At 34.7% G+C, this 72089-nt stretch overlaps 2 protein-coding genes and 1 pseudogene across 2 annotated transcripts; 1 reads left to right on the top strand and 2 right to left on the bottom strand.

The window, feature by feature from the left end:
* Positions 1–11511: 11511 nt before the first annotated feature.
* On the bottom strand, positions 11512–12488 carry LOC143630142 (putative glutathione S-transferase). The gene is made up of 2 exons (XM_077099229.1): positions 12111–12488; positions 11512–12012 (listed from the first exon to the last, which is right to left on the bottom strand). Exons 1-2 carry the CDS (start codon positions 12420–12422, stop codon positions 11671–11673), a joined length of 654 nt encoding a protein of 217 aa, XP_076955344.1. The 5' UTR covers positions 12423–12488; the 3' UTR covers positions 11512–11670.
* A 25630-nt stretch (positions 12489–38118) lies between these two features.
* LOC143630150 (putative glutathione S-transferase) lies at positions 38119–38900 on the bottom strand. The gene is made up of 2 exons (XM_077099236.1): positions 38550–38900; positions 38119–38460 (listed from the first exon to the last, which is right to left on the bottom strand). Exons 1-2 carry the CDS (start codon positions 38859–38861, stop codon positions 38119–38121), a joined length of 654 nt encoding a protein of 217 aa, XP_076955351.1. The 5' UTR covers positions 38862–38900.
* Positions 38901–42353: 3453 nt separating this feature from the next.
* On the top strand, positions 42354–71135 carry LOC143630108 (puromycin-sensitive aminopeptidase-like; annotated as a pseudogene).
* Positions 71136–72089: the final 954 nt, after the last annotated feature.

Here is a 72089-nt window from a genome sequence, read left to right as displayed (position 1 = left end):
TAATCATGAATCGAAGACGGAATTAAGGGAGATACATCACATCAAGAGTAGTGGCAGTACCTTCACAAAAGAAGAATTCTCCAAATCCCACCAAATTGAAGCTTTCGTTACCCAAAAATCACCATTCTGATTTACCATATCTCACAAAGCTAGAAATTAGAGCACAAAATATAACATCGATTAAAACGCAATCTTTTTACATTCATGCCATCTCTTAACCACCGTCACCGCTTCTAGGGTGGGTTTCGGTCTACAAAGATAAAGGAAGATACGGGAGGTTACGGCAGAGACGGGTGGCTGGAATACCGTCGTCACCACCACAACACCGTCGAATAGGGTTACTAAATGGATCCCAACTGTCACACCCCAACCTAATGCGGAAACGCCGGGGCCGTTGGTTCACAGCTCACAAATTACTATCATGCAATATTAATAAGGGATAAAATAAATAATCAATCCAAAACAAAAAAAATCTTGTCTTTTTATTATCTTAAACCTAAGCAGTCTCTATGTGATTCTTCCTTAACATCAATTCATATGGTAACCTTCAATTGCGTACAAAATAACATAAAGTTTGTCAACACGGGGTTAAGTGTGAAAAAGTCATCAGTTTCAATAAATTAACGATAAATAAAAAAACAGAACCGTTACTGTAATGTATGACAATCAAATCACAAACAAACAAAGACTGTTGTTTAAGCGTTGCCAAACGAATCGGGCGTAGGCTACTAAGCCGGTCGTATGATCATAGATTATGATGGACCTCTTTGAATGTGATAATATGTACTATAAAGGTAAAGTTTAGGTACGCAAAAGTCCCCAAAACGTTTAAAAATAGTAAAAAGGGAATGACTTCTCACCTTATCAAGTGGATTAACGAGAATGACATGATGACAACAAGTCAGGATAAAACGGACAACTCCTCAAGATACGTCAACCAAAGATCCCTAATTGCTAACGATAATATTAATTACAAACGAAAAGAACTATGACGAATTTGGGATAACAGGTTTCAAGTTCTAGCGTTATTTAAAATGTTAATAGCCCAATCAACATTAAACCCTAGATGATTCAATTGGCTTAAATGTTTATTATGGGTATAAATTAGATTGGGGTTATTGTTAGACGGTGATGGACGATCATATTGCACATACCAAATATGGTGATGGCCAACTTGGAAGTCAAAACAGGCTCTAACAGCAAGTGATGATGCAATTGATTTAGGGTTTAGGGTCTCTAGGTTACAGAGGAGGTGTGTACTCCTTTAATTGAATTATTATCAAGTCTAAATAGTGTGATGACGAGTTGATAAAGTCGGTTTGTTATTTTGATACACGAAATCAATTGATGATCTAATTTCCTAATTAACGCATCGGTGTAGGTTGAATAAGGTAAGTAAACGATTTGCCAGAATCAATTTTTGATTATACCACGTAAATTGTGGATCAAGAAATTAAAGGGGGGGGGGGTATGGCGACAGGAGGAAAGAAGAAGAATATATTATTTTTTGTAAATTTGGCAAACAAGCCCCTAATAAATGAGTGAGATACATGTTTGGTTTAAAGTTGATTAAGGGGTTATTTGTGCAACAAACCCAAAGTTAATTACTATTTAATTCATAATATTCGCTAAATAAATCGAGTTACTTGCCGACATAGAACATACTAATAAATGCGAGACTTTATTGCATGTATTACCCGGATACGGATCGAGTCGAGTAACATATAAGCACACAAAATAAATATAAAAGATACGAAAGGTTATAGTATCCACTACATTTGGGAATTTCAACTCGAAATTAGAGAATTGGCTACAGCGAAGAGATGAGGATACTTTTTCTTCATTTGATCTTCACGCTACCAAGTAAACTCTACGCCTTGTTTAGAATCCCAGCGGACTTTAACCAAGGTTATGCGGCTTCTTCTGGTTACTTTTTCCTTGTGGTCCATGATTTCAACATTTTTTTCAACAAAATGCATGGTCTTATCGTTATGAACTTTATCGAGGGGGTATGTGGAGATTACCCTCCGCAAGACACTTCTTGAGGTTCAACACCTGAAACATTGGATGAACATTTGAGAGTTCGAGAGTGAGTTTGAGTTTATAAGCAACATGACCAACTTTGTTGAGAATTTCAAAAGGACCAACAAATTGCGGAGCTAGCTTTCCTTTCTTTCCAAATCTAACCATTCTCTTCCATGGAGACACTTTGAGCAGAACTCGATCACCAACACTAAACTCAAGAGGTTTTCTTCTCTTATCTGCATAACTCTTTTGACGACTACGAGCGGCGAGAAGGTTTTGACAAATTTGAGCAATACGTCGGTCGTTTCTTGCACTAATTCTGGCCGGTGATTTGAGATTCTTCGACTTTGTTACAACAAATCGGGGAACGACATTTACGACCATGGAGGGCTTGAAAAAGTGCCATACCAATTCTAGAATGAAAACTGTTGTTATACGAGAACTCGATGAGCGGTAAATGAGTATCCCAATTGCCCCCAAAGTCGAAGACCCAAGAGCGGAGCATGTATTCTAGAGTTTGAATCGTTCGCTCGGACTGACTATCGTATTGCGGATAATAGGCATTACTGAGATCCAAACGAGTTCCCAAAGCATATTGAAGAGAATTCCAAAAGGGAGAAGTAAAACGACCATCTCTATCAGAAAAATGGTTAACGGAGTTCCATGATGACAAACAATCTTCTCCACATAAATTTGTGCCAATTTATCAATAGAATGCGTTTCTTTGATAGGTATGAAATGAGCAGATTTAGTCAAACGATCGATGATCACCCAAATACTATCGTGTTTCTACGAGTAGGAGGGAGCTTAGTAATAAAATCCATAGAAATACCTTCTCACTTCTACTCGGGAACGGGAGGTTTCTCGAATGAACCAAAGGATCGATGATGTTCGGTTTTTACTTTAAAGCACGTGAGACATTTTGAGACATAAAGAGCAATGTCTTTCTACATTCCGGGCCACCAATAGATTAAGTGAAGGTACATATTACCTTCGGTTATGGATTCGTTTTGGGCGTCGAGAATACGCTTTTCGAGATCACTTTGAACAAGAACACAAGTAAGAAGAATGGATTTGAGTTGTTTCTTTCGACTGAGATCGTCGGCCACAGCATTCACTTTACAGGGATGGTAACGAATTTCGCATTCATAGTCGCTAAGGAAATCGTAGCATCGGCGTTGTCTCATGTTGAGTTCCTTCTATTCAAAGATGTGTTGGAGACTCTTATGGTCAGTAAACACTACACATTTTGGTACCATAAAGATAGTGCCTCAAAATCTTCAAGGAAAATACAACGACACCAAGTTCGAGATCGTGCGTTGTATAATTATTTTCGTGAACCTTGAGTTTTCTCGAAGCATATGCGATAACCTTGCCTCGTTGCATGAGGACACAACCGAGGCCTTGGTTAGAAGCATCACAGAAGACGATGAAGTCTTCATTACCTCCAGGAAGAGCAAGAATAGAAGCATTGCAAAGCATGTCCTTAAAGGTTTGAAAGGCTTCTTCTTTCTTTGACCCCCACACATAAGGGTTCCACTTGTGTGTTAAAGCAGTCTTGCAATCTTTGAAAATTTCTTAATGAAACGATAGTAATATCCCACAAAACCAAGAAATGATCTGACTTCGGTGGGAGAAGTGGTATTATTCAATTTTTGACGGCTTCAATCTTGGCAGGATTAGACATGGATACCTTTGTTGTTGACAATGTGGCCCAAGAATTGTACTGTCACACCCCAACATAAGGCGAAAATGTCGGGCCGCAAACAGATTTTTCACATCTCATAAGGTACTATCATGCAATGTTAAAGGTGACAATATTTATTAATTTAATTTAAATAATCCAAATACATAATACTTAAAATATAAATAAAATAAATTCAAATTCCAATTTTCATATAAGTCTTGATAAATTCTTCAACATAAATTACCCCTATGTTCTTCACCAACTTGCAATCAATTCAAACAAAAACTTGCATATGCGTATAAAATAAAGTAGATTTGTCAACACAAGGTTGAGTGAGTAAAACATCAGAAATTTAAATATAATATAATATAAAAATGTAAAACTGCCCTTTGTGAGATAAAATAACGCCAATGAGCAAATTATAAGTGTCGGTAAAACCATTGCCTTGTGAAGTGGGCTTTGGCTACTACGACGGTTGTATGATCATACTAATAATGTGATTATGATGGATCTCTCTGAATGCGTTCAAATAAACAATTAAGCATATATCAAATTAGGCAAATAATTGATAAGCACAAAAGGTTAATAGTTTGCTAATGTGAGTACTAAATAATATATAAATACTATATGATACGCATACGTCCCCAACATGATTAAAAATAAGTAAAAATAGGGGGAATGAGTTACTCACCGTATCAAATAAGCAAATGAGAAATGATTTGATAAGAAATAAGATATGATATCACGCTCTTCGAGAATTACCAATAAACGACCCTAGTTAAGAATGATTGCGGAAACACATATTAAAGACGAATTCTAATAAGACTCGAGATTTGATGAGGATCGAGTGTGTTATGAAATAATAAATTATTTAAGTTATTATTATTTATAAAGATTACTTTTATTGATTATATAATATAAATACTATACAAACTATACTTGTTCATAAAGTAGTTAAAACAATAATTATATTTTAATATGTTACATAATAATATTTGTTTTAAATATTTATTTTAAATTAAAGGTTTATCTAATTATTTTAATTGTTAAAAATCTTTATTAATTTATAACCTATTTATATACACATATATATAGATATACATACATATGTTTAATTTTAAATAAAAAGTACATAAAACGACAATCTAAACGAGTCGGATACATTAAAATGGTAATTAATTAATCTTTTTATATCAGTTATAATTAAAACATAAATAAAATAAAAGGTTTCCAAAACAAAATGGACTGGGGGGGACTCGAACACCCCCCACCCCCCTAAGCCGTCATGTGACTTAACCAAACATGCACCAGCCACTAGGGTGGTCACTAACTAAGGTATTAGATGAAAACAATAATTTAAATACAAACAGATCAAATATCCCCAAATCACATAAACCCTAACAATTACAATTCGTCAAACTAGTTATTGTTTGTCAAATTAGTCATAGGGTTAATGTTTAGGGATTATCAACGAATCAGAAACAATAAGCAATTACCTTTAACAATGATCAATTGATGGTTAATTTGGTTGAACTATTGACGGCTCGAACTTGAACAAGAATTGAAATCGGCAGGGTGTGATAGTAAAATTAGCTATAGGGCTTTGATTCGCGAGGTCACAGGGGAGATGCAGACGTGATTAATGGAATTATGATTAACCCTAGATAGTATAATACCAAAATAGTAAAGACGATTTCGTTATTCTTGTAAATCCGTATCCAATTGATCTTGTTTTCCAAATTAGTTGTGTCGGTGTAGTTGTAATAGACGTATAAACGATCTTCCAAGATCAATTTCGATTATACAACGAAGATTAAGGCACAAGGAATCTATATGGGTCGCAGGTTTGGTTCAAAAACGGGTCACGGATACGGGTTACGAGTTTGGATGGATGATATAATATAATTATTAGATAAATTGCATAGTCCATGAAGTATATGTGTGGATACATAATAGGTTAAAACTTAAGTTTAGGGGTGTATTGTGTATATCATGCAAAGTTATAATGGATAATTAAATAAATATATGAAACAATATTAATAAAATAATAATAACTCGATAACTGTTTTATTGATTAAATTCCCCGATCATGGAAACAGGTCGGGTAACAGCTAACAAAACAATAACAAAAAATTCGGATTGTTACAGTATACCCTACTATTGAGAATTTCGTCCCAAAATCGAAAAATTAGCGATAATAATGAGATGAGGATACTTTAGTTTCATCTAGTCTTCACTCTCCCAAGTAAACACTTTGCCTTGTTTAGAATTCCAAATGACTTTACCCAAGGGTATGCGGCTTTATTTGGTTACTTTATCCTTGCGGTCCATGATTTAAACGGGTTTTTCAACAAAATGCATGGTCTCATCAATATGAATTTCATCGATAGGTAAGTGGAGATTACCCACAGCAAGACATTACTTGAGACTCGATACATGAAACAGCGGGTGAACATTGGAGAGTTCGAGAGGAAGTTTGAGTCTATAAGCAACATGACCAACTCTATTGAGAATTTCAAAAGGACCAACAAATTACGGAGCTAGCTTTTCTTTCTTTCCAAATCTAACCATTCCCTTCCATGGAGACACTTTGAGCAGAACTCGATCACCAACATTGAACTCAAGAGGTTTTCTTCTCTTATCCGTACAACTCTTTTGACGGCTACGAGCGGCGAGAAGGTTTTGACGAATTTGAGCAATACGTCGGTCGTTTCTTGCACTAATTCTGGACATGTGATTTGAGATTCTCTGACTTCGTTCCAACAAATCGGGGAACGACATTTACGACCATAGCGGGCTTGAAAAGGCTCCATACCAATGCTAGAATGAAAACTGTTGTTATACGAGAACTTGATAAGCGGTAAATGAGTATCCCAATTGCCCCCAAAGTCGAGGACAGAAGAGCGAAGCATGTATTCTAGAGTTTGAATCGTACGCTCGGACTAACCATCGGATTGCGGATTATAGGCAGTAATGAGATCCAAACGAGTTCCCAAAGCAGATTGACGAGATTTCCAAAAGGGAGAAGTAAAACGACCATCTCTATCAGAAAAATGGTTAACGTTGTTCCATGATGACAAACAATCTTCTCCACATAAATTCGTGCCAATTTATCAACATAATACGTTTCTTTGATATGTATGAAATGAGCAGATTTAGTCAAACGATCGATGATCACCCAAATACTACCATGTTGCTTACGAGTCTGAGGGAGCTTAGTTATAAAATCCATAGCAATACCTTCCCACTTCCACTCTGGAGGGGGATGTTTCTCGAGTAAACCTAAGGGTCCATGATGTTTGGCTTTTTACTTTAAAGCATGTGAGACATTTTGAGACATAAAGAATAATATCTTTCTTCATTCTAGGTCACCAATCGATGGAACGAAGATCAGCGTACATAATAAATGTGCGAAGATCGTGACTTATGAGCTTCGTCCATAATAAATGTGCGAAGATCGTCACGATCGGGAATCCATAAATGGTTAAGGAAGTAAAGCAGACCATTAGGTTTGGTTTCAAGTTGAGTTTGGCACCACACAACATCTCGTCATACATATGGACTTCGGTGACGCATTCGTGTTGGGCGTCGAGAATACGCTTTTCAAAATCATTTTGGATGAGAACGCAAGTAAGAAGGACGGATTTGACTCGATCGAAGATGTGTTTGAGACTTTTATGATTGGTAACTCAACACATATCGTACCATAAAGATAGTGTCTCTAAATTTTCAAGGCAAATATGACAACACCAAGCTCAAGATCATGCGTCGTATAATTTTTCTCGTGTACCTTGAGTTGTCTCGAAGCGTATGCAATAACCTTGCCTCATTGCATGAGGACACAACCGATACCTTAGTTAGAAGCATTGCAGAAGACGATGGAGTCTTCATTATCTTCGGGAAGAGCATGAATATGAGCATTGCAAAGCATTCCCTTAAGGGTTTGAAAAGCTTCTTCTTGCTTTGACCCTCACACATAGGGTTTACCCTTGCATGTTAAAGCAGTGAGGGGCAATGCAATCTTCGAAAAGTTCTTATTGAAGCGACGGTACGTAATATCCGGCCAAACCAAGAAAAGATCGGACTTCGGTGAGAAGTCGGTGTTTTCTAATTTTTGACGGCTTCAATATTAGCGGGATCGACATGAATACCATTGTCGTTTGCAATATGACCCAAGAACTGAACCTTTAAGCCAAAACTCACACTTAGAAAACTTGGCGTACAACTGTTCCTTCCGACAAAGGTCAAGAATGGCATGAAGGTGTTCTTTGTGATCGTTTTCGGATTTCGAGTAGGCCAAGATATAATCAATGAAGACGATTACGAAATTTTCCAAGTAGGGTTTATACACATGGTTCATAAGATCCATGAAATTGTGGGTGCATTGGTTAGCCCAAAAGGCATAACACGAAATTCGTAATTCCCATATCGAGTTCGGAGTACAGCCTTAGGGATGTCATCTTCATTAACACGAAGTTGATGATAACCTGAACGGAGATCGATCTTCGAGAAGCATGCGGCACCTTGAAGTTGATTGCAAAGATCATCGATGCGAGGAAGTGGATAACGGTTCTTGATGGTAAGTTTGTTAAGTTCTCGATAATCTATGCAAATGAGAAAATAACTGTCTTTCTTCTTGACAAAAAAAAAGGGTGTGTCCCATTGAGAAGAACTCAGGTGGATAATACCCTTGTCCGAGAGTTCTTTTAGTTGGCTCGAAAGCTCTTGCATATCGGATGGTGCAAGATGGTAAGGTACTTTAGCGACGGGGTTAGCTCCAGGTACAAAATCAATACAGTATTCGACTTGGCGAACAGGAGGAAGTCTGGGGACATCATCGGGAAAGACGTCGGGAAAATCACACACAACTGGGATATCGGATATCTTCTTCTCTTTATGCTTTTTCTCCACCGCAAGAGCTATGAACGCAACATAATTCTTACGTAAGTAACGCAGAGCTTGAAAACATGACATGAGGTTAAGCTTAGATGTAGGTGTATTACCGAAAAATTATGTATGCGACCATTTTTAGAGGTATACGAAGAAATATCTCGAAGCATACGACTTCAGTACAATTTAGAGTGAGCCGATCCATTAGAACAATAACGTCGAAACTACCCATTTGCATATGAATGAGCCCGATACGGAACTTGACTTTATTAAAAGTTATGACACAATCCAGAATTACCGAATCAATAATAATAGAATTCACATTGGCGACAACTTATCCCGAGGCTTATCAATAATATACGCAAAATCCAAAGAAATAAAACTCTTATCGGCACCCATATCAAATAACACCGAATCAAAATGATCATTAATAAGGAACGTACCATTCACCGCACCGCTGGAGTTTTGAGCTTGCTTAACGTTCATCATAAAATAGCGGCCATTAAAACCTTGAGGTGCTTGGCCAACTTGATTCAATGGAGGGGCTTGGATAGCAAGGGCTTGAGTTGATGCAGACGAAGGAGCCATGAGTTGAGGCACTTGAGAAACATGAGCTTTTGATGCAAAAACTTGAGGAACTTGAGGTTGATAGGTTTGAACTTGATAGGCTTGTGTAGTGTAATAAGGTGCGGGTATAACCTGGGCTTGGTGAGCATGGGTGGCATGGTTGGGTTTGATAGCATGGGCAAGTTGAGGGCACATATTGCCGAGATGGTTAGGATATCCACAGTTGTAGCAAGCACGGGTGGTAGGTATACCGAGTTGAGCATATGGTGTGGTAGCGGGTATGGGAGCAGGTGGCGCAGACCGTTGGGGGACGGTTTGCATACCTGGTAGCACACAACAAGTGTTAGCAAGGTGACCATAATGGTTGCATTGGGTGCAAAGTCAGCACGCGGATTGGGTAGGGTGATGGCAGTTACACTTAGCGCATAAAAGAGTGAGGTCCTGTGTAGGGTCTTTTGTTTGAGGAATTTTGGTTTTGTTAAGGTTGTTGATTGGGTTGGTTAACGACATAGTTTTGGTAATTGGCTTTACGTTTGTTGTTGATGTTTTCGTTGTAGCGGTGAGCGGTATTGTTGTTTTGAGCGGGTTTAGGTCCAACTTTAGCATTAGTTGAGGATTTGGTTTTGGTCATATCAGGGGTAGGTTTGGAATCCTTTTAGGACAAGGTTCCATCCCTAACGTGATCATCGGTGAGGGAAGCAGCTAGGTCCATTGCCTCGCCAATCGAAAGAGGGTCATGACTAACCACAACATACGAAAAACAGTTGGTAAACCACGAATGTATTTCCGAATGCCACGGGATACGGGTTAAAAGCTGAGGTACTATCCGGCTAAGTTCCCGAAAACAGTTGGAGTAGGTAGAGTTATCACCGCCAATTTGCTTGAGTTCCCAAAACTTGGTCTCAAGCTTTTGCAATTCATGTTCAGGGCAAACTTCTTTCTTTAGCCTCCTTGAGTTCGTCCCAAGGCATGGACACAACCAACTCGGTTCCTTGGTTTTCTTTGAAAGCTTTAAACCAAGTAAGAGCTCGATCTTCGAAGACGCTCGAGGCGAACTAAGTCCATTTGGCGTTCGGACACTCGCAATGGATAAATACGTTCTCCATTTCCTCTAACCATTGAAGGAGTTTACTGGCATTCTCCTCACCATAGAACTGGGTAGGTTTAGCACTCAAGAAGTTCTTGAAGTTAATGTTGTTCGGAGCAGCAGATGCAGCAGAACCATTCGATTTGAGGCTCTGGATCTGAGTCACGATAGTAGGCATAGCAGCAAAAAATTCTTTGGAAATCCTAGCAGCCAGACGGCGGTCATGAGACCCAGATGAACGATGTTGATGACGACGATGGTTCCTTAGAGAAGACATTCTACGATGAGCAAAGATAAATGTTTGTAAGATAAAGGGTAAGTTATGTAAATGTTTATGAGTTGACGTATATAATGCAATCAATGTGAGATAACTAGAGATAACTAGATGAGGTTTGTTTAGAAGTAAAAAATTTATTTAAATAAGTTGACTTTACAATCAACTAATGAAACATATTATGTGTGTTGGCCTCCAAGCTTTCCATGCAGTTTAAATGGCCCAACGAATTAATTGTATTAGCAATTGAGTTGGACGACCCATGAGCGTTCCATGACATTTTAATTGTACCAACTAAATAACGAAATATCAAAGCGAAAGAGTTGGACGGCCCATGAGTGTTCCATGGCATTTTAACTGTACCAACTAAATAACGAATTAACGAGATAAAAGTATTAGTAGTTGAAGCATCTCGTGAACCACCACGTATGATTAAGCTCCAACAAAACATATAATTCAAAACAAGTTGAGGAATGGATAGTTGGAGTGCCCCATGGATTCCATGGATTTTTCACCCGACTGACCATTTAAAAAAAATAATAACATAATAATCGGAATTACCGAATTTAGCCCCATGGATTCCATGGACAGACCGTGAATACGGCCTGTCAAATTCATCGAAGAAGAAGTCTAGCGGTGGACATCATGGTGTTCCCATCATAAGAGAGAGAAGTCCTACCCTCCTCATGAGTCTCCTGTTGCCTCTAATTTCAATGCGGGCAAAACTGTTGAGATGCCTCGATCTCCATCACCCTACAAGGTCTTTGACTAAGGAATCGTGATGTTTTGCGGATGGTTTATAACCTTACCTCCAAAATCGCGGATACATGCTCTTTGAAAATGTTGACCTCCGGACACCCGTGCTAACACACGCATGTATAATATCAAACTAATTTCTTAATTTATTTTATCATAACATTTTACCACTCTTAGTGACATGGTAAATATTTAATATCAAATTTCCGATTATAACAAAAGTACTCTTTAAAAGAAAACAATTGATATCAGCCTCAATGAAATGTGAAAACATCGAAAATGTTACATAACATACTACATATTACAAAAACACTCAGCTTATAACATCTGCTTATTCAAACATCAATGGACAAAAAACACCAACTTCATTGTAAAAGCAAACGATTACGCGTTACCAAACCGCTTCCTAAAGAAAGCAACTATAGCTTCTCTTGGAACTAAGTCATCCTTGACAACTTGACAGTTAATATAGTTACCACACCATTCCGTTATTTTTGGGAACTTGTCTTTGCTCAACACCTTTATTCCTAATGCTTCTTCAGCTGCTCCAAGCCAATATGCTATGAAAGTAGCAGCAATATCAACTAGGTTGATATTGTCACCTCCAAAAAACTTCTTACCTTTCACATTCAATTCGTTTTCTAGAAATTGAAGTTGTTCTTGAGCTTCTGCAACAGCTTGCTCTTCTCCATGATTGGTAATGGCCTTGAATATTGCTGGAGTGCACTGAACATACCAAATAATATAATAATAAATATGAAATCATTTCTGGTTTATGGTAATAAAAGATCAATATATGGTAAAAATAAAGTAAAAATCATTACCTTATCATCAATGAACTTAGCCCAAAATCGAGCTTGAGCCTTCTCATAAGTATCCTGAGGCAAAATCGGAACTCCTTTCCATGCATCATCAATGTACTCAACGATCACAAGTGACTCAGAGATGGGTTTCCCATTGTGTACGAGCACGGGGACCTTTTTATGAACAGGATTATATTTGAGAAGGTCGGCACTCTTGTTGCTTAGATCCTCTGCGACGAATTCGTATTTGATTCCCTTGAGATTCAAGGCAGTTGTCACTCGGGAAACGTATGGACTTCCTGGAAATCCGTACAACTTCACTTCGTCTGCCATTTTCAGATGAACTGCTTCAATCACTGATTCTAGCTAATTTCAGGTTTAGTACGTTTTGTGGATAGTTTGAGTTCTTCCGTGGACCATTTATAGAGATGATATAGCTGACTTGGTTGGCATTTATAATTTTTATTAATATTATTTTTGATTTGTTTAATTTGTTAGGTGTAGAAGTTAGAATTGTCTGCTTTTAAATATGAACACGAGGGTCGGTGGAGCCAGAGGTGGAAGAGTGTCAATACACTTTTCAACTAAACGAATACTATTTTTTTTATGGCATTCACACTTTCTTACCAAAAGGTGACCCACTATATTAATACGAATCATCAAATTTTCATTTAAGTTATCCAACTATTAACTATTTTTTTTAAACGTACTCCTCTTATATTATTATTATTATAAACATCATATACCTTGACTTCATCAAAATAGACATGTTTTTACACCATGCAACTTTCATAACATCATCTCTCTGCCAATCAGAGACAAGAATTTCGAAGATCATAGCTATCTTGGCTAGAGGCTAAGTCGGTGCCCTTGGCACTAATAATCACGAAATTCTCTACATGGAAGCAATAGGGTCGCGTTACCTTCAAGATACAAGCTGAGTTAGCCTCCAAGTCCATGTCACTATCTGATATGCCCATATCATCTTACTTGCTAACTTAACCAGCCATCTCATTCCACATACAGCCAGCAACTAAAAATGTTAGTTTTTTCATGGTCCAACCATGATTAAACTGTTTTTTTTTTCAGTTCGGAAAAAAAATATATTGTAAATGCTAAGATTGTCCGTAGTGGACCACTTTGGGAGGAGAAAACGAGCCAAAATACCAAAGTGGCTTTGTGCGTTTTGATGAACATTAATGCTTGTGATAAACGTTGTGTACACAACGGTGGGTGGATGGATGTGCCGGGGCCGGGGGGGGGGGTTGTGAGGGGAGTGTAATTATTGACGAATGATTGGAGGTGCATTTTACAATTATACCACTTTTTTGCAAAATGTCCCCTTACTGTCTTGGACATCACGAATCGCAAAACATCCATGATGGAGTGTTATGACTACACATTGTCTAAAATCATATATTTTGAATATATAAGTTTATCAAACAAATAAATCCAAAATATGGTTATTAGAAATTAAAAGTGCATTGATATTCGTAAAGGTAAAGTCTCCATCTTTTGATAAAGGCTTAGCCTATAGAGATATCAATACAACTTAAACATTTAGTCACTGCATTTTTTTATTTGCGTGTAGGATAAGCCTATACATTTGAAAGATATGGTTTTAACTTGTACATATATCAATGCAACTTCTTTAAATGACAATTTTTTTAAAAAACTTTAGAAAATATTTTTTTTTAAATTTTTTATTAAAAAAAAGAAAACAAGAATCTGGCATCGGCTAACCTTACTTCTATATAATAGGCTGAGCCACTAAATGATTCAACCCCCCCCCCCCCCCAAATTTGGGCATATGCGACCGGCTTTTTCGGCCGCAAATGCCCTTTTGCAACCGTTTTGTGACGTATTTTGATAGACGGTTAAACCCTGGTCGGTAAATATTTTGTGACCAGGTTTTGCGATCGAAATTAATGTTCCTACTGATTTTCCAACTAATGTTTTCGTTGCAGATTTAGTGACCAAACTTGCGACTGATTTGTTTTTGCAACTGATTTTGTGACCGAACGTTTAGCGACCAAGATTGCAACTGAATTGATAGCGACCACTTTTGCGACTAAACATTTTCAAGTCCATTTTGCGACTGAACTTTTTCACAACCAATTTTGCAACTAAATATTTTCACAACCACTTTTGCGACTGAAATGCTTAGACATCCATGATGGAGTGTTATGACTGAAAATCTATATAGGTTTATCAAACAAACAAATCCAAAATATGGTTATTAGAAATAAAAAGTGTATTGATATTCGTAAAGATAAAGTCTCCATCTTTTGATAAAGGCTTAGCCTATAGAGATATCAATACAACTTAAACATTTAGTCACTACATTGTTTTATTTGCGTGTAGGATACGCCTATACATTTGAAAGATAAGATTTTAACTTGTACATATATCAATGCACTTCTTTAAATGACAATTTTTTTAAAAAACTTTAGAAAATATTTATTTTAAATTTTTTATTAAAAAAAGAAAACAAGAATCTGACATCGGCTAACCTTACTTCTATATAATAGGCTGAGCCACTAAATGATTCAACCCCCCCCCCCCCCATTTGGGCATATGCGACCGGCTTTTTTGGCCGCAAATGCCCTTTTGCAACCGTTTTGCGACGGATTTCGACGGGCGGTTAAACCCTGGTCGGTAAATATTTTGTGCAGGTTTTGCGACCGAAAATAATGTTCCTACTGATTTTCCAACTAATGTTTTCGTTGCAGATTTAGTGACCAAACTTGCGACTGATTTGTTTTTGCAACTGATTTTTTGACCCAACGTTTAGCGACCGAGATTGCAACTTAATTGATAGCGACCACTTTTGCGACCGAACATTTTCAAGTCCATTTTTGCGACTGAACTTTTTCACAACCAATTTTGCAACTAAATATTTTCACAACCACTTTTGCGACTGAAATGCTTAGACACTAAATTTGCAACCGGTTCTATGAACATCATTTTGGTTGCAAAAATATCATGTGTAACTAAAAGATATTATTTATTTTTGTTCCATTGTTTATAAATTCAAATATCATAGTTAAATAGATTTATAAATTCATCAATATGAACCAATTTATAATACTGACTAATTCAAAACTAAATATTACAAATATATTCAAATACGAGTGCAAACTGTACAATAGTATCCAAACGTAGGTACAACAACAAATATCCAAATTAACTATGTTTACCTAAAGATCAAATACATAACTAATTAGGGCTATTTTGTATGTTCTTCAAAGAAACCAAATTTCCTCTTTTATTTCTTTGAGTCTCTCCACTCCTATTTCATTATATACTAATTGTTTCTTTCTCTTGTTGAAATAATACAGTTGTACTACTTTATTTTTCATCCGTTGTGCCTGAAAATAATTTAACACATTGAAACCAAAATAAAACCCATGACCACCCATTAGAATCAAATATAACTTATTTACATCTATTGTAACCCATTGAAAACACAAAACATACCTTGATGGGTCATGAATATGAGTATAGAGCTTCTAATAGTCTTTACGAGTCACATGCTCACATGATGAGAAAAGACCTCACCTAAAAGTAAGATTAGTATAATTTTATAATCTATAATGTAGTAAGATTAGCATGTTCAATTGCTCATATTGAAACAAACAGGCCACTTACAAATGCACCATTGTTGTCGATGCTTACCCACTCATTTGTAAGACCTATCAATTTTTGTTGTTTTTACACATATCCATACGTAACGTATGTCTTATGTCTATGAATACCATTTTATTGCACACAACATAAATGAATACGATAGCCACTTACTAAACACCATTATTAATTACCAAATTACAAAACAACACCTTTGATACAAGCAGTTATATTTATTAAAACCAACACTAAGCAATGGCAAGTACATTATAAATAGTGGTGAGTAAGCCAGTGAAGATTACGAGTTAAAATTATAATTGAACACATGAAAAATCAAACAAATTAAAAAAGCAGGTATTGAGCATTGAAAATATAAGCAAGAACTAAAATGTCACATCCCGACCTACGGCGGAGCATGTCGGGGCGCGACATAATTTGTATTATGACACCAAGTAAAATACACGTGTCGATATCTAAATTATTCATTCATATATCAAGTTCCAAAAACACAAACATTATTCTCAAATAAAAATAAAAATCCATCTTTATTTGATATGCAACCTAAAGTCCAAAACTACTATTTAACTTCCTTTTTCATCCCAAAAAGCTACATGCGTCATGAGTGAAAATATATATTTTTGTCAACATAAAGTTGAGCAAGTAATCACAGTTTTATGTATATATAATTATAATATTTAAAAAGACAGTTTCGTGCGATAAATACGAATCACTACAACTAGCATAACAATAATAAATAAAAGGGCCATTTCTCTCGTCCCAAACGGGTCGAGTTACTCCAGCAGCGTATGATCATACTAATGAGGATGAGGATGAGATACCAACCACCACAACAAAAATAAACACATAGTCACATTCTCACGTATCAACTAATCGAGCAATTTCAGTTTACGCATATATTGGGATTGTTGTGAAAATCTATAGTAAGTTTATCTTGTGAACGCATAACGCCCCCAAAATATAAACCGGTAAAAAAGGGGATGTGAATTACTTACCATATCGAGTGGATTAATGTGGAGAGATAATGATAATAATTAAGTTAAATGTGTTCGATCTCCTCAGGATACGTCGGCAAGAGTTCCTAGTTGTATATGTGTTAGTCCTATAGACGGATCTTTCGATATGATATCAAAGATCTCAATGTTATCGCGGAATATAACAAGAGATGATTCAAGAAACACGATTTAGAATTCACAAACACACCAACAATGCTTCAAAACATACGTATATTGACGCCAGATGCTTAAACACTTATAAAACTCGTTCCACAATACCTAGTGAACGGCCAGCCAATGTATATATAGACAAACTACAACCTAGCCTAACAATAAGCCCAAGCCCACCGAGATCACATATAGATCTCGGTTTACATAATCACAAAAGACACAAATATTACATGCATAGACTAATTACAAACCAACTAAATATAGACCCAACAATCTCCCCTTGGTTTGTAGCTTCGTCTCTTAGTTGTGCTCCAAAACATTTGCATCAGCTTCTCTATAACCCCCATACCGCAATCTTGTTCTGATAATCGATGCCACCATTACCGTATACTCTTTGGCAACAGCCTCAAATAATGGTTCAGCAATAATCTGAAAATTGCTCAACGTCTTGATATCCCGCTCATGAAACTTCAATAAATCATGCGGGTCGACAAAACGATATTTCCCCTTCCGTAGACGAATAACAACAGTAGCAGTTTCACTATCGTACGTCCAGAACTTCATCTCATCGAGTGATCCTTCTGGAATCGAAGTAGATAGAGGAATATGAGTCGTCTTGTTGGTAGCAGGCCACATCACATTCACCATTGTTTTCCCAGTCTTTGGATCCCGAACACCTTTCTTTAGAAATGACTCAGCAGTAGTCATGTTTGGGAATCCCTGGTCGACTTGTCTCTTCAAAAAGTTCCAGAAGTTGGTGGCTCTCTTATCGGGATTTGGATTATGAAACGGTGCATTGATGAGGTCTCTTAGATCCATCTTCGTCCAAGACCCAAAATCTTTCATCTTGCGATAATACTCAGTGGTTCCAGACTTGTGTTTCACCCACCACATACTCTTATCAATATCAAATCCCCAAGACATGATCTCAAACCTGTCACACCCCAACCTACGGCGGAAATGCCGGGGCGTGCGCTGATTGTCACATCTCACAAGGTTACTATCATGCAATTTTAAAGCGACAATATCTAATTAATTTATTAATTGTCAACGAACATTTAAGTACAACAAAAATAGAGAAAATTACAATACAAAACCAACTATTCTTGTATATGTTTATAATCCTAAAATCATCTCTACGTGAGCTTCAGTTCGATAAGCAATCCAAATCTATAACCTGCAAATGCGTACAAAGTATATATTTGTCAACAACACATGTTGAGTGAGTAGATCACCAGTTTTGACACAAACAAAAATGGTAATATATAATGATATAAATAATAGAATAATCATAAGCAAAACTGTTATCTGTGAGTATAAACAATGAAATCGATAAGCAAGTAATGAGTGTCGGTGAAAACATTGCCAACGCGATCGGGCTCCGGCCACTACGACGGTCGTACGATCATACTATAATGAGATTATGTTGGACCTCTCCGAATGCGATTCAAGTAAGCAAGTAAGAAAATATCAAGTAACAAGTAGTCATTCAATTGATACACCACACAAAGATCACAGTTTGCATTTGAGAAACAATAAGATAAATAATTTGATAAATGGTACGCAAGTGTCCCCAAAACAGTTGAAAACAAGTAAAATAGGGGAGTGATTACTCACCTGATTAGATGAACGGAATAAAAGTGATGATGTGAGAGAGATGAACCCTTCGGGATACACCGACAAGGATTCCTAGTTAAATGTAAGTAATAAGAATTAATTATAAATGATATAATATGATTTAATAAAATTAAGGTTTTGATGTGAATTGAGTTAGGTTTGGGATTGAAATGGTTATTAATCAATCGATGGATTTCTTCAATAATTATTATTGTAAAGATTAATTTATTGTTTGTCATACATTTAAAGGATGATTAATTATTATAAAATACTATTGATTATTCTTGATAAAATATAAAATCTATTTACACAAATAACTTTAAAGGATTACGATATGCTTACAATAATAATATCTACATGAATGTATAAATAAATATAAAAATTAAATAAAATAATCCGATTACTATAAATTGAGATATAAGATTAACGTAAATATGATATAAATACATAATACTTTAAATAAAAAATTATAAAATAAACGTTTTTAAATACGTAATTTTAATAATAATATTTAAACAAATTTGCATTTTAAAACGTTAACGAAATATATATATATATATATATATACACACACATACATACGACAAGTTTGCAAAACATTCCGCGATGAGGAAACGCGAATTAAAAGTGTCGGTTAAATAAAATAGTATTTATTTAATATTATAATGGTTTTTTAAATTTGCTAACCTTTAAAACAAAAATAACAAAAAGAAAGAATCAAAACTGGGCTGGCCAGGGCTCGAACCTGCGTCCCTGGCCGGCTCAGACGATGGACACACAAACAATTGAACCAACTGTGCTGTGATGATTGTTTGTTTAAGTATTAGAAAATTAATTTAACTACAATACACAGGAAAAACCCCAATCCATATGAACCCTAGAATTGAAATCGCAAAATCCATTCAATGTTCGATAAATTAAACTTAGGGTTAATATCCCACTGATTAAGGCGACCTATAAGCATATAACAATTACCCGTTTAAGATGCAAACTAATGGTGGACGGCGCACATAACCCGACGTCCATATAGGGTCTTTAAACACCGTGCAGACGATGACGACAATCTAATTAGATAAGGAGGATCAGTAGGCGCCGTCTAGGGTGTCCTATCTGCGAGGTTAATTGAATTATGGTGGTCGTTTTCGTGTATTATGATGAACGGGTTTCACAGCTAGGTACAATAAGCAATACACGTTATAACAGCTCAGGTTTCCTAATTACAAGTGTCGGTATAACAATTACTCGTATCAATTAACTATTACTACTCATGTCGTATTTCTATCTTTATATAACCCACAACGGACGGGGGTCCAGGGGCAGCGCCCCTGGCAGAGGGGTCTAGGGGCGGCAGCCCCTAGCAGGGTCCTAGGGGCAGAGCCCCTGGCTGGGGTCGAGCTGAGTAGCACATTTTGAATCATTATTTAATTCGCTAACTCAAAAAGTTCAAGGGCTTAATTGTAATTAATTCATTATTTTTCTAAGTCCTGGGACTGTTCTGTCATTTTGTTAAACTTGCAGTTCGATACTCAGTTCTTAACGAATTAACTATCATAACGAACTGGTCCTTGTAACGAATTGGACCTCATTCGTTTGGTCTGGCTAGCGAATTGAAATTCATAGCGAACTGAACCCTTATAACGAACTGAACCTTAAACGAACTGGGGTTCATCTGCCAGTTCCCCCTTAACGAACTACTTAACGAATTGGCATACGAATTGCTTAACGAATTAGTTAGCGAATGAAGCTAGTTCGTTAGTCTTCCATAGCGAATTGGCTTAACGAATCATGGGTTAGTTCGTTAAGCTTCCGTAACGAATTAGGGTTAGGGTTTGTCAGAGAATGTCAGGAACATTCCCTGACATCCTTAAATACCCAGCCGCCTTTCCGACGCCGTCTTTCCGGCGCCGCCGTGCTGGAAAACTGGGCGGTGGCCGGAAAAACGTGTTTCAGCACCGTTTTCACCGTTTTTCGTCTCGTTTGATCCAGATCTGAGCTAGGGTAACCCCTAAGCTCATCTTAGGTTCGGTTTATACCCGATAATACCCGGATCTCGTAACTTAACGGTTTAACGGTGTCGGTTCGTCGTTTCGTGACTAAATCTAACGGTTTAAGCTAATAAAACATCATACTATTATTACCTCGGGTCGGTGCTCGGATTCTTTCTTGGTTTCGGCTAGAGAAAAGGAGATAACTAGAGAGAGATCTTAAGTGTGTGTTTTGTATGGAATATGTGTAAATGAGTGAATTAAATGGGAATTAAGGTTTATATAATTATGGATCATGGGCTTAAGCCCATGGTCTTTCCTTCTTTCTTTCCTAACCCAAATCCATAACCCATATCCATTTACCCAACACTAGCCCAGCTCATATTCTATTTATCTAACCGATAACGACCCACTATAAAATAGACGAACTTTATTTTATTATTATAACCAAAAGTAGGATGTTACAGATGGACACACAAACAATTGAACCAACTTTGTTGTGATGATTGTTTGTTTAAGTATTTGAAAATTAATTTAATACAATACACAGGAAAAACCCCCAATCCATATGAACCCTAGAATTGAAATCGTGAAATCCGTTCAATGTTCGATAAATTAAACTTAGGGTTAATATCCCACTGATTAAGGCGACCTATAAGCATATAACAATTACCCGTTTAAGATGCAAACTGATGGTGGACGGCGCACATAACCCGACGACCATATAGGGTCTTTAAACACCGTGCAGATGATGACGACAATCTAATTAGATAAGGAGGATCAATAGGCACCGTCTTGGGTGTCCTATCTGCGAGGTTAATTGAATTATGGTGGTCGTTTTCGTGTATTATGATGAACGGGTTTCACAGCTAGGTACAATAAGCAATACGCGTTATAACAGCTCAGGTTTCCTAATTACAATTGTCGGTAAGGACGTTTTGGTATGAGAATCAAACACACTAATCAATTCCAAGTATAACGCGATAATTAAGGTCCAAGAAACAAAAAGGGTCACGGATTCGGGTCCTGGGTACGGGTTCCGGGTATGGGTTCCTGGTTAAACCATGTTTGAGTTATAAAATGATATATTTGCATCCAAGTCCTTACAATTTATAAATGAAATCAGTTAATGATAATAGTTTAGTCTAGGGTAATAATCGTAATATCTTGAAAGTTGTATATATATATATAATAAGTAAATAATAAAAAATCATACTATAATTAAATAGCTCAATATTTTATTGATAAAGTTTTCCCGAATATAAAAGTGGGTCGGGTAATCTAAAATAGAAAAACCGAGTTGTTACAAGACCTGTCACCGTACTTCTCAGAAAACCATGTTGTAGATTCAAAATAAACTTATCTGGATGATCATAGGATTCAACATTATGGTTGGAATTCTTCATAATGAGTATCTTCTTTTGAAGTCTTTTTGATTGCTCGGTGGTTCTTGACGGTGCAGATAAATATTGTTCTAGTGGCTCAAATTCATCTATACTTGTGGTTGGACGACCATTGGAACTGCCACCTTGATCAACAATGGGTGTCTTTGATGTCACAACTTCAGTGCTCTTTAATTCATCTCCAAACTTTCGAATAAGTTCCTGTTGGAGGTCCAGGTACATTGCAATAAGACTACCCATATTAGACTGAAGCTCTTTAATCTTAGAGTCTTTGTCTGAGTTGTCGGCTTCAAGTTCTTGTATCCGCACATCTTTCACAGCTGAGTCTTGTTCAAGTTCAAAGACTCGACGATGCAAAGCCTGCACATCCACAGGTTCAGCTTCAAGGGTAATTCCCTTGCCCTTATCCTGCAAAAAAAGCAAACCATAAATTCGTCCACTCTTAAATACAACAATTTAAATATTTAAAATTTTTAAAAATGCGTCGAACAAAAAAAAACACGCACGTTACAGTTGCGAGCTGATACAAATTCGTTGATTACTGAATCAAGGGACAAAAAAAGTGATGAAAAACCCACGCGTAGCGTTTACGAACTAACGTGAATTCAGTTGGAATCGACGTTGTCGAGACTAAATCGTACATAGAAAACCATGTGTTATGGTGGTGAACCGACACGTATTCGGTTGGTATCAGGTTAGGACACCGAAATTAAAGCAATAAGTTAATTCGTCCACACTCAAAGTACCGCAAATTAACATATTTACATAAGAAAGACCATGACGAAAACTAAAAATATAGGCACGTTGTTTCCTTGACCTGACACGGGATCGTCCAGAATCGATGGACTAAAATAACTCACGGGGAAAACAAACTTTGAGTTGCGACCGCGAGCTAACGCGAATTTGGCCTGAATCATTTGACATTATCAACGATATTAAAACCCGTATTTTATGGCAGCGAACCAACACGAATTTGAAAATGTAAACAAATTAAAAGTATATAAGAAGTTTGGTGACCAATCATATGATTGCGACGCCAAACTTCTTAATTATTTTATATAACCACCCTGTGGTCATCAACGTGGGAAATTGACGATGATTTCGGTGGCTACGTACGTATGTGCATACGCATGCTAAATGAGAAACTTCCTAACCTTCTCGTTTGTTCCAAAACATTTTTAATTGTTTCAAGATATCATTTCCGTTTTACTTAAATTATGAAAGTTCTATACAACAATATTTAATAGATTTATAAAACTGAATCGAATTAGCCATCTCTTAAAAATGTCTGGCACATGGGCTTTATTATTATTATTATTATTATTATTATTATTAACGTATTTAATTACCTTAAGAAAAATATCATATTGTTTTAAGAGCCACCTCAATCACTTTTTGCCTCAAAAAGAAAATTTTATTTTCCGTTTCTTTTATAAGAAAATGTTAATTACATTAAAGGCCGCCCTCTCTAATATGGTATAATGAAATGAAGTATGGGTTTTTAAAAGAGATCAATGTTTGATCATCACAGATAATATTTTGGGAGGGTATTGGTGGCTAAATGGTAGAAGCTAGACCAGCATTTTTGTAATCTTCGGTTTGATTCTGAAGTTGTTTGGGTTTACCACCAGTGAACCTTCGGGCGGATAGGTTTTCCCCGAAACTAGAGATAACTTAGAGGCGTTTAAGGGCCCTGTTTTTGTCATTGGATCACCCCATATAATCTACTTAAGCAATTCTCTGTTTATTGATCGTTAAAAAAATTTCGGCATTTGAATATCTTTATATTAGATTTAGTTTTGTGTTTGTAGGCGTTTTCTAATATTACTTATATGGCTTAAATTTCACTATCCGATGTTATTTCATTGTAAAATAATCGTTTTAATTCTTTACGTACAATATAAATTAAAAGTAAGAAAAGCACTAGCAGCTGTCCCCATTATTCATTTCAGCTAGTCTCTCATTCATCATTGTGCACATTGTCAAACGTCGATCCACTTGCTTCTCATTCCCATTGTCATCATTGACCTTAACGGACTTGTTTCTTTTTTCCTTTTCTTTTTTTTAATCTCTTTATTACACTAACTAGGGGTATTCGAAAAAATTCAGAATTCGAATCCATATCCAATAATTCTGAAAATCCAAATCCGAATCCGAATTATCCAAAATTTCATAAATCCGAAAATTTTGAATATCCAAATCTTGATTTGTGTGTAAGATAAGCCTATAAATAAAGAAGACTTGAAGTGGGACATGAAGACATAAAAGGCTAGAAGGGGGACCGGTTCATCTCCATGATGAGTCGTTGCAAAGAGGTAACCTTAAGGTTGGGTCCGGCATGGCTCAATAGGTGTTGTCACATGTTGCAAGGAAGTTTTTGTGGCTCGAGACATGCTAGAGTTTGTTGGTGTAACTATCGACACCAAGAGTGGGTCTAGGGAATCATTGGTGTTGGTCACCGAATAATTAAGACTTGTGATTAGGATTACATTAGTAAACTCTATTATGAGATTTGTTGAGTTGCTATTTGAATTGTTAAAGTGCTACTTGCTAATAATAGTAACTTTGTTAATTGATAAATGAAAAATCTAAGACTAAGTGCATAATAAGTTGTTAGAGTTCTCTATCAAACTAGTTGAATGAGATAAATATAAGTTATACTTAGTTTCATTTAAAAGCTTGAAGTGAATGAAAGTTGTTAAAATAACCGGATTGCTAAATGTAGAAACTTTGTTGTTAAAGAGTTAATAAGGTTATTGTTTAAATGATGATGATGGGTTGAATTAGGATCATATTATGGGTTGTTATGATCTGGAAATTTTGATACATAAACACCTTGTAGAAAGTAAAGAAATGGCATTCTCATTATATTGTTAAAAGCTTAAGCTAAGGCTTGAGCATGTGTGGTAAAAACTTGTTTTGTGTGCATACTTGGTGCTAGATGATCAAATATGAATGTGATGATAAATTACTTGTTATTAGGTATATATATTTGCTGTACAAAATGGTTTGGTTTTGACATTATGACTTAAATAGCTTGTCGGTAACATTAACGGTCGAAAAGTTTGACTTTTAATGTGAACCGACATGAATTTTAAAAACCGCTCCTAAAGTCATAATATTCTTATATTTAACATAAGTTAAAGTATAAGAAAATTCAAAAATAGCAAAACTTGAACCAACATGGTTCGTGTCGCGAAATCGACACGAAAACGTTGAAATTGACGTTTTTAAGAAATCGGTAACTAAAATGAAAACCATATCATTTTTATGAAAAAACTAATAAAATTTGACTAAAAACTATACAAAAAGTGTTCTTGATAATTTAAAAGCTAAAAGTTTTCACAAAATGACAACCGGTTCGTTTTTAAGTTCAAAACTGACGAAACCGGTAAAACCGACAAAACCGAGTAACATAAAGCCAAAATTATAAATAAAATGAAAACTTAAAATTTTCATAACACTCCAGCAATTAAAAGAATTATTTTTTATTAATTTTAATTATATAATTTAAATTATTAAATAAATAAATTATTAGTTAATTATTACTTGTTTATATTTCTAAGTGTTTGTTTATAGAATTGTGAGTTAGCAAGTTATGTATTTTGTGTGCTTGAGTGAATTCTTAGACTAAGGTTATATATATATAGTTAAATAATTTTGGTAAAACCCGAACTTAGAATTCACGAACGTGTACTAATATAGGACACGAGAATTTGGGCGCTTACGGAAATCGAATGTGAGTTCTTCCTCCGAAAAGCATATTGTATATCTATATTCTTATATATATATATGTGTGTGTTTGAAAACGCATTATACTTTACAAATTGTCGTTATTGTAGGATGAATCAATTTGGTTAAATAACCGTTAACCGAATTAGTAAGGGCACAAAAATGTTGGTAGATCTATCGGGGTGACGCCCCCCACTTTCATTCCCGTTGGGTTAAAAGTGGGAATATTTCGATATGGTACGTTTCGAGTTATCAAATTGGTAGTCATACACGCGTTGTATTCTTAGCTAGTTTACAACTAACGCCTTTTGTGCTTAAAGGTAAAATGCGGGTTTCGTTATTGTGTGTGTTGTACCGTGTACAGATCGGTACTGTTGGGAGTATAATAGCCGTACACTATTATATTCATGTGTTATTAATATATAAATTGTCTATACTTATATAATAAGTTTTTCTCGGGAATAACTCACCAACATTCGTGTTGACTCAAATATTATTTAAATATGCTTTTCAGGTAAATGACGGTTTCGCGAGGAGGAGCGGAATGAGGCGTGGTTGTTTGAATAAGTTATGCAAGGGACCGTATTGTAGTTTTTAATAATAAAAAAAGTATGTAAGACTTTGGTATTTGAATAAATATGTTTAATATTATATATTAAACATTGTGTTATTGTGATTGGCTATCGGCTGTCTGTCACCGCCCCAAAAATTGTTTACTTGTAAAGACTTCCGTTGAAATTATCGTTATGGGTTTTCGGGGTGTGACAATTATCACTGTACCCGATCAAATCTTTGATCCACCTCGTTTATACCTGATCCCCCATCAAACAGTTCCTTGAATAAACCAGATGAATTTGTTTAATTGCCACCAAGTGAGACTTCTTTAGAGTTTGCATATATCTACTAAACATGCCAACCGAAAACGCCAAATAAGGTCGAGTGTTTAATAAGTAACAAAGACACCCAACCAACTTTCGGTACTCCATTGCATTTGCATCAACATCTTCCTCGGCTTTAGACAATTTAACATTAGGATCCATGGTACACCTCTAGGATAACAATCCTTCATCCCGGCTTCTTTCAATAACCGTTGAGCATAAGCATTTTGATGGATTTGAATCTCATTCTCCAACTGTATGACTTCGATTCAGAGATACTAAAAGAGCATTCCCAAATCAGACATTACAAAATTCTTAGACATCGCAAGTTTGATCTGATTAATGTGATCATTGTTTGAACCCGTAACGACCAAAGCATCGACATACAAGACGACTATAATAATATCAGTTCCAATCAATCTCTGGTATACCGCTTGTTCTTTCGAGCACCTCACAAATTTCAAACCCATGAGAACACCGTCAAGCTTTGTATTCCACGCATGTGGTACTTGTCTCAACCCATATAAAGCATTGGTTAGCTTGTAGATATTGTTTTCCTCCCCGGGTTTAAAAAACCATTCTGGTTGAGAAACAATGACCTCTTCTTACAGCTCCCCATGTAAAAATGCCGACTTTACATTCAAATGATGTAATTGCCAACCTTCAATAGCTGCAATGGTAATGAGCATACGTATGGTTTCAAGTCTCGCCACCGGAGCAAAGACCTCGTAAAAATCGACTCTGGGTTTCTGCACATAACATTTTGCCACGATTCTTGCTTTATATTTAATAATCAAACCATGTGCATTTCTTTTCACCTTGAAAACCCATTTCAATCCGATATCTTTGGCCCATCTCGGTAACCCGGTCAACTTCCATGTGTCCTTTCATTTAATGGATTCGAGTTCCATTTGCATAGCCTTTATCCACTCCGATTTGGATTTTGCTTCACCAAAATTCCTGTGTTCACCTTCTTCTAATAAAAGAAGTTCGATGCCCTCCACTTCCGAACATAGAACAAAATCATTAAACTTAACTTGTGCGATCGGAACACATGTAGATATTCGTATATTAATTTCCGGCTCATTATGCGTTGTTGTCGCTATATTAGTTGTTGCTTGTATCGTTAAACTGGTTGCTAAGTTACTGGAATTAGCGACCAGGGCATCAGAATATGTCGCTAAAGGTGCTGATGGGCTGTCAGAATTAGTGACAGATGTTGTCGTTGCATCTGTTGTTGTATTTGGCGACAAAGCTGAATTTTCATCATTAATGTTGTTGCCTCCCATAGGCTCGGTTATTTCCCAACTCCGGTATCAATAACCTCGTTCCAATCAACCCAAAATAAACCAAGTGTTAGCTCCGTTTCTTCATTGGTTTGAACCGAATTAGACCAAACCCACGTCTTCTTCTCGTCAAAACAACATCACGAGCTATCACAACCTACTGGGTCTTCGGATCGAACAACTAGTAAGCTTTGGACCCGTTCTCGACTCCGATATGCACTAAACTCCTCGAACGATCGTCGAGCTTTTTCAAGTGAGTGCTCACTATCTTTGCATACGCCACACAACCGATTACTTGTGGATGAGAAATGTTTGGTTTCCTTTGTTTTAACATCTCATACGGCGTTTTCTCGTTTAGAGCATGAGTAGGAATCCCATTCTCAATGTATGTTGCATGTCGAATTGCCTCACCCCATAAGTAATTCGGAACACCCATTGCTTTTAACATATTCCGTGTCATCTCCAATAAGGTTCGGTTCCATCTTTCAACCACCCCATTTTGTTGAGGTGTGTATGGTGCCGTTAGATGTATTGGAATGCCTTCCATGTCAGAAAACTGGTTAAACTCATGTGAGGTAAACTCACCACATCGGTCGATATGAAACGTCTTGATCTTTTTCCCAACATCGCTTTCAACCAATTCCTTAAACACCTTGAAAGCTTCAAACGCCTCATCTTTAGCTTACAACAAATACGTCCAAACAAATCATGAGTAATCGTCGATTAAAACAAAAAACGTACCTGTTACCCGCTATTGTTGTAGGGGTAATCGGTCCACACAGATCACCCTAAACGTCGCCGAATTAGGAAAGGATTGCCTTGTCTGCTTCCCGACCAAACAAAATTCACATAACTTATTTTCATGGGTAACGCCACGCTTCCTTCAACCATATCCCTCCTAGACATTAGCTTTATTGACTCAAAGTTCAAGTGGCCAAGCCTAGCATGCCACAACCAACTTGTTTCTTCAATTCGGCTAAGTAAACTAACCGGTTTACCAATCTTTAATTGTATTCGATATAGCCGATTATGGGAACGAGTCACCTTCATCAACAACTTACCTTGTCCATCATGCATCGTAAGGTATTTATCTTTTATATGAATATCACACCCATGTTACGAGGCTTGATCGAGACTAATAATATTGCTTCGAAGACTCGGTATAAAATAAACATCCGTAAGCAAACGATGTTCAACACTTTTAGCCTCAAATAAAATCGACCCCTTACCGCTTATATCAACATATGAGTCATCCCCAAACTTAACCTTTCTCGTGACACGATTGTTAAGTTCAGAAAAGAAAGGATTTGTTACCCTTCATGTGGTTACTCGCGCCGTTGTCCAAGTACCATTCATCACAATCTTTGGATTCGTAGTTTCTAGGTATAACCTTCTTTTCATTCAAGAACACGGTTTTCTGAACACTCTTAATCATAAGCAATGATGGATCCCATGTCTCGGATGTTTCAACTAACTTTGTGTCGCCTTGAACTTTTTGTTTTCAGTTGGGACACTTGTGGAAAAAGTGTCCAAACTCATCACATCGATAACATTGAACCTTTGAGAGGTCTCGGGTTTTGCCCTTATGTTCACAGGTTTCCCGGTTCATGGAGTTTTCTTGATGACCAAGGTTTTGGCCCGACCCGTGACCACCTCGTCCTCGCCCTCCTCCACGTCCACAACCTCCACGAGTGGACTCACGATCATTGTATCGACTACTTGAGGATTCTGACCTACAAAACATAAGCTTACCTTGGGTTTCAGAATGCATGTCTTCTTCCCGAATCCGCTCCTCGTATGCTTTTAAACGTCCCACTACGTCTTCAAACCCAACAGTTTTGAGATCCAAAGTTTGTTCAAGGTATGAAACAATTCGAATAAACTTACATCGGGGTAGACGTAAAAGAAACTTCTTGACCATCTTAGTTTTCTCGATTACTTCTCCTAAACTCGTCGCCTTCGACGCCGTGCACGAGAGTTTTGCAACAAACTCATCAATGGTCTCTGTCTCTTTCATCCTCATACCACCAAACTCGTTCATGAGGGTTTGCAATCTTGCCTCCTTAACTCGATCAACCCCCAAATTATGTGTCTTAATCGTGTTCCAAATCTCCTTAGCGACTCAAGATTACCCACTTGCAAGATTGTTTCTTTCAGGATCGACTGGTAAATCAACGCTATCGCGATGTTGTTTTTATCATCATCGGTTGCACCCGGATCAATGGTATCCAAACCTTATGCATGTTCAAGAGTACCTTCATTCGAATAGCCCATACCGTGTAATTGGTAGGGGTAAGCATGGGACTTTGGAACGCATTCGGGTTCCCACTTCCGCTAACACCGCTCGTCTTCACTGCTTCCTTATCACCCATCGTTCTTCGTAAAACTCTAACCATAATACCAAGTCACTCAAACTTTGCTGAATCGGAAAAGAATTAACCAGAATGTTTATTCTTATATTTTTTTCTTCGTCACTTTCCAAAAACAAAATCGTGCATCTTTGAATTTTATTTTTTTTTCATCACAATCTACTTGCAATAATTGATATGGAGGTGAGGTAATTGAAATAGTTGCAACACAACCTTTGTATTAATCGTCGGTAGCTTTAATTGCAAGATAACGCCTTACGTTTTTGTTCTTTTGACTTTTGATATTGATCACCACTTATGATCGACGGTTGGCTTTATATATTTTTTTCAGAATTAGCTCGATCCCCATTCAAAAAAGAATTTATAATGAAAACACAAACCAGCATAGGATATTTAGGCAAACTCACGTATTATTATAATCAAGAAAGTATCTCAAAACTTGAATACAACAATCTCTCTCATTAATACAATAATCCTATCTTGGCTATGTATTTATAAAGGGACCCAAACTTGGCCAAAAAGTAATTATCATATATAATAAACCCTAATTGTAACCTCATAAACCAATTACACAATTAATGAATTCCATAAGCTCAATAGGTCCAACCCAGTCACCTACACGTGTCGAGGCTAATAAGGAAATTACCAACACCAAACAATAATGTGTTTTCAGATTTTTTTTTTTAAAGTTAAATAATATGAGTTATTATATAAAAATCAAAATATATGTGAAATTAATTGTTTAGAAGAAAAACATAAAAAAGAAATAAACACCAAGCCAACAGCAACGTGCCATGTAGCAAGGTATTGAGTTATGATATAGGTTGGTAGCACATCCAGGTTTTGATTTAAAAGGTTTTCCAATTTTATTTGTTTTTGTTTTTTAGTTGGCAACCCAATCTTTGGTTGGCTGTTGGTCGGGTGAGCTTTAAAATTGATTTTTTGTTTATTTACTTTTTGAAAAGCAAAAGTGTCTTTTAAAAAGTTTCAATTTAAAGTTTTTAGATTAGCTTTGTCAAAAACATTTTTAATTTCAACAAACACACAAGTAAATACGCAAGTTTTAAAAGTTCACCAAAATATCCCTAATGTAACGCCCTAAATAGAAAACGATACGAAGATTCAAAACAACTCGATATCATTTTTAAATCATGCGGAAGTTTGGTCCCAAAATTTTTCTTTCGTTCGAACAGTCATAACTTGGTTAAATCCACAATATACTATAATACACTTTTAATAAAACATACGTATTTACTGTAAAAGCAAATTGTAGCGTGTCAAAATTTAATTTTCGCCATTTGCAAATCGTTTAAATAATCTTTGTGATGTGTGTCCGTATATCATCCCGAGCGCTTGATCATATTCTTGTCCATGAACATTACCTATGGGAAACAACCCCACGAGTTAGTGTTACATCATATAAAGATCCTAGTTTGAATGTATGCATAAAATTAAATCAAAATATGACAAGACAAACCAACCGAAAAATCTGAGCAGGCGCATGCCGTTACAACATTGTTGTTAATAACTATTTTTATTAATAAAACACGATTGTAAACATATCAAACAAATCAACAAAAATCTATAAATTTTACTAAAAATCTATTATGATGTTACCTAACTTCTGACAAAAATTCGTGTAAAACTAAAATGGTTAAGACCACTAAACAGCCTTTGCAAATGGTTGACGTGGTTGCAATCAGCAACTATTTCACAGACAAATTAATCGCAACAACACACAAAAACATTTCAGAAAAATCTATAAAAATTACCAAAAATATATTATGATGTTAGAAAGGTTCTCACCAAAAATCATGTAATAATAAAATGGTTAAGACTTTCAAACAGCCTCGCCTCTACGAAGGCTGACCGGATTTCTGGTAATAATTATTTTATGGACGAATTAATCGGAACAACAAATAAAATCATTTCAGAAAAATCTATAAAAATTACCAGCAATCCATTATGATGTTAACTAACTTCTGACCAAAAACCATGTAAAAATAAAATGGTTAAGACCCCGAAACAGCCTCCACAATTGGACTGACCTGTTTATCGCAGCATGCGTAAATCAATTTTGCAAGCCAGATACGGCCCCTTAAGCAACCCATTTTGACTTGGAATCTTGTGTGGACCTAAACATATGTGTCGGGAATAATGACACTAAATTTCACATAAAAACATAATCGTTTACTACCCGAAATACCTCTCGACCCATAACTGCGCACTTTGGACAGCATCATACATTATTTGTTATTCAATATATTTTACATATGTAGAGTGTAAGAATCACTTACTAAACCAGAGTACATCACGTACTCACATTCGCCCGAAGGATGAACTAAATTATAAAGTTTCCCCCCGACCCGTTGGCATCCATGCTTCAACTACAAGGCATGTTACTAAAAACCGACACGCACCATTTAGTTCTACAAAGCTCATGATCGTGTTATTTAAATTTACTATATAAATCTTATTAGATCATACAAGAATCTCAATTATCATGTCAATATAGATATACAAATCCCAACTCAAGTTACCCATCAAAATTTCACCAATTTCTTCATTGTGGCATTTCATCAAACACTTGGTATGCATTCACATAATTACTTTATATGATAACTTCATTTAATATTCCAATAACCCATTTCACTACTCATGAACATAAATCGTTCAAGAAGAAATTTACAATTTACAAGCATACATTTCTAATTAATCTTATATGTTTAAAGCTAACATAACTCAAAACCCATTTATACCAAGTTAGGCTAAAACTCCAATTTAACAAATCTTACAATTGGCTACACCCAGTGACGGATTTAGAATTTTTTTTTATCTGGTTCGCTATTTTAAGATGCTCTAAATATATAAGAACGCGTATAAAAAAATTGGGTCGGGTTGACGATTCGGATTGGTTTAACGGTTCGGGTCAAGAAAGATTAATCATATAATAAAAAACGATATAATAACTAAAAAACATCATCATTAGAAACTAAAAAAACACGGGACTTAAAAACGATAATCTTTCGAAATAAAAAAAAAACTAACCTTATAGTTGTTCTTTACGAGTTTTCATCTTTTGAAAGCGTTGCATTACATCTTCGATCGAAACTTGTAGTAAAAACTCTCTTTCAATGTAGCAAATGCAAGAATCATTCATGTACCCGTCACCCATCCTATTACGTAGTTCCGTCTTCACATGCTTCATCGAAGAAAAACTTCTTTCAACACTAGCCGTTGCAACCGGTAGAACTAGTGACAATTTTATTAAACGATAAACCAACGGATAATCAATGTGTTTTCTTGTTTCCACCATCATTTTTGCAAGATCACTTACCCCTTTAAGATTGTCAAACCTCGAATCTTCTTTCACATTAGCAATGTAGTGGCCAAGTTAGCAAAATCTCGTTGCGGGAAATTATGCCCAATAGGTTGACATGGCCCTCTTAGCAAATATGTTCTTCTAATTTCATCTTTTTGATTAGGATGATATGATGAAATCGGCTTTCGATCTGAAGGATCCCATGGAAGATCATCCAATTCGACTCTTGCCAGATTATTACTACTAGATGGTGAAGGGTCTCGTGGCCTTCTCGATAAAAAACGGTCCATAATCTATCAAATTTAAGTTCTGTAAAAGCAAAAATAAAATTCAAAGCCCTAAAAAACTAACATCTTTTTTGAACACTCAATCATCAAAAGTCTCATTCTAACGAACTACAAAAGGGGCGGGATTCGGGAACGCACCTGAACGCGGAGGCCGGACTGCCGGAGGGTATCGGACTATCGGTGAGACGGCGACGGCGAGTTTCTGGTGTGACTGTGTGACTGTGAGTGTCGGAGTCGTCACCGTCGGCGAACGCGGAGGCCGGAGGATGTGTATTGTGGATTTAGGGTTTTTAATTTGTGGGAGCTACAGATGGAATTGGAGATTTGGAGGTGGTCGGCGTCTGTCTGTGTGACTGTGAGGTGGTCGGCGTCTCGGCGAGTTTCTTTCTCTACGGTAGAGGTGGACAGACAGACAGTGAGGGAAATTGGGGGTGTTTAGGGTTTTTAAGAAAGGTTTATAAGGGTAATAGAGCACAAAAGAAAAAGGCAAAAAAAAATAAGGTTGTGTCTTGTGTGAGACTCGAACCCGGGTCTGCACTCAAACACAATGCACGCCTTGCCACTAAGCCAGTATATGTTTTATGTATATATTTGAAACGAATTATATATATGGTTCAGCCCAGAAACACATGGTTCGCTAAAAAAGTCGCTATTAAATGCTCCACTACGGTTCGAAAAACACCTGGTTCGCTTGACCCGGTACTCACATGAATAAATCCGTCCCTGGCTACACCTATATACCCAATCATTTTCAATGTCATATATGTATATAACAAGATTAATTAAACTTATAAACATCAACATTTAACTACTCATTTCAAGTTATTACTCAAACCCACATGAACAACTAAGAACATCCACATGCATCACCACTAAAGCATCATCAATAGAATTAAAGGAGTTCGTTAACAATAATCGTGTGAACTAGATAATCAATATCAATATAAACCCAATTCTCCATGTATATTTCCATGAATTCAGATCAAATCAAGAACCCTCAAAATCTAGGGTTTATAAAGTTCAAGAATTGCATAGCATGTTATTCAGTGTAAGCAGAGAATGATGAACACACAACTCGAATCCTTATTCTTCACCTTCAATTTGTAACATAAATCAGTCTCTTTCTTGGCCTCCTTCTTTCGCGTTCGTTTTTCTCACACACACACTACACACACTTTAATTTTGACTAAAATGAAAGAGTGAAACAAGTTTGACCATTTTCTATCTAATCTTTCAATGTATGACAATCTAGCCCCTGAACTTTTATTGAATAAACCCATTTTCCACAAATTATAAAATAGTCCCTATAGTTCAAATCCTTAATCCTTTCGAACAAAAAGTACACTTAGCCATAATTCTTTCATAAGATCACAACCTAAAAAATATTGTTTATATATTTTATAAAAATCGGAATGTTACACCTAAGTCTTTTCTAAGATTACATACACTGCTTACATTTCTCTATCTGATGTTATTTCATTATATAATAAACGATTTGATTCTTTATACGTGATATAAATTAAAAGTAAGAAAAGCACTAGCACTTGTCCTCATTATACAGCTAGTCTCTCATTCACCATTGTGCACATTGTCAAACGTTGATCCATTTGCTTCTCATTTCCATTGTCACTGACCTTAACGGACTCGTTTCTTTTCCCTTTTCTTTCTTTTTTTCCATCTCTTTGTTCCACTAAATAGGGGTGCTCGAAAAAACCAGAATACGAATCCGTGTCCAATTATTCCGAAAATCCGAATCCAAATTATCCAAAATTTGAGAAATCCTTAATTTTTGGATATCCAAATCTTGATTTGTGTGTAGGATAAGCCTATAAATAAAGAAGACTTGAAGTGGGTTATGAAGTCCTAAAAGGCCAGAAGGGGTGGTTCATCTCGTTGATGAGCCATTGCAGGGAGGTACATTAAGGTTGGGTCCGACATGGCTTCAATAGGCGTGGTCACATGTTGAGAGGATGTTCGAGTGGCTCAAGACATGTTAGTGTTTGTTGGTGTAACTATCGACACCAAGAGTGGGTCTAGGGAATCAATGGCGTTGGTCATCGAATAATGGCAAACAACTATAGGATGAACATCAAATGATCAAGGTACAAATCTCATGAAGTGTAGCAAGCAAAGCTCATATGTAGTATGAGCTTCTAATCAGTACCCAACCACAAAGGTGATCTACAAAGTAAGTTACGTTGGGTCAAATGGACTAGAGGATGGTGAGCGAGTTACTATTCCAATCGATGAGGATTCAAGTAATTAGGCTTCAAAAATTTAGGGTAAGAGTCGAAGGAAAGAAGACCATTTTGGCTATAGTGTATAGTGTTGGCAAACCGAAAAGATTATTATGGGATACACTAATACGAAGACAACTTAGGAGATAGGGTGTGTCTCATCAAGTTAAGTAAATGGGCCCAACAGCTTGGGGATAGAGAATAAGCTTTCACGGTCCATTTTTTTGATAGTCCTAATTGGTCCAACTATGGGGAAATACCAAGTCAAAATTGAACGGGTCTAACAAGTCACAAGTTGTTTGGGTCACGGGTTAGAACGGGTCGCGTTGGAACGGCTTAGGGCCAGGAAAGGTCAAATAAAAAATGGTTGTTTTGGTTTGGGTCGGTATGGGTATGGGTTGGAATGGGTTTGTGTTAGAAACATGTCCAGGTCAGAATGGGTTACGGGTAGGATGGATTGAATTTTTTAAAACATCATCGAACTACAAGTTTACAAGTGTTTCAACACCGGTTACATGCATTATGGCACTGATTATTCGTGCTGACAATGAGTTACATGCTGGTTTTGGTGTCACGCTTACACCAACAATGCTATACTAATTCGATTTGGTGTTACCCGTTTGATTTCGCATCACGTGTGTGCCGACGATAGGTTGCGCATCCGATTTGGTGTTACCCACATAGCGGCTCTAGGTCACGCATTCACTTTAGCGGTACGCGCATAGTAGCCCATTTCAACCCATTTTTAGGATGATGGGTCAATGTAAGGCGAAAATATAGGCTTCTTTAATAGTTTAATTTCAATGTTTGTCGTTTTGTAACTCGTATTTGGGCTATGGCCCGCCTATGAGCCTTAACTATGCAATCTTGGGCCTTGACTATAGATACTAGTTGTCAAATCAAGATTAACAGGACTCAATAAACATTTCATCTTACACATAGTAAAGTGGGTTTTTCTCTCTCGTTCTTCATTTTATTTCTTACACGATTTGAGATCTGAGTGTATTGAATCAATTCCGCGGACTTACTTTCCCGCGAATTCACTACATGGACTTATCTAATTTATTGTTAGATCCACACATATCCGGGACCTACAATTAGTATTACACATAACACTATACATATATTTTATATAACAATATTATATATATAACGCAACAATATTACATATATGTAATAGATTTATTGGATTTTAATAATCCCTATTAATGGTATTGACCGATAATAATTCTTATTTATTTTATCGCCACCGACGATCCCAAATTTAAAAATGTTGGCCCCCCAATGGTCCCTCGTTAAAAAGGACTTAATGACGTACGTTATATTTTTTTTTCAAATTTCAAATTAATGTTTTTGGGTTTTTGATCGGAAGGAGGATACGAGTCAATTGATGTAAGACTTCGTTCAAAATTGTGCTCTAAAACGACGAAACAATGTTTCATTTCGCGTGTTTGAACTTACAATGAACACAAATTAAACTGTCTGGATCACCGTTTCAAACTAATTTTTACATTAATCTACTTGCATCCTCATTCCGATCAAAAGCGTTAAAACATTAAATTGAAATTCAGAAAAAAGTATAACGTCGTTAAGTCATTTTTAACGGGGTTCATCTAGGGTCCAACTTTTTTAAATTTAGGACTGTCAGTGACGATAAAATGAATATGGATTATTATCGGTCAAAATCATTCACATGGATTATTAAAATCCAATAAACCTATGTAATATCGTGATTGAAATTTTTTAGAAAAAAAAGTCCAAACTTAGTTAAATAAGGTATTAGATGTATTTCCAAACTTAGATGTTCAAAATATCAAAAGCAACTCGTGGATGGATGCTCTTTGAAGACGTTGACCTTTCGACCTCCGGTGCAACACAAACATGCATAAATCTAATTGATTTCTTAATATTATTCTATCACTGATCCTTTTACCGCTCTTAGTAGATAATATCAAATTTATGATATGAACAACATTTTATTTATAAGAAAACAATTGCATATCATCCTCAACGAAATGACAAAGGTTACATTACATACCACATCTTACAAGACAAATCAGCTTATAACAACTGCTTATTCAAACATCATTGAAAACAAACGATTACGCATTACCGAACCGCTTCTTGAAGAAACCAACTAGAGCATCTCTTGGAGGCAGCCCCTCCTTAACAACTTGACAGTTAATATAGTTACCACCCCATTCTGTTATTTTTGGGAACTTGTCTTTGCTCAACACCTTTATTCCTAATGCTTCTTCCGCTGCTCCAAGCCAATAGGCTATGAAAGTTGCAGCAATATCAACCAGGTTGATATTATCACCTCCAAAAAACTTCTTACCTTTCACATTCAATTCGTTTTCCAGAAATTGCAGTTGCTCATGAGCTTCAGCAACAACTTGCTCTTGTCCGTGGCTGCCAATGGTCTTAAATATTGCAGGCATGCACTGAACATACCACATAATGAATATTAGATCATTTCTGGTTAAATGGTAATAAAAGATCAATATGGTAAACAAAAGTTAAAAACAATTACCTTATCATCAATGAACTTGGCCCAAAATCGAGCTTGAGCCTTCTCGTAAGCATCCTGAGGCAAAACTGGAACCCCTTTCCACACATCATCGATGTACTCAACGATCACAAGCGACTCGGAGATGGGTTTCCCGTTGTGTACGAGGACAGGGATCTTTTTATGAACGGGATTATATTTGAGAAGGTCGGCACTCTTGTTGCTTAGATCTTCTACCACGAGTTCGTAGTTGATTCCCTTGAGTTTCAAGGCAGTTGTCACTCGGGAAACGTATGGACTTCCTGGAACTCCGTACAACTTCACTTCGTCGGCCATTTTCGGATAAACTGATGTAATTAGTGATTGTAATTGACTAATTTATGGTTTCGTTTTGGGTTGGTTTGAGTTCTTTCGTGGACCATTTATATAAATGCTAGTTGGTGGGCATTTATGAATTTGGTATTATTATTATTATTATTATTATTATTATTATTGTGCCTTAAATACTTGTACGATATGCAGGGCAGTTGTATGCGAAGTTGGAATTGTCTGCCTCTAATATGAACAGGGCAGTTGTATGCGAAGTTGGAATTGTCTGCCTCTAATATGAACAAAGGAGTAGTTGGAGCTAGGGGGTGTCAAACGTGTCGGGTTGGTGGGTTGACGGGTTGATGAGTTTCTGGTTGGCAGGTTAGCGTGTTGAAATTCTTCAACCCTAAACCAACCCATATATTTATGCGTGTCGTGTCGGGTCGACCCATCTAGATTCGTGTCGTGTTCGGGTTGTGTTTTGGGTCAACCCATTTTACTTTCATATACGTATACGGGTAATACTTATTAACTTAGTAATAAATTAAACAATTAATTAATTTCTCTTAATTATATAAAACTTGTTAATAATTTGTGATAAATCTAATTGTTTTTGTGTATTTATCTCTTATTCTCAATTAACAGAAATAGGTTCACATATTTAGCCTAAGAAAAGAACAAACAACCGAAATAAGCATAGAATAGATAGTTAGACTTAATAATGTAAAAATGTTTGAAGTAAAAAGTAGATAAAAATAGTGTAAAAAAAGTTTTACTTTTAAAAAATTGATATATGAAAAATTAAAAATCTAAGTATTTAACTTTAAAATTTAACACTTATTATCTCTATAATCAAAATATTAACTTCTCTAAAGTTGTTAAACGAGTTAACAGGTCAACCCACTTTTTAACGGGCCAGGTTCGGGGGTTGACCTGTTTAAGAAAACGGGTCGTGTCGGCCGACCCAAAACCTATATTTTTTCGTGTCGGGTTTGTGTTAGGTTTCGGATCGTGTCAGGAGTTGGCACCCCTAGTTGGAGCTAGTGGTGGAAAATAGTCAACGTATTTTGTAACGTAATTGGCCTCATCTCCTATGAATAAATACTAATACCATAGATGTGATGGTTAATCTTAAAATATTGAGGTGTTACTATTAAAACTTGATTTAAGGGGGTTTTTATATTAAAACTTGATTTAAGGAGGTTTTTATAGTGTTGATTTTTCTTTTTAATAGTGTTTTTGTATGAGTTAATTCTGAAATATTATAATCAATATGAATTTTGATATTGTATTTTAAAAAAGTTTACTTGAATATTAAGAATAATTCCAAATGTAAAAAAACAAAATATGTACTTTTCGATTTCATATTCAAGTATCAAACACACGGATATTACTTTTTTTGGTGTTCACGTTTCCTTTTCTTCCTTAGAAGGTGGTATCAAGAATGTTATTTAAAAAAAGACCATATTAATAAATAATTGGAAAATTCTAATAATACCCATTTTCATAAATGGGTTTCGAGTTTTATCCATCATTTGTAAACAATTCTTCAAATGCGCACCACAAATAACTCGAAACGACTAGATTCTTAGAGTCAACGAATATTTTACAAAACTGGACAAAACGATTACTTTAGGCTAAGATAATTGTCAGAACGAATATTTTGTAGCACCAAATGGCCGAGACGAATATTTTACGTTACGAAAATTGCCGGGATGACTATTTAAGGTAAAAAATAACCGAGACGAGTTTTTTATGAAATTTTTGTACTTTTCATACTATTATATTATTATATTTAATTTTACTTATAATTTGTTTTTCTTTTATAACTTTTAAAATATAAAGTTTTATATAATTCCGAATACACCGTTGAGATGTGTTTTTTTATTTAAGTGCCGACATCAATTTTATTCAAAACCGAGTGTAGATAAAAAAACATGTAGATAAAAAAATTATGTCGGCATTACTATTTCATTTTCTTATTTTGTTACCATATAGTAACTAGAAATGGAATAGATTATTGCTGGTGAGCGGTGACGATGGTGGTGGCTAGGTGGAGGTAATTGTGGATGGTGGTGACAGTGGAGGTAGTGGGGGTGGGTAGTGGCGGTCAGTGATGGTGGTTAGCGGTAGTGGTAGTGTGGTGGGCGGTGGTGGCGGATAGTGGGAGGCGATCAATGATGGTGGGAGACATTCTTGGACAAACCTCATTACAAACACCACCATTGCGAAGGAAGTTTGCCAAGTTGTAGTCCTTGGCCGCGACCTTGTGACAATCAAGCAAAGTGGGCCCTAATGTCTCGTCTCTCTCTCTCTCACACACACATATATATATGTATATATATATATGTTTAAGTTCAGAAAAGAAATGTGTTTATTGCGAGAAGTACCATAAGTCATCTCAACCAATCACATAATTTCTTTATTATTTTCATTTTATTTAATCATAAGGGTGTATTGGTAAATTATCTACTTTTGTTATTTTGGTAACTAATAATTATTAATAGGAAGTTACCAATAGTTATTATTTTATTTTACTACTCCCTCCGTCTCATTATAAGTGTCTTAGTTTGAATTTTCAAGTCTTTCTTTCGCAACTTTGACCGTAAATATTTTTGTCCGTGTCATATAATACTTGATGAAAATTATATCAATGTAAAATACATTTAAAACCCAACCCATTCATATATTTTACATCAAGTATTATATAACACAAACAAAAATATTGTCGGTCAAAGTTAAACAAGATAGACTTGAAAATCAAACTAGGACACTTAAAATGGGACGGAGGGAGTATGTTTTATTACCTTTGTTAATTCTTAGTTTGTTTGCGAACTAATTAATGATTCTGCTAACAATATCATAATAACATAAAATAGCGTTATGCATATTCAATATTTTGGAATTATCTCGAATATAAGTTACTATCTACACAGCCGCATAGCTACTACCTACACAGTCAATAATGATCACTACACAGGCGCCAATAACAATCCCTACACCAGCTACATGGTAGTGTACATAGTTACTACCTACACAACTAATAACAAACCCTACACCAGCTACATAGTTACTATCTACACAACCAATAACAATCCCTACTACACAACCAATAACAATCCCTACATAACGACATAGTTACTACTTTACACAACAATTAATAATCTCACACAATACTTAAAACTAATATATGTACTCCACAATAATCATGATATCCTACATAACAGATAAATTTCAAACACGTGTATATGTAGATTTGCATACACAAATATCTTGAATTTCTACACCTCGTATTATAGAAGATACCCCTACATAGTTGTAGTTAAAAAGGTCTAGATACACAAATAACCTGAAGCATGCACAAGTATACAAAAATATAAATCATACTCTATGCATATCATATTTTAGTTAATACATTAACACAACCTAGCATAATATAATATAATCAAACATAAAGTAAAGTGCTAAAAATCATAATTTTGGATTCCATGATACCAAACAGATGAAATTAAAGCTATAATGACATTTGAGATTGAGGCTATAATTGGAGGGTATATAATTCATTAATTGTGATTTGCACGTTTGTTTTGAATGAGGCTAAACCAAAAATACTAAAATACCCTTTTTGGTATTAAAGCTCATTAATATGGGATGTAAAAATTACAAGAATGCCATTTTAAGTAATGACCATTGATCAAACAAAATCAATGGATGAGATTTATTTCTCGCACTTCTCGCAGTAATATCATTTTCTCTTCTGAACCATCCCCTATATATATATATATATATATATATATATATATATATATATATGGGGGGTGGATCATGCAAGAAATGGTTTTAGGGTAAGAAGTGCGAGAAATACATCAGAACCATTGATGGTGTTTAATCAATGGTGTACAACACAAATGACATATTAGTAATTAATTAAACATATTGCAACATGTATTTGATTCAAAAAGGTATAATTGTATTTGGTGTTTAGGCATCATTAAATTAGACTTCAATCTCTCCCTCCGTTACCACCATTTATGCCTTATAAATAATTAAATCTTAACCACAATTATCTTGTAATTAGGAGCTCTTATTCAAGAATTTTTCAATCTTTAAGACATTCAACCATGCGGTTACATTATAAGTAATAGTTTTTGTGGTGGATTTTTAATTATTTTTTAATCTCGTCTCAGTTATTATACTTACACACATACATACATACATACACGTACCACATACATACAAACGCACATACATACATACATACATTCGTACATACATACCTACATACTTACATTCCTACACATATTTGCATACCTACATATCTAAGGACTTACATACACACCTACACACACATGTATACTTACATGCATACATACCTACATACGTACACTCATCCGTGCGTACATACCTGCACATAAATACAAGCGGTTGACGAAACTACGTAGTTAGGGTGATGTAAATTTTTGCTTTTTAAAAATATACTTGAAGTATTATGGTGAACACAAGTAAAAAAATGAAAACTCATGTCTGTGGGATTTGTAGGTAAAACATAGTATGTTGTCATGTATGATACGTAGTGCTTATTGGTGATATACAAATAGTTTATCATTTACAACGGTTGACACAAAAAAACATAAATTTGAAGAATTTTAGGGCACTAATGTTAACATGAGGAATACGCACAATACTAATAGTAATTAAAGACAACTAAAAAAAATAGTTACAATATCAAATATTTAAGAAAACTAAAATATTACTTACAAATGTTTAAAGAATACGTACATTAATCTCTTTGAAATGTTTAGGAAAAATAAAAGATAAAACATTATTTGAAACATCCAACAATTACTAGTTACCATATTCACATATTTGTGGAGATTATAACTATGCCCTTCAACGTAAATTAAATATAAAATTAAGAGAAAAATTATGATTGATTATAATGATTTATCGCACTTCTCGCATTAAAACACTTCTGAAATGAATATAACCATATATATATATAGGGGAAAGTTATTTTGAGAACCTTTTTGAGTTGTAAGAACTTTAAGAACTTAATATGGACTACACGTTTAATTAAATGAGTATGGAACATGTGGCTGAGAATAAATCTGATTAAAAAATAAATCAAGTTAGTGAATAAGTATTTTTGATGATTACACAAGTTTAAATGTTAGTTACACATGTGTAATAAGTCGATTCGGTGTGTAAAAGAATAGCGTAATTTTTTTACGTTACTTACACTTACGTATTACATTTATGTAAAGAAATTCGAAAAAAAACTTGTTACGTTGAGTTCTTTCGAGTTCTTAAAACTCAAAGTGGTTCTCAAAAGAAATCAATCATATATATATACATATATATATATATATATATATATATATATATATATATATGTGGGGGGGGGGGTTGTAAAGGTTTGTTGTAGAAAAAAAGTTAGGTTTTTAAGAAAAGTTTGAAATTTGATATAGCGATAATGTATCGGTTTATATGGGTTTATTATTGTAGATGCTCTTATTTTGGATTATGTTCAATGTTAAGCTCTGCCCTTGATTCTAGTTTTATTCTTGTCTAATCCTTAGTTTTGATCTTCACCATATTGTTTTGGTTTTGATCTTTACCATATTGTTGTATGACAACGCTCTATGGTAAGTGTTTCTTAACCATCCAAATCTTTTCAATTTTCTACTGGTATATGTTCTAGCTAGTTGAGTATAAACCATCAGTTTGAGTTGTGTTTAATAGTGAACGAGTTAAATAATAAATATTAATAGCCAAAAAAATGACAAAATTTGAAAAGAGTCGAATGTATATTTCGCTTTAAACTTTTAAAAGTTGAGTTTGTCTCTCTATTTTTTATATTTGATTAAAACAATGTAAAATTACATGTGAATGTTTTCTAGTTTTTTATATGGTGTAAAATTATATAATTCATGGAATCTTGACATTGTGATCACTAATAAAGTGAAACAGATTATGGTCATTAACGTGGGGGAAGGGAAAATTATTTCGGTTACGTATGTGCATACGCATGCTAGAAGTAGAGAAACCTCCTAACCTTCTCGTTTGTTCCAAAACCTATTTACATCAAATATCTTTTCCCTTTCACTTAAATTGTGAAAATTCGAATGATTTTTATCAAAATTCTAGCTATGCTACCTATGCAGATAATTTGATCATCGATTTTGACTGAAGTGGTCAAGTTATGGTGTAGCCTTTGAATTAACCGACAAACTATTAGTTGATCAGTTCTTGAGAAGTCGGCCTAGCGATCTACAAAATTCATCCTAATAAAGCTATACGCGGACATTGGATCATATTGGGTTAATCGAGTTGTTCACGAGTCAGCGAGTCAAATATATCAGCAGGTTGCGAGTAAAAAAAAAACTAAATGGTCCAGGGTTAAAAGTGTCTTTTACTCACGTGATTGGATGTGAGATTGTTCAAGTCTTTTGTTGTTAGTTTAGTTTCTAATTAGTTTATTTGTTTTATTCTAGTTTATTTAAGTTAAATTAATTAGTGAATTGGTCAATATATTGACCGAGTGATATGGAGAAAACGAAGGAAACACGAGGACCAAAGATGTGCTGAGATCACAGATAGAATGTTACGTGGGTTTTTTTGTTTTGTTTCTATAAGTACAAACGTACTTCCCATACACGATACTTAATGTATTAGCTATAACATTGGATGCCCGCAGAGACCTATACTCACGACGCCTAATATCCATTGTTTACGACTAGCACTATGCCGGGTATCAGTGACATTTGTCATTCTCGATTTGTATTTGTATATTCAACCCGGGTTTTGTATTCGGATCCATTGTCATTAATAAAATATTGAATTTCATGTCACACTTTTATTATATCTTGTTTTGCTGTTATACTCCCTTTATCGAGCCACAAGCTCGTTTATTTTATGCCTCTAATCCATCCAATCAAAGTCCAAGACATAATGCATTCAAACCTAAAGTCCTAAAGTTATGTAAATCCCCAGGCGTCGCGCTATGTGACGGGCTTCTTTCGGTCGCACTAGGCGACGGGTCGTTACCAAACCCGTCGCGATACACGACACAGACCCAGTCCAATTTAGTTTGTGTTTTTGTTATGACGATTTCTCACTCAATCATGCGTCATTCTCATGTTAAACAACTATTTCTCACTCTAGAACATTCTCCCGAGTCCCATCCACTTCCTACCAGCTTTATATTGATTGCCTTAACCCAACTACGGGGCTGTTTGGCAAGTGTTGAATCGTTAACTGCTGAACCATTAAAGGTCTGAATGATTAAGTGACTCTGAACCAGTAAGTACTGAACCAGTAATATGTTGTTAGGTTGGAGCTCTGAATAACCTTGCAGAATGACTAATTTACCCCTCTTAACTATTTCGTGTTGAATGAAATATATTTGTTTAGTCAGAGTACTTAATAACTGTACTGAATGACCAAAATTTCATTATAACCAACCAAAATACATTTTAAAACAAACTTTCATTATAACCATCCAAAATACATATTAAAAATAGTTCACCAATGCACCGACACAAATAACTTAACAATACACTCACAAATAGACTGAATCCTAAAATACTTAAATATCAAACAACGCTTGAGCTATATCTCCTTGTTCACTTCATGGTTTGGAACCTAAATAAGTTGTTTAAGAAACTATTGTAGCAACGCCGTCCCGACTTCTTTCATGCACATGCTTGCTTGATGAGTAGCTTTCACGTAGCTTCCTGCAAAGATTAAGTACCAAACGAAACCATGAACACAAGTTTACAACATGTTAAAATGTCCTATTAAGACTAAAGTTAGACAGCACATCGAGATTAAAAAAAAAAGTAAAAAAAACAAGAAACATGTCACCAATTCTTACAAATTAGTTGAAAATCATAAATTGTCTTCAGAGTTCGCCTAAAATTTTAAACTGTGGCCGAGAAAACAGATGCAACTGGTGGAGTGCATAGCTCCTTTTCAGTTTCAAGTCAACCATCATATATTTAACTTCTCTATTATTAACCAAAAAATATAGTTAAAGCAAATAGTTTATAGTAACAACCCCTAAACACCCTGCATATAATATATTTTTTTTCCAAAAACCTCAAATCTTGTTTTAAACTTTTAATAATTATATAAAACCAATTATTATTATACCTTCAAAGAAAGATGCAAATAATTTGACTCTTTTTGCATTGTAACATTGTTACATTAAGTTTTTCATTTGAAAAAAAGTGAAAAATAAGGCCACTATGAACTGTCACATTAGTACATTTTACTAGTGTAATAACAACTGAAAGGAGTTTTTAACTATAATTAGAGTATGGAGTGAACGACCCTAAAACAGAGTGTGAAATTCATGAAACCAAAATACAATAAACTATAGTGCGGTAACAACTCATCATAAAAGAAATCTACATTAACAAAATTTATCATGTAATGATAAACGAAGACAACAAACACTAAAACATAACTATAGTGTAGTGACAGATGAACAAAATCTACATTAACAAATACGTTAGACAACTACGAAATAAAAAACAAATCAAGCAAACATGTCCCTTTTAAATAAACACAAACTAACTAACATGCAATTTAAAGCATAAAAACTTAAGTTAAGTACCTGATAAGCAGCTTGTGATACAACTTCAACAATTGATCAACTATTCGAATGGAAGTCAAGATCCCGAGACAAACAAACGTAAGAAATGTAACTTCGTGCATTAACAAATACGATTGAGTTGATGCCATGTTTTGTTTGTCCTAGGCATATGCAAGTGGTCGTTCGAAATGTACAACACACATGATATTAAATTAGAACCTACTTTTGTGCATTTATATACATCTAGCTTGGGGGTATTTCTTTCATACCCCGATCTTAGGGCCTAGGCGTGTGATCCAGACACATGTATACTCTTAATTAGAGTGTCCGTTTCTTATTATTGTAACACAAAGTTTTAAGGATTCGTAAATCCTATGCAAACCTTCAGACTCATTATAAAAGGTTTGGGGCGTATTCACCTTTTCTATTTATAATCAGTTTCTGATACTGATTCCTGTTTTCTGATTCTGTTTCTTGATTGGTTACCTCGGACCTATAGTACGAGAATAACAATTGTATAAATAACTAGATCATCGATCTAGCTTCAGACCTTTAGTCTGTTTTGTATAGCTTAACCTTGATAAAATCATTTGTTAAAACATTTGGACCTTTAGTCCCTTTCTTTATTTACCAATTATATGCTACGTTTCTTTTTCAGGAAGAAATGTCTATACTGAGTTTCTTCTTCAAGAAGAAACATTAAATTTCTTTAATTATAATCCTTTGTATTATATTTCTTAGTTATAAAGAAATACTATTTTAACTATAATCTTTGCTTAAGAAAAATTATATTATTCTTAATCGTAAATCAAGGTTCAGCTATACTTCCGACTATGGTCAAAGTCATTTATAATAACAAAATAATAACTTAAGCAGAACCCCTACCTCGCACGGGTATTCGGAGTTAGATATTCCTGAGTTTATACGGGCAGCACTTATACTCTATGCACATTTATCGAGGCGTTCTTGATCAACCCTTCTTGGCACGCAAATCGAGGCAATGTTCGGTCGTTGGGTCGTGCACGTACTTCGAGACAGAATGTCGGGTTATTTTTGGGTGGCACGAACTTCGAGGAAACGCCGGGTTTTTGGCACGGATAACAAGGTAATATTTGTCGGGTCGGTGGCACGCAAAACTATGTTTGGCACGCAAACCGAGGTAGAGAGAGTAATTCTAGAGAGAGTGGTTGCGGGTGTGCATGCAAATGAGCCGTGACCTCCCCTATTTATAGCTGATTTCGGGTCCCATCGCGGTACGCGATGGGCCCCTTTTTCAACGTCGTCGCGTATCGCGACGGTCTCCTTTCTCTGAGATTTCGCCACGTGGCCTGACACGTCTGCCACGTGTCGCCACGTGGTCTGACACATTCTGCCACGTGTCCTGGTACGCTGCCACGTGTCGCCGGAGTGCGACACGTGTTGCTGACTCATCACGGCCCATCGCGGTACGCGATGACCATCTTCTTGGACTCATCGCGTTGCGCGATGGGTCCTTTAATATTTATTTTTCATTTTAGTCCCTCTTCTTTGATAGCGTGTCATGTCTAGGTCTAATTCTCGTTGTCCGAAAATACTAAGGCGGCTCTTAAGCGGCTCGCGAAGTGCAAAGTGCGCCATCAAAGCGCCACATTGCGCCCAACGCCCGTCGCCTTCGCCGTCGCCGTCGCCATCGCCCGTGCCCGTGCCCGTGCGCGTCGGGTGCTACGCACCCTCCGCTAAGACCACTTGGTGCATGATATTCATAAATGAATATTACTATGGAAAATCCCTTCCTTATAAAGTGTTTCCATTTCTTTACCACTTTCCATGTGGGATGGATTCAATTTTCCTTATTTATACCTTAGTGGAATATTTCCACTTTCTTACATCTTCCAATGTGGGATGGAATTTCTTTCATGTAAGTAAACTTAACTTAGGAAATATTTTTATTCCCTTATTTTTCTTATATTTCCTTATTTAATATTTTTCCATGACTTGATTATTTTTGATCCCTCAACTTTTCTAAGTTGTCAAATTTGGATCGAAATTTTGGGGATGTTACATTCTCCTCACCTTGAAATGAATCTCGTCCTCGAGATTCGTTGGTTTAAGAGTGAATGGTTCTTACCTTTCAATTGTTGATTAGATTCTATCTAATCTGGTTCTTATTGTTATAATATGTATGCATAATGACTATTTATTTTGTTGCTAACTTTACATCTTTGCATGATGTAATCAGTCAATAGTTCAGAATGTCATTAGTAATTGTAAATTGATAAACACAGTGATCAGTTGTGTTTAACTATTTACCTTACCGTTTGTATTCTAAACATTTACTGATGTTAACTACATTGTTGTTTTGATTCAGTCTATCGAATCTATTCCATTCCTAATGATGTTATCTATATTCCAACAGTACCCCTGTACTTTGACTTTAATCACATTTGCTACACTTAGCAATTGTATTTTCTTGAATATCTTCGAGTTCTTTTTCTTTGACTTTTTGATCAACCTTACTAGGTAGGTAGTAATATTCTATCAGTTGTATTGCTTAAATGTATTGTGGTCAATCACGAACTCCTTTCGATAGTATATTGTCCTTGTATATTTAGATATCTTCTAACGTTGATATATCACCCTCCTAGATGATAAGTTTTCTCAATGTTTTATTTGTTCTAAGTTTCGGATGAACTTTTCAACCTCTTGATTGTTCTTTATAAGCATTCTTGTGTATTAACACGATCTATATGCTAATATTTCATTTATAACTTAGGGACTTAAATACCTTTCTTTGATTACAAAACTTCTCGTTTAAAAACGAGTTACAATTAATATAGAAAAGTTAGCCAATCTATCTTGACATTTCCTTGATGTGATCTTGTCATTAATCTTGACTAGCTTTTCTTTTCGGACATTCAGTCTTAAAGTGACCAGTTTCTCCACATGTAAAACATACTCCTAGCTTTTTACGACATTCTTCTATTGTGTGTCCTGCTCTCTTACAGTATGCACAATTGTTTTTATTTTCTAGTCGACACTTTCCAGCATGTTTTCTTCCACAAGTCTTACATGCTGTCTTTGGAGTACTTTCTTCTTTTCCTAACTTCTCGAAATCTTTTGTTTTCTTACTTTCTTTGTCATTCTTCTTTTCTTCTTCTTGATTCCTTATCATGTTGTTGATTAAGTATCCGGCTAATTCCATAGCCGAATCAACTGTTTCTGGCATATTGGATCGTACCATATCTCTTATTTCTCTTGGTAGTCCATATATGTAACGAGTTACTTTGTTATATTCCGGAGTTACTAGATGTGGAACCAGTCGGCAGTATTCTAGGAATTTAGTGTTATATTTCCTAAGATTTGTGCCAACAACCTTGTGATTCCATAACTCAGTTTGAATTCGATCCATTTCATGAGTTGGGCAAAATGTCTTTAATATAAGACCTTTGAATGTTTCCCAACTTAAATTATACATTGTTTCTCGACCCGTTTGAATCAGGGTGTTCCACCATTCAAGAGCTTCTCCCTTGAACATTTGTGAGGAGTACTAAATAGCTTCCTCACTAGCGCACCTGCTTATGGTGACGATTGATTCTTGTTCTTCTAGCCATCTCATAGCGGCTATACCATCCGAGTCTCCATGAAATTCTTTAGGATCGTAAACTTTAAAGTTCTTAAAGTTACATCCTTTTTGGACCATTCGTTTCTTTCGTTTCTTGTTCTTTGAATTATTATCGGCTGTAGAGCTATCATAAGATTCTTCCTTTCTAGATATACTTCGATTTCTCTTGTTAGATATTGGTTGACTTTGACTTGTAGATAAGTCCTCGATAGCTTCCTTAATCATCTTTTGAATTCCCTTTATATATTGAGCGGGAATTTCATTATCTTTATTATTAACGTTATCTTTGTTTTCAATTTTCTTTGGAGGACTGTTGTGAGAGTTCGCACTTTCTTCTCTTGACATACTACAGTAAAATTTTAAAAGATAAGTCCAATATTTGAAGAATTCAAAACATATCTTTTATTCATGTTATTATAGTTGCAATAGTGCATTTTATTTGTTACAATTATACTCTCTACAATTACTAATGTTCTATTTCTTCCGGCGAATGACTAATTTCTTAATCTTGCTATCTTTCTTGATAGTCACCTTTTCTTTTTCTTCCACTTCCATCTCTTCCATTGTTTCTTCATTTTGGGTGCAAGCAAAGTAAAGATCTTGACTTGCCGGAAAATTAAAATACTCTTTTCCTTGAGGATATTTTTCCGAATAAGTCATTACTTCTTTTTCCTTTGGCATCATTGGTTTCTTGGATCTACTTGATTCTGCTCCATATGTGTTATGATTTGGAATTATCTGAGCTAGTGGAATGTCAGAATCATATGAATCCGAATCTTCCTCCATTTTTGTTTGGCATGAATTTTCATCGCTAGATATAGGAATTGGGAGAAAAGACGTTCCCATAAATCCTTTTCCTTTACCAGTCCAAGGCTGACATGATCCTTGGCTAGATTGAGAACCGGACATCTGCGCGAAGTTAGTTTTAGGGATAGGTAGACGCTCCTATCTTATTTGTATTGTTATATCTTATCCGTATTAGTTTTGAATAATTTCTAGATACTTTTCAACTAAGTATCTAGTTTTGCTTGAATCAATATTTATATAATAATTTTTCATAACTTATCCTTAATCAAAGCCTAGGTATAATTAAATACCTAATTCGCTAAGATTGATGGCTCTGATACCAATCTGTCACACCCCGATCTTAGGGCCTAGGTGTGTGACCAATAGTTGGTACCTATTTTGTAAATAAATCAGAGTTGTGGATTATAGCGGAAGTCTTTAAAATATTATTATCTTGAAAACTTATTAAAAACTCGGGTTAAAATACCCGTTTGATATTTCAAATATATTTCTTTGAAAAACATAACTCTTTATAATATTTTGAAATAAAATATCTGAGCCATCAGATAGCATCTAATGACTATAACTCAAATCTTCTATTCCTTCTTGCTTGTTCTAACCTTACTAGTTTCCCTGTAACATGGGTGGGAAAATACGTCAGCACAAAGCTGTTGAATAACGCTGACTCTAAAATCTCTTTTTCAATACCTTTGTGAAACCAACAATAAAACCTTTGTGACTACTCATTAGGCACCCAACTAAATTGGGATCAAATTACCCTAAGTACCTTGTACAATTAATTATATACACAATATCATTTCTCTGAACAGTCCCGTAGACCTTCAGAGGCATGTTGATGATATGCATGGCCTCGGGGAACTCCGAGTCACCATGTATGTTTTGATCCAGACACATGTATACTCTTAATCAGAGTGTCCGTTTCTTATTATTGTAACACAAAGTTTTAAGGATTCGTAAATCCTATGCAAACGTTCAGACTCATTATAAAAGGTTTGGGGCGTATTCACCTTTTCTATTTATAATCAGTTTCTGATACTGATTCCTGTTTTCTGATTCTGTTTCTTGATTGGTTACCTCGGACCTATAGTACGAGAATAACATTTGTATAAATAACTAGATCATCGATCTAGCTTCAGACCTTTAGTCTGTTTTGTATAGCTTTAACCTTGATAAAATCATTTGTTAAAACATTTGGACCTTTAGTCCCTTTCTTTATTTACCAATTATATGCTACGTTTCTTTTTCAGGAAGAAACGTCTATACTGACTTTCTTCTTCAAGAAGAAACATTAAATTTCTTTAATTATAATCCTTTGTATTATATTTCTTAGTTATAAAGAAATACTATTTTAACTATAACCTTCGCTTAAGAAAAATTATATTATTCTTAATCGTAAATCAAGGTTCGGCTATACTTCCGACTATGGTCTAAGTCATTTATAATAAAAAATAATAACTTAGGCAGAACCCCTATCTCGCACGGGTATTCGGAGTTAGATATTCCTATGTTTTTACGGGCAACACTTCTACACTATGCACGTTATTCGAGGCGTTCTTGTTCAACCCTTCTTGGCACGCAAATCGAGGCAATGTTCGGTCGCCGGGTCGTGAACGTATTTCGAGACAGAATGTCCGGTTATTTTTGGGTGGCACGCACTTCTAGGAAAACGCTGGGTTTTTGGCACGAATAACAAGGTAATATATGTCGGGTCGGTGGCACACAAAACGATGTTCGGCACGCAAACTGTGGTAGAGAGAGTGGTTGTGGGTGTGCATGCAAATGAGCCGTGACCTCCCCTATTTATAGCTGATTTCGGGTCCCATCATGGTACGCGATGGGCCCTTTTTTCAACGCCGTCGCGTATCACGACGGTCTCCTTTCTCTGAGATTTCGCCATGTGTCGCCACGTGGCCTGACACGTCTGCCACGTGTCGCCACGTGGTCTGACACATTCTACCACGTGTCCTGGTACGCTTCCACGTGTCGCCGGAGTGCGACACGTGTTGCTGACTCATCACAGCCCATCGCGGTACGCGATGGCCGTCTTCTTGAACTCATAGCGTAACACGATGGGTTCTTAAATATTTATTTTTCATTTTAGTCCATCTTCTTTGATAGCTTGTAATGTCTAGGTCTAATTCTCGTTGTCCAAAAATACTAAGGCGGCTCGCGGCGATGCGAGTGTGTGAAGTGCAAAGTGTGCCACATTGCGCCCAACGCCCTTCGCCGTCTCCATCGCCTTCGCTATCCGCATCGCCATCGTCCTCGCCAGAGCCCGTTGCGCGTCGGGTGCTACGCACCCTCCGCTAGGACCACTTGGTGCATGATATTCATAAAAGAATATTACTACGGAAAATCCCTTCCTTATAAAGTGTTTCCATTTCTTTATCACTTTCCATGTGGGGTGGATTCCATCTTCCTTATTTATACCTTAATGGAATGCTTCTATTTTGTTACATCTTCCAATGTGAGATGGAATTTCTTTCATGTAAGTAAACTTAACTTAGGAAATATTTTTATTCCCTTATTTTTCTTATATTTCCTTATTTAATATTTTCCCATGACTTGCTTATTTTTGATCCCTCAACTTTCCTAAGTTGTCAAATTTGGATCGAAATTTTGGGGATGTTTCAATTTCCATGATGGCAGTGTTTTGCGTCTCTTTCACATTGTGACAACCAATGTGCGGCCAATCTTCATTGATACCATCATCTCCTTCGTTTTTCCAACCCCAATTGGAGTAAAGACAGGTGCTAATGGTCTTTATACCTCTTGTAGCCATGGGTTTTGATCAGATCATTGCATGGTTTTTCAAGGAGTGTTTCCATTGCTTCATTAAAGAAAACCGCAAGCACATCGGTCGTGCCTTTGGTTATGGTAGCCTTAATACGGTACCTGTTTAGTAACTTTTTTGGTCAGTAACAGAAAGTTACTAATTATACACTTAAGTGTCTCAAACATAGCTAATATCATAATCATAAACCTAACAAATCATAACTTCAAGTTATGAAATAATTAATCTGGGTATAAGTAAACAAAAGCCTCATTAAGCCAATATGTTTTCAAGTTCTTGCCAAGAAACATAAGCAGCCAAAACTGCAAAAGTGACTACAGTTTCTCACCTTAGGCAGTTTTTTCAATAAGTTCATTTCCAACTAATGCACTTGTGGCTTTAGCAATGTGGTGACTAACAAATCAGAATATTCAGAAAACATTTGATAAATTCATTTATTAGAAGAAAAAAGGATTTCAAACCCTAGTGACATCAAAATCAGAAATTTGAAACTCATATTGACAAAACATTTTAAATTTGTAACTTTGTTTTGCAAGGTTTAATTTTGACCTTCTTGAAAGTAAATAATGAGACATTATCTTAAGCTTTAATTCCCTCTAATAAAAGAAATTGTTATTTTCCTTCTTGTTTTATGGGAGAAAACACAAAACATTTTCATAAACTTGTTTTCTAGGAGAAACACAGACATTTTCATATGCATGTTTTCTAGTAGAAAACACAGTGCCTTGTTTTAGATTTTTGTAATTTCTTATATATCAAAATTTTATACTTGATGCCCTATATCACACAACTTCCTTACATACTTTGAACCGAGGTAATAGATTACATGGGGTTTTACAAACCCCACCCGCGCTAGTCGTGCTAGCACGACTGGGAGTCATAAAATGGGTGTTTCATTTACCGAACTACATACGCCAGTGTTGATGATAGACCCGGTAAGAAGGCATACATACATAAAATCAGCTTTGGTTCAATCGTCTAGTAGCTTGTAAATGGGTTAGCTACCTTGATATATTTTAAAATGTGCAATATCTGCATACACTACTTTTTATTATAATTTATTAACTCATTAACATGGTGTTGACCCTTGAGTATTTATAATTGCCAAGGTTACTAGGTATGATAAGGAACACATGCATGCAATTATTTGGAGTTTCATTATAGCATGGATACTTGTCTTACATGGTCTCAAACTTGGACGGGTTCAACATGTTTGAGCAAGAAATTACTATATTTTTAAAATGTTTACTTTTACGCTTCTACAAACGCAACTTACACTGTACCTATATTTTCTCATATTAACGAGTAACAATAAATGACAAAAAAAAATTATTTATTAAATGGTTGTTCAGTATGTCAAGTGGCTAAATCCTGGTATGTCACGCGCCTCCCGGTAAAACCCTATTAGTTAAAATTTGAAGGTTTGACAAGGTGTTTTCCATGCTATATTGGATCTTCATGATGTTATAAACTCCTTTTCAAACCCCCAACTCGCTTATTTGCACCTTAAAATCATCCAACCAAATTCCAGGGACTAAATGTGCCAAACACCAAACTATTCCCGAGCTGATGTTTGGTCGCACTACGTGACATACACCATTATAGGGTTATGGCCATGCGCTACATACCGCCAAACCAGATTGTTTTGTTCTCGTTCGTTTTTAATCATTTTCGAATCCAACCTCATGTCGTTTTCGTGTTTATCAACTGTGACTTAACCCAAAACATTTTCCCCAAACCTCTAAGCTTTTTCCAACCAGATTTAATTAATTATTTATTTATTTAAACTAATTTAAAAAGCTCCAACCACATTCCAATTAAGTCAAAGTAGGTGGGAGTAGAAGTTAACTCCAAGAATTTTTGCCTATATAAACAACCTCATTTCCCTCATTCTTGGCTGCTTATTCTTCTCTCTTCTTCTAATTTCATATTTGTAAGGCTTAATCAAGATTTTCTTGGCAGTTTGACTTTTAAGTCAAACAGTAACTAAAGCTTGCTTTCGATCCGATTCGGGTAATTGATATATTGATATTTATTTATATTTCTCTTGTATATTTTTATAATATTTTATTAGTTTTTTTTCATTTTTAGTTAAGATTTGTATACTACTAACATATTTGTGTTTTGTAGGTTTCGGAAGTTGAACACAGTTGAAAAGAGCGAAAAACGAGTCAAAATAAGCTTAAATGAGAAGCCGGAACGCATCAGGATAGGAACTGGAAGAAGAACCGGTTGGATCGACCGAGCCAACCTTTCTATCCCTTAGAGTATGCCACGCCGCGCGGCCAGGGGGCTAAGCCTGGTCGTGTGGCGCCTAGAGACCCGTTTTCCAGATTGTTCTCCGTTTTTTGTCAGGTTAAGGCCCAGCTTCACCATATAAACACCCTTAACCTTAACCTGAAAAAATACCCTACAACCACCCAGCGAATTTGGAGTTTCTTGGAGATATTATTCAAGTTAGTTCGCGGTTTTGAAGGCAAGGAAGCATCCGGTGAAAAGCTTTACGTTCAAGATTGAAGACTGCGGGTTTTATCACCTTTAATACTCTGTTTTCATTATTTTCACCATGTTTTCTTTTAGTATTTTTTTTTATTTTAATATGCTAGGCTAAACATTATAGAATGCGTAGGCTATCGATGAACCTTAGTTGAGGTTTGATTTTAGTTGGATTATTACTTTTTCTTATGGTTTTATGAATCAGTAAATTGTTTGGTTTTATTTAATTGATGCATATGTGTACTTGGTTTTGGTTGATTTAGTTTTATTATTCCACATTATTCTTTTTAATTGTTTTATAGGATATGATTTTGTTAGGTCATCTATTGTGTGTGTTTAACTAGTTTGTGATTGAATTCGAATAAGATCATATGAATAATATTATTAGTCAAACAAATAAAAGTTGCTGCTAACCTAGAAAGTTGTAAGGTGATAGGTTATCTGTTAGATCTTTGTTAATTAAGATTGCTAGATTTAGTTATTCGTAAGGAGTCTGTTTAGGTTTGATTGATTAATATTGTCTAGCGAGTCAACTGAGTTTATTAAATTACCTTTGATTTCCGCGTTGTAAGGTAAGATTTCACTATAAAGGTACTCGTTCATAATTAATTAAACAACCGTAAGGGAGTTTACTATATAAAACTGGTGTGTCTTAAAACTTATTAGAAACCCATAGATTTCTTCTTGAGAAGGGTCAGAGGTCCTGTTCGGGTTTTCTTTTTAGTGTCTATTTTACGACCCAGTTTCATAACAATTATTTCCAATTATTTGATAACTGAAACTTTGGGGATTACAGCCCAGGTGGTTTTTCATCACCATCCGAATCAGCTGAACTAAATTCTCTTGTGTTTTAATTATTATCTTTTCTTAATTTGTTATTTTAATTAGATTAATATTAATTAATTTAAAACTCCTTTAATAAATATAAAATAAATAGTTGTGTCAGTTTGTTGAGTCTAATTAGTTAATTAATGTAATTAAAATAGTGCCGTGGGTTTGATATCCGGACTTACTTAGCTTTACTAGAGTCGATCGGTTCACTTGCCGGTCAGTAGTTTAGTCGAGTTTTAAGTTAGAGTATTACTTAGTGTCTAGATTAGCGTAATTTAGTTAATAAGTATTTGACTACTTTTAGCACATCAGTAATTGACCGTCATGGTTTCTTTTTATTATTGTTACATAACATTATTGGATCTAATCATCTTCTTTAACTTATTTTATTAAGGTGTTTTTGTTCTACAAGGTTATTTTGGTCCACTTTAGGGTTTTTATTCGTTTAAACTTTTTAGTAAGTTAGGTTTGTGGCATTCGCCATTTTTGGTTTAATTCGTATTTGTTTTTGTATCGGAAACCCAACCCATTTTGTCTTTCGGATCCTTAGTTATTAATAAAATATTGGGTATTATGTTTCATATATATTATACAATTGTCGGATCAAGAAAACACCCTTTGCGGTACCTTAAAACACCCTTTTATTATTAAAACGAATTAAAACGAACTTCAGGGACCTAACTCGCCAATTAACCAAAGTTGGAGACCAACCCACCCTTCTGGGGCGCCATGCCGCACGACCATGAAGGGCAGGGTGGTCACGAGTGGCAGCCGCCTACCTGCAGATGAATCAGCTCGGTTTTGGTTGTATTATGCCTTGTTTGACCCTCCAAACCAATCAAAATGCATGCAAATCCCTTTATGGTGACATTATGGATAACCCTTACTCTTTCCCTTATAAAAACAAGGCCAATACAACCATTTTAGGTTGCTCATTCTCATCAAACACTCTCCATCAAAATTCTAAGTGTCATCTTTCAAACTCTTGATAGTTTGACTTCTCAAAGTCAAACTAAAGTTAATCTTTGATTCTAACTAATTCTCGGTAATTAAAGCTTGTTATTATAGTTTGTTTAAAATAATATACCCCTTATTTTCTTGGCTTTTCCTTCTCCTGCCATGGTCGGATTAGGTGTATTGCTATTATAAGGCAAGACTACATAGAGGACTATTATAGTCCTTGTTAACACTTTAATTCATTTAAACTTATTAATGTTGTTTAGTTTCTAGTTATTTTAGTTTCCAAATCATTTTAATAAGTCCTATGGTATTGGGTACGCGGTAACCATCCTCGGTTTCATTCCGAGTCAAGGACGGAACTAAAACCAAACTTTTGTTTAAATACTTAATTATTAACATGTTATATGTAACACTTGAGTATTATCATTTCTAAGTTTATTCTAATAAGTTCTATGGCATTGGGTATTTGGTAACCATCCTCAGTCTTATTCAGAGTCAAGGACCGAACCAAAACTGAACTAAACCGAGTTCACTCGTTTAAGACACACTAGTTGTGTTTTGGGCCACCGAATCTCATATTATTCCTTAAAACTATATTATAAATTAACTTTAATTATTTTCTCAAAATACTTGGCATGTCGGATCCAACTTGATCTTATAACAAGTTTGGACCAACAAAGCCAAACACTCGCTTAACGGGCGTTGAGGTTCTTCCTAATAGAACTACATACTTGGTTAAGTATCTTTTGATTTCATTGAGTTATCTCATAACATTTATCACTTTGGAATCTCGGCTTCGGGCTTCACCAATTATCAAGGCTCGAACCGACAAATCCGAACACTCGTAAAATCTCGTTTTGGTATCTATTTAACAAAGGGTCTTGCAATATCGCAAATATACCCAAATAATTACTTAACAATGGTTAAGTTAAACTAATGAATGGAATACCGAGACCCGATTTCGAGTAAACTTACTTTTCAAAAACCATTACTTTAATTTCTTATGTATTTACAATTTAACCCTCAAATTTTAATTGTGTATCCTACTTGTCATGTTATTTTACTTTAAAGATTTTAAGGCTATCTACTAACTCAAGACCCACTTAATTTAGATCTTGCTCGTTGAACTTACCTTTCCGTTTTATAGCAAACTAATCCTTCAAGTTACTTATTTCATGTGAGTACATTTCATCTCCCGTTTTCATTTTTATACTTTGGGGGTAACTTGCATACCTTCTTAAAACAAGAATGATTTAAGACACTTAATTCTCAAACCACAAACTCTAGGGTTGCCCTATTATGTGTGATATGCTCCGTATACTTTACGTGCGCAAGTGTTTATTTTGATGTTGTTGTTGAGCCTCAATAAATATGATCATACGCACCTCTAACTACTTTAGCCTTGTGCTAGTAGAATAGTACCTCATTATCCGAGTATGTTGGTTGTTACCAATTAGAAAGAATCATCATTTATTTATGATTTATATACCGCAATTGTTGCTTTTATTTATGGTTTCATATACGAGTTGTGGATTTTACCCCATATTATATATACTCAAAACTATGAAATTGCTCACCAACATTCGTGTTGACAAAATATATTTTATGCATTGTTACAAGTTTGATTATTGGTTTATTGAAGTTTGAAGACACTATTCTATTTTGAGACCGTTTAGGTTATTAGAAGAATGAAGAATTTATTTCTTATGTTTGGTGCTATTTTGTATGAACAAGTTGTGTTACTTTTGATGATTGAATGAAATGAATGAGTTGTTTAAATATTGTCACTTTAATAGTGTCTTGTGTTCTTGAGCAATCTATTGCACCCTGGCATGTTCCTCCGCCTTTGGTCTGTGTGTGACAAAAGTTTCCGACTCTTTAAGTTTTCATACTTATTCATATGATATGGATTTGTTGGAACCGAGCTTGGTCTCATACCAAGCTTCGGCCCAAACAAACCAACAACAACTTAATCTTCGCTTTAATACATGAGTTAATGATTAAGCAACCAACTCATGTGTCTCTTTAAAATTTTCTCAGCTATTTTAGTTTTTATAATGTTTATCATGTTTAGAGCAGTTCGGAACCGAACTTGGTCTCATACCAATTTTCAAACCGATTAACCCGAACACTCGCTTACGACTAATTTTTGGGAGTTTTGTTCAATAGAACTTCGAAATTTGTCTAAGTTCTGATTTAGTGAGTTATCAAATATATTTTATTATTATAGAGTTATTAGAACCGGATTTGGTATAATATCAAGTTTGGGCCGACGAAAGCTGAACACCCGCTTAAGCCCGTTTTGGCGTTTAACTTGGTTTTACTCGTTTAAAACCACAAGTTTATTTAAGACACTGATTTTACAATTACTTTTCATATCATGGACATGTTGGAACCAAACCTGGTCAAATATCAAGTTTTGGGCCGACGAGACCGAACACTAGCTTAAACTCGTTTTGGTATTTACGCTTGATTGTATTTGATTAAGATCATGGTTCCTATTTAAGCATATGATTTATATAAATTTATTTCTCATTTTCATATTATGGATAAATTGGAACCGAACTTGATCTAATATCGAGTGACAGACCGATAAAACATAATACTCGTTAAATTTATATTTTGGTGGTTTCTTTATTGGATTCATGCATTATGCACCAAAGCGAACCCAATATTCGACTAGATTATTATTATCTAGTGAAACCAACCAAAACCAAGTAACTTGCACCACAATACCGATTTTTCAATTATAGTCGTATATTTTATACCTTTCTGTTTATGGATTAAAACCCCAAATTCCAAAACTCAAGTTTTGTACATTTATCATTGTTTATTTATTTGTCTCCCTCAAAACCTATCTAATCCTAGAGTGTTTATCCTAGGACTTGCTTGTAAAAACCTAACCTTCCAGTTCGCCTGCTCAAGGGTCGACTCATCTATTCCATCGCTCACTTCTTTTTCCAAGTGGGTACCTAAAATTCCCTTTTTTTACGTTTTATATTTTGGGGGTAACATGTGTAACCATATTCAAACCAACATGTTTTAAGACCTCAAACCTCATCCATAATTCCTCAATATGTGTGTATATGAATAATTGTTCGATCACTTGTTTATTCCTCAATTATAATTGTATGCTTATGTGTTTATTTATGGTTTGGCCTCATCTCCATCCTCATCCTCATTTATTATAATCATACGTCCCCTACTAATTTGGTTGTTACCAGTTAAAAAAGAGTCTTAGTTACTCATATATTCATATGCACTGATTTTGGTGATATCATATTTACAAAAAAAAAATGTGTTTTTGCCTCATATTATACTATAAAATCTAGTGTATTGCTCGCAAACATTCATGTTGATTAAATTTAATTTTATGAATGCTACATGTTTGATCTAGGTTGATTATGAAGATTGAAGAATTTTCATTTAGATTAGACTTAATGGTTTATATCGCTTGAAACAGTTGTTACCTTGCTAGATGTTTTACTTTGAATTATTGTAGTTTATAATAGTATGAATAAATTTAAAAGAGTTGATTAGTGATTCTCACTTCATAGTGTCTTGTGCTTATGAAAAATCATAGCCGTGGCCCTATATGTTTCTCCACTTTGGACGGGATGTGGAATTATGTTTATGTGATCAACCATATATTTGGTTACGTATTAGAGCATTCTTAGCCCATTCCATGTTCGTATATAATTACACTTAAAATCTTTAGTTTTTCTCTTTCATTTTCAATTAAATAATACATTTTATACCTTTATCATTAATATTTCCCTCTCATCTACTCACAACCACTCATAACCATACCATATAATTTATAAAACTCGCTCACATAGTTATATGGCACGGGTTGAGAATGCTATGTGCATAATTTGAAGATAATTCCCTTCTTAATGGACTCATTTGTTCTCTGAGGTTCTAACCCTATGAAGAGTCGAGCTCCGCAGACAAGTTTTAGACGCGTTTTTGAGAAGGAGGGAGTAGAGGAGGGGTAGAGAGAGAGAGAGAGAGAGAGAGTTTAACACGAAACGCTTGAGATAAGTGTATGTTTGGAATTGAGATTAAAACAACATATTAACTTATTGACTTTTTCAAAAAGTTATTTTGAAAGCCAGAATTTGTGGCTTTTTGAAACAACTTTTTAACCATTTCAAAAAACGAAAATAAAAAACGCTTTTGCGTTTGCCAAAAACTTTTTTAACTTATTGGCTTTTTAAAAAATCAATAAGTTAATAAGTTGTTTTCAAACTCAATCCCAAATATGCCCTTGTTTTTTTTCTTTCAATGGACTAATTATCTGAAAGTATAACCGCAAAAAATGAATCGACGCTGCCAGCCTATATATAGTTATATACTAGTTTTTATCCCCCGTATTACGGGGGTTGTTTTATATTATTTGTTTCTAATATTTATTTATTTTTTGTTTTTTTATTATTTTATGAAAGTTAATAATATACTTATGGTTTGATGATAAATTGTTTCACAAATAGATGAGATGTTATAACCCGCTTTAAAAGCTATATGGGTTTGATGAGACCCAAGACCGGTTTATTTTTTTACAATAAAATTGGTTTTTTAATTATAAATAATATATATCTTTTTTTAAATAAATCATATATTAATTTTTAGTATATACCTGCTTTATAGGATTTTTTATATCAAATATTTGATGAGATTTGTTTTTAATTTAATGAGATGTTATAACCTGTTTAAGAAATATTTGGGTTTGATATGACCCATACCTGTGAATTTGGGTCAAATGCATGAAAAGCCTACATTTAAAAATCAAGCAAATCTGGTGACTCCAAAAAACGGGGGAGCGACCACATCGTGACACGTAGGATTTTTATGGTTTTGTTTATATATATATATATATATAGGGGAGCGTTATCCTAAAAATAAGTAGTTTCCTAAGAAGACTAAGAATAAATCATAGCCATTGGATCATATCAATCAATGGTTGAGATTTAAAATTACCAAAAACCGTCATAGTTTCCTAGAATTACTCTTTCATCATTATAACCGACATAGTTTCCTAGAATTATTCTTTCATCATAGGTTTTAATGCCAAATGTCAAAATTCTATTGGTTCTTACCATTCCTATGAAACTCCTTATTCTTATTTGAACCGTTATATATATATATATATATATATATATATATATATATATATAGAAAAGGGTCCAAATAAAAAGAAATTGTTTCCTAGGAATGGTAAGAACCAATAAATTTTTGACATTTGACATTACAAATGTTGGTGAAAGAACAATTCTAGGAAACTATGTCGGTTATTTGTAATTTTCAATCTCAAAAATTGATTAACATGATCCAATGACTATGATTTATTCCTAGTCTTCCTAAGAAAGTATTTAAATTTAGGCTAACCCTCCTCTCTCTCTATATATAGGGTGAGAATCTTAAGAGAACCCTTTGAAAATTGAGAACTTTAAGAATCATTTTTAGCCAAAAAAACACTTTACAAAATTTTTTTAAAAAAGTTATAAAACAAAAAAAACGAAAAATTTTAAAAAGTAAAAAAACCAAAAATTTTTACTTTTCATCTCGATTTCATATATAAAAAAATATACACATATGTATATTTTTATTTAATCTCGTTTTACATAATGTACACATATGTACATAATCATTTATCTTAATTGTACATATGTGTATAAAGAATAACTTGTATAAAATTAAAAAATACGTATTATACATATATGTATAATTTTGCTAAACCGATATTTTTCTTTAATTTTTTTATGAAAGCAGGATGAAAAATAAAATTTTTGTTTTTTTTACTTTTTTTATTTTCGTTTTTTTTTTGTTTTATAATTTTTTAAGTTTTTTAAAAAGAGTTTTTTTTATGGTCCAAAATGGTTCTTAAAGTTCTCAATTTCAATATAGTTCTCACGTGATCCTAATCCTATATATATGTATATATATATATATATATGGGTTTGGATCAAATACAAATGAAATTAACATGCTAAACGTGAGATTTAAGTAGAGTAATTATATATACAAGTAGAGTAATTATGTAATTACTCTATGGTGTAATTACATAATTGCTTTACTTGTATGTATAATTACTCTATTTGATTTTCACGTTTAGCACGTTAATTTCATTTGTACGTTAACCTTCCCATAAGACACAATGGCAATTGCATTAACACAATGACCTGAAACGTAAAACACAATGGAATCTATATATTACATAATGACTTGAACGTAATAAACAATGAACATAATATTATTTTTCTCAACTTAAATGAATGTTGAGCACAATGACTAAAACACAATGATAAGTAGAAAGACAAATGTTGAGCATATATAAAGACACAATGACGAACAAAAAGACACAATGATGTAATCTTTGTTTTAAATTTTATCTTTAATATGTGTACCAATTGAAAAACACAATGATCAAAATCTATAACACGATGCATAGAAAAACTCATTTAAAAAACACAATGGACAACCAAATAACACAATATAAAAAAACCCAATAATTTATTTTTATTTTTATATAATAATATGATATTCATATTAAAGATAAAAAAACGCTTGTTATTATGGTAAAAAAATTTTCTAAAAATATATCGTATGAAAAAGTTGTAAACGTTTTAAAATGATGGAGGAATTGACATGTGCCTTGCATGTGAAGAGAGAAAATCATTATATGTGGGTTATTACTTTCATGCCATTTTCATCAATTTTTATTCTTAAATCAATCTCCTCCATCCAAATTTAGAATCAATGAATGAAATTTCTTCTCACCCTTATCATTTTTGTTTTCCTTTGTATTTTAACTTTACCCTACATATATATATATATATATCTATACTACATTACAATACATATAGGAAGGACAATATGGTAATTTTACCAAATCTCTTACAAATAAGAGTTTTACAAGTATTATAACACACGGTACAGATCCTAAAGCTTTGTAACACACACCTAGCCACTTCAAATGCACGGCTCTACCATTTCAAAATTCAAACAAACCCTAAACAGTTTCAAGCATCTTAGCCGTCATTCTCACAATCACCATATTTTTCTTACCACGCCGCATACCTCCGTCAACCCATTACTTCTCCTTCTAGCTTGTTTGAACGGGGCTGAAATTTGTTTGTTGTACATATTTGAACTCAAAAACTGGGTTTGTGGAACTTTCGTTTATTTAGGTATCTGCTTCTCAAGCCTTTTAATTTCTATTCCAACTATGTTGTAGAACAAGTCTCATTTTGTACCTCAATTCATATTTGGAGTATGGACAAGCTGCAAAATTGAAGAAACCTTTGAACGTAGATTTGAGTATGGAGATGTGGATGTGGTGAATGAAGTTTTGAATTTTGGTTATTATTTGGTGTTTTTTAGGGTTCTATAATTCATTATTTGATGATATGGATTTTGTTTTTTTGAACAAAAGAAGGGTATTGAGTTAGGATGAGTTTATTATGGTTGTGAATTATTATTTTGAATTTTCTTGTAAGAAGCTATTTTAGTAAGTTGCTTTTATTTGAAATTGGTATTGTTTGTTGAAATTTAGGACAGTTTAACGATAGTCTATTTGTAGGTTAGAATTTAAATGTTCAATTAGAAATTTGGGGATGTTTGCATACAAAGTCGACATTCAAAGTCATATCATTCTTATGATGTAGTTTTATTTGTTCAAAGTTCACTACATTTATCAACTTCATGGGATGATGGTAATACTCTATTTAGGACGTGTAAAATGTCGGAAGAAAGTAAAAAAAGAAAAAGAAAAGTCAACAATGGTTTTGTTTGATTTCGTAGCCCAGCTAACTCGTGTGCACCTAAATTCTAAGGAAGTCGACTTGAAAAACCCGAACCTCAACATGCAAGGTGTATTAAACCCGATCCGAAACACCATTGATGTATTGCGAGCTGTTTTTGAATCCCGCCGCATCACGCGGACATCTACTAGTGTATATATATATATATACCCACCTTCACTTCTCGCTGTAAAAAAACTTCTGAAATGATCCAATACCTATATATATATATTATGGGTTAGGTTATGGTAAAAACACATTGTTTTCTAGGAATAGTAAGAATAAATATGGGCCTTTAGATCAACTAATCTAATGGTTGTTTCTTAGGGGCAATTTTGTACATTTAGTTTATTATAAAATGAAACTCCATTTTGTTGATTGACAAACTGGTAGAGTAAGGTGCTATCACTGTTCTTGAAAGTCATAAACTAAACACTATGAATACTATTTTTCTCCTCAGTTGTTGATTGCCTTTGATGCTTCATAAGTTGATTCAGTACGTTAATAAATAAATTCCATGCAATGAGAAGATAACAAATAATAAAAAATGAGATGGAAACAAACAACTTTAAAGTTTCGATTATGATTTTTAGGGCCATGTACGGTTAATAAAATAACAAAAACTAGTAACCAAAAGAAATTATTAGTTTTCAAAGAATTTATTAGTTTTCGATTATAATTCTAGTTGTTGTAGTCTCGTTGCTCTTTTGGTTACTTTGTTTACAATATTATTTTCTTCACGAATTTACCATGATCTTCTGTAGGTATTCACAATTCAAGATCCAAAAAAGCAGGGGTTACTAGAAACCATATAACTATCGTGTTTAATTAAATTAAAAGACCATACCCTTTTCTATTATTTATTATAAATGTCATGTGTAAATTTTCTATTGATTCTCTTCATTTTGTTGTAAAACTTTCACTTTTTATTTAAATCCTATTCTATATATTATTATTATTATTATTATTATTATTATATCTATATCTATATTATATTATAATACATATAGGAGCCCAACGAGTATTCGGACTATTAACAGTTCCGATGAACAGTCACTCACTTCCATATTCTCTGTCATGATGCGCTATAATATTTATTATCCTCTCATCGGCCGGCGACCTTATCCCTCCAATCCATCGGTTACAGTTATCCTCCGGCGGTTGTTAATTGCTCCTTCAGTTGTCTCCTTTAACAGCCTTGGTCTTTCAATTAATGGTCTATCTGATCGGTTTCAATTAAACCATCGTTTCAATCATATGTTTATAATTCGAACATTGTTTTCTCTCTCTAGCGACCACCCATTGGATTCTTCAGCCGATCGTATCCTCCAATCGGTCCAGGGTTGTGACCCTCGTAATACCAGTATTTAATCCTATTTTGGTAATTATTTACCTCTTGTCGATTGTGTTCTTCATTCCAGATTGATATAAGCAGGGCAGGATCATGGAAATCGTGTTTAAAATGCCACTTCTTGATATGGTGGTAAGTGTGGATGTTAGTATCTAACTCTCTGAATTTGGGATAACTTAATTTTATTTCTCAAAATTTGTGAGCACTCTACTTTACTTTACAATTATTTTAAAAGTTGATGGCAAGCATTGATTTTTCGACGTTCTTGTTGTTTTAATTTGAATGGACCATGCATCGAATTTGCCAGAATCCATTACATGTATCACCAACAACACCCTGAATTATTATTATTATTATTATTATTATTATTATTATTGGTAAAGGGATAGAATTTAGGGTTTTAAATTTTATTTTTGTTATTTACTTTACACTCTTTGATTCACGATTTAGGGTTTGAATTTTGATTTATTTTTATGCAGGTTGGCTACATCGAACGAGGTTGCCAACAAGTTCAATTACTGTGTTTCCCAATTACTTATGTAAGTAATTCTGATTTAAAAAGATGTATTATAAATGGAATAATATCGGTCTTAAATTGTTTATAAGTGCTCAGTCTTAAACAACAAAGTATATTAAAGTGTTGATAGCAATTTGGTGTTGACTTTAGGTTTAGTATTGTTAGCGTTCGTTGATTAAATTAGCATTTGTTTCTTCTGCATTATGTTGAACTCAGAACCATTTGCTTTTACTAATATAGTTTTTTTTAAACATGTGATTGTCACAGGGGAGCCATGGAAAACAAGAGCATGAATGTATGTGCATTAATCATTTTCACTTTTATTGTCATTTGTTTTGCGTATAATAATCTTTTTGTCCGAATAGATTTTCAATTCTTTGGCATCACCAGAAACCGCTACCGATGCAGATAATGCTAAGATTTTGAATGCCGTTGGCCACAAGGTATGCTGCTTATCTAACTTCCTTATTTAGTTTTATACTTTTGTTTAAATTATAATTATGTTCATCCAATTCGTTCTTTATGTTGCGGTACTTCCATAATTGGACTAGCAACAAGTTTATATCCATTTGTAAATTATATTATTAAAAAATTCTAATTTTATTTGGTTTTTTATAATTTTTCTAAATGTTTGTAGGGTGACATGTCGGGACCGGTTCCAGTTGAATTTAAAAGGTCTTACCGTTTTCCGTGATCATGTGCACAATTTAACCGCTTTTTAACTTTTATAAAGATTTTATTTTAACTATAAAAGTTAAAAAGTTTCTTACATGTTGCAGGAGTTTTCATCTGATATGGGAGGTCGTATGGTCAAGTGGATCGGTGTTGTTTCAAGGCTTCGTACATACCGATTTCCACAGGTAATCATAAACACTAAATATGATTTAGTTAGAAAAATTAGTAACATCATATCATTGATTTTCAAATACGTTACGCTTGAAATATCGTATTTGTCATATATTTTAGACTGCAGGTCCTATGGCTCACTCCTTGAGTCCTCACTCTTACATCAAGGTTCAAACTCTTTCCCACTGTATTTAGTTTCATGATAATTTTAAATTTTCCAACTCTTTATGTTTTCATTTTTTTTCTTTTTAGATAGACAACTTCTATACAGTGACGATATGCTTATGATTTTGTTTTTGTGTCATTGGTATAGTAAATATTATTACTTTTTAACATAAAAGCACTGTCAAAATTGTTTTTATTAAATGTATGCTTGCAGGTGTATGAAAAGGGAGCTGACGTTGTGCGCATGTACAAAATATTACCGGGAAGTCAAGGGTTCCGAAAGGTAAAAAAGACGGCATGATGATTGCATGCGGGCCTGTAAACGAATCGAAGAACATAACCGGAGCATGTTCATGTTCGTTCATTTAACTTTAACTAAACAAACGATCGAACACAGAAAGTTATGAACAAGGTTTTCTTGCCCGTGTTCGTTTGTTAAAAAATTGAGCGTGTACGTGTTTGTGTTCGTTGTTCATTCGTTAACAGTATAAACGAACGGTTTGTGAACTTGAACGATTGAACATAGATGAACGAATGTGTCTGAGCTAAAACCAATTAACTATGATTGTGAACAACAATAAACTGGGCCTAAAAAGTTATTAAAACTAGCCTAAATTTTAACGAGCCTAAACAATTAAATGAATATATTAATGAACGTAGCAAACAAGCTTAAATAAACGTAACTTAATGAACATAAAGGAATTTAAATGAAAGAGCTTAAACGAATGTTCACATACATAAATATAAATTAACGAACGATACATGTGTTTATGTTCGTTTGTTTAATAAATAAATGAAATGTTCACATACATAAATATAAATTAACGAACGATACATGTGTTTATGTTCGTTTGTTTAATAAATAAATGAACATATTACATATACGAAATGGTTTGCAGAAAGTTTAGTTTGTTTACAGGCCTACTTGAATGTATGATGTTTATGTGGTTATTTTGTGGTTAAATTGTCACATTTTTATTTTAGGGAATGGATTTGTACTTACAAAGGCATGATGGACAAGCAGTAACTTGTGAAGATATCTTTGCTACTATGCGATATGCTAATGATGCATATTTTGCTATTTTTCTATTATGGTATGTTTTTAATCAATTCTAAGTTTTTATAGTTTGGTTAAAATGATTATGTTTTGTGACTCGTTTTCAGGTATTCACAAGCGGTTACACCTATCGTGATTCGTGAAGGTTACTTCTTACAAAGTTGAAGCGTGTATAGTTTCTTTGAAATTTAGGTACTTTTGTGTTCTTTAAGGTTTTTGTTTTGTATTATTTTGTAATGACCAGTAAATTTTGACTTTTTCACAGCCAAACAGTGACCCACCACAATTTTGACTTTTTCACAGCCAAACAGTGACCCACCACTGTTCTTAGAGTTACGAAAGTATTTTTTTATATTTGACCAGGCTTGGAAAAGTCAAAGTTGTATCTGATATATTACTTTACAATCAAAGCGAAAAAGAATCTATATTCTCGGATGTGTATGAGAAACCAGTTCCGTCTTTGTTGCGGGTTTAGAGTGCTCTGATCTGTCTACACTCTGATCTCACTGACAATGACTTCTAGCTCATGATTTTGATGAATTTAATCGGTAATTCTTAAATGAAACAAAACCACATTAAACAAACAAAAGGGTATTTAAAAGATTTGATTTTTATTGTTATTATAGTTGGGAAACTGGGCAAATATTGGCAAGGAAGTTGATGTTTAGTCAAGTTATTTAATTTTCAAGAAAGTAAAGCTTTGGTTCTTGATCCAAAGTTTGTGCATGATATGTGTTTGACTGTACTGAAACAAGAGTTTTAAAATCTGGTCACAGAAAATAGAAGCTCAGAGAAATATGTGTTTGACCATGCAAATATGGCAAGACGGGCGTTAAAGAACACTGCTCTTGGTATGTTTTGCTATCTTTTTTTACTTTTGGTACTATATGGTTGACTATTAACTTTAATAATTTGACTTCTTGGAAATAAAGGTTATCTTGTATCTCTTGAAGATGAAGAAATTACTGAGCTTTTGTTGCATGAATACAAAACTGCCACAAATATGACATCAGTTTTCAGCTCTGGCAGCCACAAATATGACCGAGCATGCCTGACCGGAGAGTATTGGAACTAAAATGAGCATGTGTGAAACTTGTTGCTATTACTATGGTTCAGATTCCTAGGTTTTCATGTTGTTGGTACCAGCCAACCATTACACCACCACTCGGGAACATTTCACAATGGAAAAACATGTCTTTATGATAACATATTATTACTTGTCGTATGCATTTATTTTTGTATAGTTATGCTACAAACTAAATCATATATAGTCGACGTAGGGGTCAATAATGGATGGAATTAACATATTACAAACACTCATGCGCTCCATACAATTAAACCACTATGTCTATTTTTGGATGAACGAATGGTACACAACCAAATTTAACCTAACATTGGTTGCGACACCTGATCTAACTCACCCGTTTTA

Source organism: Bidens hawaiensis, unplaced genomic scaffold, assembly GCF_021521415.1.
Source record: "Bidens hawaiensis isolate Kalapana, Puna unplaced genomic scaffold, B.hawaiensis_p1.1 tig00005567_1, whole genome shotgun sequence".
Taxonomy (NCBI): Eukaryota; Viridiplantae; Streptophyta; class Magnoliopsida; order Asterales; family Asteraceae; genus Bidens; species Bidens hawaiensis.
The sequence above is the reverse complement of the archived record's forward strand: the minus strand, read 5'-3'. Positions and strand labels throughout refer to the sequence as shown.

Bases quoted from the DNA above. Each gene is read 5' to 3' on its own strand.
- LOC143630142 (XM_077099229.1), bottom strand. From the start codon at position 12,422: ATGGCAGACGAAGTGAAGTTGTACGGATTTCCAGGAAGTCCATACGTT. The intron at 12,013-12,110 runs GTAATGATTTTT...TGGTATGTTCAG, and splicing joins CTAAGTTCATTGATGATAAG to TGCACTCCAGCAATATTCAA.
- LOC143630150 (XM_077099236.1), bottom strand. From the start codon at position 38,861: ATGGCCGACGAAGTGAAGTTGTACGGAGTTCCAGGAAGTCCATACGTT. The intron at 38,461-38,549 runs GTAATTGTTTTT...TGGTATGTTCAG, and splicing joins CCAAGTTCATTGATGATAAG to TGCATGCCTGCAATATTTAA.